A 66,085-nucleotide genomic window follows, 5' to 3' on the forward strand; every position below is an offset into this window, starting at 1 on the left:
ATCAATCCCCAAACCCTAGTTTCTCCATCTATCCATAACTGCTAAACCTTGGTCCTCTCAGTCTCAGCCATGGCCTACCCAAGTACCTACAAACCTCACTGGAACTTCCTCCCTCTTCCACTTCCAGGCCAGCATCTGCGAGAAACCTAAGGACATTTAAAGGAACTTAGAGGGTACGAAATAAAATCTGCTTCTCTTGGTTTTGTTCTTGGTCCAAATAAGAGAGAGGGAGTACTGTGAGGTAGTGTAAAGGCCCCAGGGCCAAGTAACATGGAAGACAAGGTGAACTAACACATTTCAGAGCTAGACGCAAACCATGGCAGACCATAGAAAACACAGCTTCGTCTACAGGGCTGATTTGAGAAAAAAAATTACCCATCCCAACCCTCCTTAAAAGCATGATGTTTGGGCAGGGACGGTTTGGGGCGAGGGGGGGGCAGGGAGAGAAATAAGCACTAAAATAAAAAGAACCGCTCCTGAGACCCTCGGAGAGGCAGGCGTTATTCAAACTCTAGGTGAATTTTCAGATAGCAGAGAGGGGTGAAGCACTGGAGAGCAGTGACTCAGGGATAGTTTGCACAAAGAGGCTGGGAAGGGAAGGAAACAAGCATTTAGTAAACACCTAATATGTGTGAGGCACTGAGCTACCTGCTTTACAAATAGCCCACTCACTGGTCATAACAACCCTGTGGTTAAGTGACTCACCCAGGGTCACACAGCTAGTGTCTGAGGCTGGATTTGAACTTGAGTCTTCCTGAATCCAGTTCCCTCTATCCACTGAGCCATCGAACTGCATGAAAACAGCTAACAAAACTACTGTGCCCATCTCTCTCTCTGTCTGCTCAAACTGAAGAGGCAGACAAAGCACCTTCTGGTAAGAGGGCGTGTCTTTTCAATACACCCTATACCAAGGCCCAAATGAAAACTCCAAAAGGGATGACCTGGCCCCTACAGATTGCATGTAGGTTCCCAAACAGTGACCAGACCAATTCAAACTCCCATAAAGATGTAGCCAAAGCCCTCTGATATATTTTAGACACCCACACAATATGGCAAAATCCACTGTTCCTGAATTTATTCCTTCCCATCCCAGACCTCTCCCTATCTCTCTCTTCACCTCAACCCCCACCCTGGAGACTCTCCAAGGATTTGTCTCTCTGCTCATCACTTACTCTAGGACTCTGATTAGCTCCTAGGGTGACAGACCTTCTATCTGGGCAGTTGGGATCACTTCCAGGGAAGGGTGAGATAATGCTGCTAAGTATTTAGTTTGAAATTTTTTATGGTTTCTTAATGAGAAACAAAAAAGCCTGCCCTTGAGGGGAGCAGAAAATAAATAATCCCAAGCAGTAAGAAAGCCAGCTACCAGATGTGAAGAAACAACCCCCTGGAAGAAAGGTCATATCCTTGCCTTGGCCTGGAGAATCTGAAAGGGGATCAGGCTGAACTACGGAAAAGATGGAAATCTAGGCTATGGTCTGCACTGGACAATAAGTAAAGGGGGTAAGTTAGGCGGGGCAGTGGATAGACTGCCTACCTGAAGTCAGGAGAACTCCTCTTCCTGCTTTCAAATCTGTCCTCATACACTTACTAGCTATGTGAACTTGGGCAAGTCACTTATGATGTTTGTCTCAGTTTCCTCATCTGGAGAAGGCAATGGCAAACCACTCCAGTATCTTTGCCAAGAAAACCCCAGTCAAACTTTGATAGACTTGGCTCTTCTCAGCAATGCAAGGTTCAAAGATAGCTCCAAAAGCCTCATGATGGAAAATGCTGACCACATCCAGAGAAAGGATTACGGAGTCTGAATGCAGATGGAAGCAAACTTTGTGCTCTCTCTCTTTTTGGTTTTGTTTTGTTTCTTCTTTCCCGTGTTTCTTTCCATTGGTTATAATTTTTCTTTACAACATGACTAATGTGAAACTATGTTTAATATGAATGTATATGTAGAGCCTATATTAGATTGCATGTTGTCTTGGGGAGGGGGGAAGGGAAAGAGGGAGAGAAAATTTAAAACTCAAAAGCTTGTGGAACTGAATGTTATAAACTAAAAATAAATAATTTTTTTTAAAAAAGTAAGAAAACCCCAGTCAGACACAACTCAACAACAACAACAAAAAGAATGGAGTGGGATGGGGAACAAGTAGAAATAGATCTAGGGTACCGCCTATGAAAATGAGTCCTCTTCCTACCTGAGGCTGAGGGGAAGTGAGGAGAAAGGGCATAATCTTATCCCACCTCTAATCCCAGGCCTCAATGCCACATGTTCCATCTTCATTAGGCTGTGAATAAGTGAAAGTCAAGATCTTTTGAAACATCTGTATTTTCCGGGAACCCACATACAACCTTGAACAAAATCACCAGCATATCCAGTCCAAAAGATCTCTAAAAAAATTTTAAAAATGCCACCCATGCTGCCACTTCAAAGTCCTTCCACAAGAAAAAGGACCACATCTACTTCATTAGGCATCTACCTCATCCTCCAGCTCCAGCCAGAAATGCCCTTAAACCTACCCCCTAAACAGGGCTAGGTTCTTAAAGATGACTGGAAGACAAGAATGTGTCTAACTTAAATGGAAACAGAGGGCCACCTACTGACTCAGAAAACCACATATTAGCATTATCTATGTTCTATTGTAATCTTTACTTATTTTGTTAAGCATTTCCCAATTATATTTTAATCTGGTCAGACTCACTGAGGCCTCAAGAGGCCAGGGCCACATATTTGATGCCTCTGTCCTACAACATACCTTCATTGTCCTGATGAAAGATGCTCTACCTCCCTCTCTCCTTTTTCAGTGTGGGCCCATCTCCAATAGTTTGGTCCTCCACTGAGATATGTGCACACTGGCCCCTTCAGCCCCTTCAAGGCTTAATTAAGTTATTCCTGATACTCAAGCTGCTCCAGGGCAGCTCCCTTGGAATTTCCTCTGCAGGCTTCTAGTGTGGATGGGCCCAACCTTGCATAAACCTCAAATCCTCTCTTAAGGAACAGGTCAATCAGAGAATGGCAAATCACTTTCCAACAGAATTCACCAGAGTGTTCCTACTGCCTTTGAACTGCAAATCAGTTTTGCAGAAAATGTGATTTTGGTAGAGTGGGAGGCTTGAGACTGGAAATCAGAAGGCCTGGATTTAAATCTTGACTTGAAGACAAATCGCTTCAAAAGATGGAGGTGGAATTATTACTCCAATTGCTTACTACCTATGCGACCTTGGTAAAGTCATTTAATCTCTCAATTTCCTCCTCTGCAAAATGAGTGGGTTGGACTAGATGACCTCTAAATAAATTCTCTTCCAGCCTGAAATCGCTGTGCCTCAGTTTCCTCATCTATGAAATGAGAGGGTGGAGACAGGACTTCTGAAAATGAAGCCAACTCTAAAAATCTCATGAACCTGCAAAGAAGGGGGTGAATTGGATCTTTTCTAAGCTCTTGGCCAGTTCCAAAGCAGATGACCCTGTGACTTGCATGCAACCTTCCAGAAAGCTATCAACCGTGTAAAATGAGGCAGGCCATGGGTACTTCTCCTTTCACTGCTCTTCTCTGCTGAACTATTGCCAGAAAAAAATAGTGCCCAAGCACAGGGCTGGCAGAGCAGGAGGCCAAACCCCAGCTGTGATGCGCCTTCAACCTACTTATCCAAACATTGTACTAGCACCATATTTACATAACCTGCCCAGTCATCCTATAGAGGCCAAAGGGAAGCAGGTTGAGACTCAATATGGGAGGGCAGCAGGTAGAACAAAGGGTGCTTTTTGTAGTGGCCATGTTATCAAGAAATCACTTCAGAGACATATTTATACAGAGGAAATTCCACTCCCACCCTCCAAAAAAACCAAAAAAACACCAACAACCCTGAATGTTCTTCCTCCTAAGTACGAAGCCTGTTTTAGCATAACAGTGGGTGGTCAACAGTCAGATCTTCAGGGTCATGGATTCCCATCTGAATCACTTTCCTTCCTGGGGGCCAGAGTGTCTTTCTGCAAAACCCAGGAAACTACAGCCACCCCTCACCGCAGCGAAGACTGTCAGTGGCAGGGGAGCTCCCTGACTGCGATATAAATGATGATTATTGTATTATCAAATAACGCTGCCAAGTCTGGCTGGCTCCCTGCACAAGCAGCGGCAGGAAAGCTGCAAAAATTCAATATTGATAAACTCTATATTGTCTTCTGGAACCATCACTCGGCCTGACAGTGGTTTTCCAAGCCTTCTGCCTTTAGCAGCAGAAGGGGGTGAGATCAGTGACTGATTGGCAGAGGAATAAAGGAATAAGTAGGGGCCTCCAGAAAGTTGCAAAGTGTGTGGCAACCACATCCTCTCCAGCTCCTTCCATTTGGACTACAAGGTCATCACAGACCTTGACAAGCTCTGTCCTCTCTCACATCTTCTCCCTCACCAAGTTAGGCAAGGGAATCTACCTGGAATACCCAGACTCTAAATTTACCCACGAACAGACACTCATGCAAACGTAGCAATAATGGACTGGAGGCAGCCCAATGAAGAAAAGATGGAAAGATCAAGCCCCGTTATGCTAATCATTTAATATTGTTAACTAGGGGACCTCTCAGCCTCAGGACTCTCGTCTGTGAAAGGAGGCTACTAGACCAAAGGCATCAAACATGAAAGCCACAGCACTCACTCACCTATGAGGCTGGAACCAGATTAAAGTGTAATGGGAAACATTTAACAAAACAAAGAAAAATACAACAAACAGATAATGAACATTTTAAAACTAAGTCAATATGACGTCTTCAGGGAGCCTTATGTATACATTAGTGGCCCTCCTTTCTACTTGAATTGGATACCACGGGACTAGATATCTCATTCATAGATAAATAAACAAACAAAAACAAATGAATGAATGAATAAATAAATGTGTGTATGTATATATGTATGTATATACATACGTATAGATACATGTATACAGACAGCGAGAGAGAGAAGTGTGTATACACACATACATGTACATAAAGAGAGATGGCATATAGAGAAAGTGTGTTTGGAGGGGAGTAAAGTTTAGGAAAGCCTGGAAAGGTAGGAAGGGGCTAGACTGTAGAGGGCTTCAGATGGCTAGCAGGAGATATATTTGATCCCAGAGGTGATCAGAAGCCAACGGAGCGTGCTGAGTAGAAGACATGGCACAGTCAGACCTGTGCTTTGGAAGGCTCACTTGGCAGCTGAGTGGAGAAAGGACTGGGATGGGGAGACACTTGAGGTAGGTCAGCTACCCAGAAGTCTATCACAGTAGTCCAGGCAAGTCAAGATGTCAAGATGAGGACCTGAAGTGTCTATCACGGTGGCTGTGTGATTAGAGATAAGGGGACATAAGACATGTGAAAATGTGAAGGGAAAAAGGACATGATTGGACAACAGACTGGATATGAGGGGTGTGAGTGAATGAGGAGGGAAGGATGATACCAAGGTTTTAAGCCTGAGAAATAGGGATGATGGTGGTGCTCTGGACTGGAATAGGGAAGTTGGCAAGGAGGGGGGGGAATTTGGGAGGAAGATAATGAACTCTGTTTGGACATGCTGATTTTGAGGTGCTTATATGACACCCTATTCCAGATTTCCAAAAGTCAGTTGTTAATGTGAAACTGGAAATGAGGAGAAAGATTAAGACAGGCAATGTAGCTCTGAGTGTCGTTTATTTAGAGATGATGACTGAACCCACGAGGGCTGATGAGATCACCCAGAGAGTATAGAGGGAGAAAAGCAAAAGGTAAAGGAGAGCTTTGGGAGACAGCTCTGGTGACCTGGGTGACCTGGAAGAAGATCTAACAAAGAAGGCCAAGAAGAAGTGCCAGGCAGAGAGCAGGAAAAACCAGAAGAGAGCAGTGTCATGAAAATCAAGAGAGAAAAGATTATCCAGCAGCAGAAGGTAGATTATATTTCTTAAACGCTTGCTGCCTGAGGTTACAGACATATACTCATTCACACTGACAGGGGAAACAGCAAAGTTCTGAACTGCAGACTTCTAGCTTGAGCCAAGATTGATCCTGGAATCCTCCAATCAGAACTACACCCAATCAGTCCATTTGGGGTTAAGAGACCATACTCTTGGGCTGCTGACTCATCATCCCCATAACATGACACCCCTGCCTTCAGACAAGTAGGCCACTAATTCACTGGAGGCAGGTGTCTGGGTGAGGCAGGCCCATACAAAACATCCCCAAGGAAGACAATCTCAGTATCTCTGTCTCTCACATCACAGCCTTACCCTCATGCTAGTCAGGAAATCCCAAATGTTCAACTCCCCAAATCACCTGCCGCACCCAAACCCCATTTCCTCTTGTTGTCTTCACAGGGAAAGGATCTTCCCTACATAATCATGCTTTAACTTCTCCTCTCTCTCCCTAATGTATATCAGTGGCCACTGAATTCCTTCGAAGATTTCTCTTCTCCAAAGTAAATGATCGCAGGTCTTTCAAGGCCCATCTTCCTTTCCTTTCATCATTTTCACTGCTCTCCTTTGGACCCCTTTAAATATCTCCCTATTTATAACTCAAAGGGCCGTGCCAGGGCTAGGAGGACAGGGAGACAGAGAAAGAAAAAAAAGAAAAGACTCACTTCTTTTGTTTTCCCATAGGAGAGATGACAAGACGTCTGGGTGAATTGGAGGCCTAGAGCAGCAGAGGAGGTCACTATACAGGAAGTCTGGGGAGTTGGGGGAAGAAGAGTAACTGAAGCAGAGGCATACAGCCTTGACTATCCCAGGACACCGATGAGTGGCTGCCTCTGCCCCAGGGGCCTGCACTGTTAATGGCCTTCATTGCTTTAACTCTATTGCTTGTAATCTTCCTAATAGCCTGCTTTTAGGTTGTAATTAGGCGCTAAGTTTAATCATTTCACTTTGGAAAGTGAGCAGCTAAAAATGTGTATTTCTGTAATGACAGAGAGTGTATCTGAATGTCCGTCTGGACTCTTGGCATAAATCAGTGGAATGGACTGAGTATAAGCTGGTATGGTTCCAAGAACCAAATCAAATGCCAAGTCCTGCTTAGACGGGATGCGGGACTGATACTGTAATCAGTAAAACTATTAAATGGGTCCTGAAAGGAACCAAAGTGCCAATGCTGGTGTTGCCCTCCCCAAACACTACCAGGATAAGCCCTACAGATGGGCAGATTAGGTGGGGGCCGGTGGTAGGACTGAAGTAGGACTGCAAACTTCACTTTGGCCCCTAATCTCTACACAGCTCCAAAGCCTACCCTGGGGCTCAACATTCCCTTCACTGCAATTATCTTCTTGAGTAACTTGGCTACATCTTCAAAGAGTCTATTAAAATATTAGCATCTGAGATGCTATTAACATCTTAGCATCCATCTTCTAGTAGTTCCTACCCAGCAGGTGTGGGGAATAGGATAAGTACATTTTGAAGGGGAAGGGAAAGTGAGAAAGGTCTGGAGCACGGAGTCACAGAGTGAGGACAGAAAAAGCAGAGAAGAGGACCTGAAGACAACCTAAGACTTGACAACTCGACAACGCACAGCTATTACCATACAGCACACACTGCCACGTAGGCTTTGCCCCTAGTTTTCCATTCTGACTTCTCTCCTCTCTCAGTGAGTCTCCTAAAGGGCAGCTGGATTTGACTACTTCAGAACTGGGAAAAGTAGCTGGCCCACACCCCAAGTACGGGCCACAGCAGCCCTGATAACAGAAAAGACCCTGGAATTCTCACTGTGCCAAGCCAACGGCCCACATTGCCACAAGCCGCCTCTTCACAGAATCTAGACTGTGTGGGTGTGGTTGTTTAATGTATAGTTGATATATTGCTTGCCTGTGTGCGTGTGTATAGTATACATATCTATGTATGTGTGTATGTACATATATATATATACATATACACACATACACATAAAATGTTGTTTACATGTACAGTTGATATATTGCTTGCCTGTGTGCGTGTGTATAATATATGTATCTATGTATGTGTGTATATACACACACACACATATATAAAATGTTGTTTACATGTATAGTTGATATTTTAATGCTTGTCTTCTCAAGGGGTGGGGAAGGAGCAGGAAGGAAAGAATTTGGAATTCAAAATGCTTAAAAATGAACATTAATTTTTTTTACATGTAATGGGGAAAATTTAACAAAATAAATACAAATTTTTTAATTTTTAAAGAAATGAAACATGGTAAAAAGTTAAAAAAAAAACTATTGTTTAAATATCATCTAGCTCAATACCACGATGGAACTAAGGGATTTAAGTGAACTTGTGCAGGGTTATGTGGTGAGTTACTTATGGAATCAGGACTGAAACTCACATTTAGGAATTACTCCTATTTCCAGGGTACTTTTAAGGCTTACCAAGTATTCTCCTCACAGACCCGTGACTCAGGTCTAGGTAATGTGAACATCAAGATTAGGAGCTGGGATCAGATGAGTGCAATGACTCACTAAGAATCGTGTAGCTGGCAAGTCCAAGTCTTCACTAACTCCCAGTCCAGAGCTCAGGACACCACATGACACTGCCTCTCTCCATATCCAAATCATAAGTAAAAAGAAAAGAAAAACCTAGTCCATTTCCCTGTCGTGAAGCATAGGACCTAAGGAAAGGAATCAAGTCTTTTTCAGAAAAGTTGATTCCCTCAATCCCATCCTGAGGACATCCACAAGTCACCTATCTCCTGAACCCACCTTGCATACCCCATTCCAGTCTGCCAAAACCAAAGCATTCCCCAGGAATGAGATACTTGGGGATGCTTTCTAACGAAACAGATTGTGATAACTGATTTTTACATAAGTCAGTAAATTACTCATGAATGCCTTAAATCAAAGTAGAGTATAGACCTCCCATTTCAGGACAGCCAGAGGGAGGTAGAAATACAGTTCTTGGGCCACGATCTACTCCTATGAGATCCTAGCAAAACATCTACCTTTGTTCCTGGGTTTGTTCTCTCTTTCCAAGACCCTACTAGGCTCATGAGGCTTATTTCCCTGCCTAAATGTGCCTTCTGGGAAATATGGTAGCTTATTTTATCTGACAAATAGGTTTATGGAAAAGCTAGGTGTAAATCAAAACACATTTTACATATATGTTGAGAGCTTACTATTTGAAATCCTTTAACAAACAATAATCATGCTTTATAATTTCCTTTTTTAAATACATTTTTATTGATGACTCTTGTTTTAAAATCACCTATATTTTCCCCTGTGTACCTCTGTCTCTGCCTCCCCCTTCCGCCCCCTGGCAAGCCAATCCCACAGAACAAAGCTTTATTTTTCAAAGCATTTTCACATCCATAACTTCGTCTGATCTTCATAAAGTCATAAGTGGTAGGCGACCCGAAGCAGACCCAGAAGGGACCCTGGAGATCATCAAACCCCAGCCCCTCATTTTAAAGATGAGAAAACCCAATTGAAGTACACTAACCCCCTCCTAACAGAGAAGTGATGGATGCTGAAGGAGATGTGGATTTTTGGACATGGACAATATGGGGATTGATTTTGAATGTATATTTGTTATAAGCTGTTTTTCTCATATTAATGTGGGTTTGGGGAGAAAGAAGTTGCTAGCAATAATATTGCCTCCCCCCCCCCGCCGCCGCTCCCACCAAAAAAGAAAAAAATCACCGAAGCAATTTAAAGAAAATGCAAAGAAGAGAACAGAAGGAACTTATTCCTTCCTGGACAGCTTAGAAAGTAACAGTGAATTTATTATCAACATTTTAAAAAACTGTATGTTAACAGATCTGTGGATTCATACGCCATCATCTTTTTTTTTCTGTAGTACCGTGTATGACACTGCTTTTTCTAAAAATTTGGTGTTTAAGTACAGAATATTTTTTAAAGAATTTTTTTAAAAAAGTCAAGGAAACTAACACCCAGATGGGTAAGGAAATCACATGGGCATGGAGAGGTCAGACTCAGGGCTCTTTCCAATACTCCTTTGTTGCCTCAGGTAGGATGCCTCTCCATGTGCTGGACGGCAGAATCTGAGATTCAGAGACAATGAGTGACCTGTCCAATGTCATTTAGAAGCAGAATCAGGAGTCCATCCCAAGGCTTCTTTCTATTTCCATTTACACAAGGCTAAAATGGAGGCAATAATACTTGCCCCATCTACTTCACACAGATTATGACAAAAGAGCTTTGTGAATTAGAAAGCATCTATTCATGAACTATTACTTACATGGAGAGTGGATACTACTCCACATGTCATGGTCTCAGGGCACTGGGAAAGCCCTGCTGTCTCCAAACAATTCCCCAGAAACAAATGGGGGTGGGGATTAGATGGAGCAGGTTCTGCAGAAATTCCCCTAGAGTCCAGCTGATTTCTGTGTAGCCCACAGGTGGTTCTAAGTGGGTCAGCTCTAGAACCAATTAGCACCCTTAAAGTAGTTCCATCTGAGTTACAAAGCATTCCCCACTCCCAAAGGGAGACAATAACAACTCATACTTGGGAAACAGCTCACCAAGTGTCTTTCTCACAATTACCCCTATGTGCTAACATTAAGTATTGTGAGCCCTGTTTTATAGATGAAGAGATTGAGGCTCAGAAAGTGACTCAAATATTGGCTAAAACTAAGCCCTAGGTGAGGAATTTGAACTCAGATCTCTTGACTTCAAGTGCATCACTCTATTACTATAGCACACTTTGTGTCTCATGTTCCAAGTAGGTTCCCCACCCCTGGTCCAGTCTCCAGAGAGACCCTGAGCTAGAGATTATCTAACGGTTTCCCCTAGGGCCTATATGCCTTTCAGGTACAGGGCACAGTCTGTCTAGTTCATGTGACATCAGAACACTGGATAGAAGCACTGACCTCAAAGCATTCCCTACCCCCAACCCCACCCATGGGCCATAATGTCCCAAATCCCCAAATTCCGTAAGGGCCTTCAAGAAGAAGGTGCATCTTAATTAGATTAAGGCATCATATTACCCAGAAGAAGTAACCCATTAGCTAGCGTATTAGCCAAAAATATATTTATATTATTCATCAACTGCTTTCCAGCAGGCAGTAAAGACCTGAATGGATAGAACACAGAACAGGTTTGAGTTTTAAAAGGGGTAAGAATTAAGGAAAAATGTACAACGGGTGGCCACACTGAGGGTAGCTCTGGCAAGCAAGGTTCAGTGGCACCAAGCTGAAGGGGCAAGGGCAGGGGCCAGGGAGGAAAGGGTGCTGGTAGGTGTACGAAAGATGATCAGAAGGAAAATGCTGGGCAACTGATTGCCAAAGGAAAACTGCTTCCGTCACAAGGCCCCATCCTAAGTTATTTCCACTATACTACCTCTGCTCCCCTCTCCAAACCCCCATCATATTCCAGGTTTGATTTCCAATCTGGGTTCCTTCCTACCTGGGGCACATCAATTTTTTAAAAATTTTATTTTAGCAATTGGGTTTCAATATAGTTGGTTTCCTTTGGAATCCTGTATTTTATTTCATGGATTTAAAAACATTATTTTGAGAAGGAATCCATAAGCTTCGCCAGACTGCCAAAGGGGTCTACGACATAAAAAATATTAAGAACCCTTCCTCTCCTCACATCCCTTCCCCCCCCTCCAATATTCCCCAAAAGCAAGCCAGTCATTTCTTCCTCTCTGCTGCTGTTGCTGCCTCGGTAGGTAATTGGGCTGGCCAATAGGATATTAGCTCAAATCAGCCTTTCCCATTCAGCAGTTCTAGCCAACCAGATTCTAACTGAGAGGTGGGAGGGAGAGAAAGGAAGGAACAGGACCATGGAAAAGCACAATCTGCTGCTCACGGCCAGCTCTAAAACCCAGAATATCTAACTCCTCAGTTATTGAACACATCAGGTTGTATACTTTTACTATCCTTGATATTTATGGCAAATTTGTCAGCAAGAAAATCCCCCCTCTCCCTCTATCCATATCTGGGGGGCAAATAAAGAGTAATAGTCCCCCAAAGGAGAGTGGAATTAGGGATGGGGGTGAACATTTTTCTTGTGCATATCCTTTGTTTTATTTTTTAATTCTGAGCTATGTTGAATGAAGAGAGACTGCATAGAGCAATGAGGAGGAGGAACTAGAGTCAATACATCTGGGTTCTGGTTCCAGGGTCAACACAACCTCTCTGTGCTTTACTGTTCTCTTCTGAAGAACTGGTGGAGCGGCAAATGATGTAGAGAGAGACTCAAGGGAGAAGGCACAGGCTGGGAATTGCAACTACCAAGAAGCAAATTTGGTTGTGATCCTAGGTCAGCTTCAATGAGGACCACCAAAACACTTTATTATCAACTCGTTTAGAAGTAATAATTACTGAATAACTCTCCACTAAAGATTCACCCAAATGCTCCACCAGGGCATGCAGATGACCCTGGATTCTTGAAGGCTTTACCAACAGAACATAAGCACTGCTCTGCCCCACCCCACACCAACCTTCAAATATGAACTCAGGATGGTCTCCGTGAGGGGACTGGGGAGAAGTGAGTGGGAGTGTGGGGGACGAATATTTATGGGGTGTGTGTGTGTGTGTGTGTGTGTGTGTGTGTGTGTGTGTGTGTGTGTGTGTGTGTGTAGGGGGGGTGTTTCAAGGATTTGCCTACTTAAATCTGAACAGGTTCATCGCTAAATGGCTAGCCACCAGGTAATGAATTTTTTTTGGTTCATATCAACTCATTAAATGATCTACTAAGGTATGGAGGGAATCTGATCTATGCTGGTGCAGACAGCAGCTACACCAGTAAAATTACAGAATCAGAGAATTTTAGGGTAAGAAGGAAGGAACCTCAGGGGCCAAATTTTACCCAAAGGGAATCCCCACTATTACACATCCCACAAGTGGTCATCTGGCCTCTCCTCAAAAACCCCAGTGAAGGGAATCCACAACGCCTGAAGCAGCCTGTTCTTACTGTAACAATTCTAAATTGTTACAGTTTTCTCATTAAATCTAGTCTAAACTTACCTCTTTGCAGTTTCTACCTATTATGCCTGGTTCTGCTCCCTGGGGCCAAACTGAACAAATCTTCCGCATGTCTGCTCTTCAAATTCTTGAATTCGGCTATCATGTTCCCCTTAAATCTTTTCTTCTTCAAGCTAACCATCATATGTGCCTTCAACTTACCCTCATATGACATGGACATAAGGCTCTTTGCCATGATGGTGGCTTAGACACTCTTAAGTTTATCAATGTCCTTCTTAAACTGTGCCATCCAGAACCAAATGCAGACACAAGGATCAATGCTAGCCCTTAAAGCATTAAAATAAATAGATAAGATGAACAAAAAGGCTGCCTTGAATTTCTTAGAATTTTGAACTTGGGAGAGAGATTAAAACTCATCATGTAGTACGACCCCTTCAATGTACAGAGGAAGTGACTTGCCCGAGGTGACTCCATACAGCTAGGACCAAAATACAGCATGGCCATGAATTTTAAGTGTAACTTTGGGCCTGAATGTTCTCAAAGATCACTAAGATCACTTTCCCCTCTAATATTCTATGAATCCACTGCCCAAAATACACAAGGCACCCTTCCCGCGACACACAAAGTAATACAAAAAATAGAAAAGTAATAGCAATAAAATGGTATTGCGGCCACTTCTGAGCTGACAGTATGTGAAAAGCTAGAGTTCAGAGGAAACATGCAAAAGTAAGTCCTATGATGAAAAGATAAAGGAACTGGTATGACCATATTTAGCCTGAAGAAGAAAACGCTGTGGGAGAAATAAATAAGTACCTAAACATGCAGGTGTACCCCACCTGAATAAAAACAAACGACAGGATTCATTATTCATATTATTAAATATTTCATTAGAGGGTTCCTAGTGTACTTAAGGTTTTGTTGTTCCATTTGCATTTGAGCATCATTAATTACATCACAGAGGCTAGGATACAGGGAAACTTGAGGCTTAAATGTGAGAAGAGTGATTAGAAATAAAAATGAAGCAATCCATATTCTAACGTAAGTCTGATGCCCAGAGTCATTAAGCGATCTGTTCTGAGGTTACACACTGTTAATGGCAGAACTGAGGCTTCTGATTCCAAGTGCTATAGTTTTTATATACTCCAGGGGAGTTGGTGAAATCTACTCCAGGTATTTTTCAGAGATGGATAGTTCTGTCATCCACAACTGTCTGGGCTACAGTTCTAGCTGGGGGTGGGGGCAACAAAGAAGTTCTGATTCTCCTGAATCTCCTCCTGACTTTTCTATTTCTGTCTATGCCACCAGCATTTTCTTAGTCATCAAGATTCTCAAGTTTAAATCGTCATCTTCAACTCCTTTCCCTCTTCATGCCCCCAATGTAATCAGTAGCCAAATCAAAAAAGTCTCTGGAGAACCTCATTAACTCTTGCCTAAGTTATTATCACAGCCCCTAAATGATCTCTCCACTTCCACAGTCTTTCCTCCCATCAAATCCATCCAGCTCACCCCTGCCAGGGAAATCTTCCAAAAGCACATCCCTGATCACATCATTCAATCACCTCAAAACCTTTAATGGTAGATACCCCATTGCTTGGAGGACCAATTCCAAATTCTTAAGAAATGAAGGGCATCCAAAGCCCTCCCTTGGACCCATGCACCACTTTTGTCTATGCCTCTCTTTTATTTCTCTCCCCTACTAGATTATCAACTGCTTGAAATGATCGTTCATCTTTGAAAACCCCAAGATAGTTAGCCAAGTGCCTTATACATACTACAGGCTCAATAGGTTTTGCTGAGTTGAATTGCCTACCCAGGCTTAAGATTTCTTGGTAGGATACAGAAAGCCCTGGGTATGCCACAATGTCCTAGGTTTCTTTCCTTTGCTAATTTGTTACTATGAGGATGGATGGCTTGAATTATGTGTTAAGGTCTATTTATATAGGTATGTATATATTTATGCACATTCACAAGGATTGTCACTAAAAAGCAATTTTTTAGCAAAAATACCAACACTACGGAAAACCTCCAGAGTTTTCCAAATGCTCCCATTCCCAAACAACATCATTAATTTGAACCCTAGAACACCACAAAGACTCCTCAATGAAATCCACGGTAATTAATGACCTTTCTAAATATTAAAAAAAGAAAAACAAAGTGGATGAAAAAGGACATATTGCCCAGACTATGACATGCAGTTATACAAGCAGTCCATTAAAACATATTTTGGGTAAGTACTGCATATGGACAATGAGCTGGGCCCACATACAAGCAGAATGATATTTATCTGGATAGCATTTGAGGAATTATGCAATGCTTTCAATGATCCTAAATTGTTTGCTGTTCCAAAAGACCAACTTTTTAATACTGGCATTCTCCTAGTCATGCTGTAAGGCAGAAAATCATGGAACACTATAATCTTAAAAGAATAAAAATTAAAAATCACTCAACGGACAATGGAAAGATACATGGTAAAGCTAAGTAGACCCCAAGAGGTTATCTATGACTTCTGAAAAAGGAATGGTGTAAAAGACATTGAATATATAGATGTAGATTATGTAGCTATAGAAACATATATGTGTATATGTGTGTATATATGTATGTCTGCACACACACGCACACACACGCGCGCGCACACACACACACACACACACACATATAAAAGGCATAAAAGTTTAAATAGTACCCGCTATGTGCCAGGCACCGTGCTAAGCGCTTTACAAATATTATCTCATTTATCCTCACAACAATCCTTGGAGATAGGTGCTATTATTATCCCCATTTTGCAGTTAAAGAAACTGAGGCAAAGACAGGATAAAGTGACTTGCCCAAAACCACATGGCTAGCAAGTATCTGAGGCCATATTTGAATTCATGTCTTCCTTAGTCCAGGCCCCGTACTCTATCCACTGCACATACATACACATACATATTATTCTGAAAGACGAGAAAAGGAAACAGGGTCAGTCATAAAGCAAGATTAAGGAGGGACAAGAAATGGATGATAATATATGCCAAAAATCCTCTATCCCAACCAGGGTGGGGTGTAATGCAATGAACTCTAGAGCTACAGTTGGAGAGTTATGGTCCAAGTCCCACAACTTCCACTTCCTGCCTATGGACTTTAGGCAAATTCCACCTCTCTAGTTTTCAGTTCCTTTTACTTATAAAATGAAGGTGTTAGTTGGATGACCTCTGAGCTTCCTTGCAGCTCTATACCTATAAGCTTATGAACAGCTTGACTGGTAATTAGGAGATATTAAAAGAACAAGAAGCAGGCATTTAGAAGACTCTTCCCATGGAGGATTTGGGGAAAGACAAAGATAAGAGTCCTATAAGATGAAAAAGTATGGAGAGGCTGTAATCTATATTGGTAGGGAGGACCCATCATATTCACATTGGTGAAGCCATAGTCTCACCAGAACTTACAGAGGAAGATTATGTCTGCATTTTTCTTTAAAGTAGCTACCTTGGGAAGCTAGACATTTATATCTTTGTTGACTGGCATTCCAAAGGTTCTGCGACTGTTCAAAACACTCTTGGCCCTCCTCTTCTAACACTGTCTTCAGTGTGAGTTTATAAGCCACAGAAGAAACCGAGTCTCATAAGCAAACTTGTTTTTAAAAAATGAAACCCAGGATTAGCCATGCTGATCTCCTACCTTATTCACTAGATTTGGCTCCAAAAGACTTTCGCTTATTTCCAAAAATGAAATCCACTATCAAAGGATGAAAATTTGCCTTCAGAGCCAGCAAATTCTTTTAAATTGTAGTTATAAATCAGTCACACTATAACCACATCTTGTAAATACGAATGTTTATGTATAAATACATATGCATTCACATATGAATATGTGTATGCAGTTTATATAGCAATTCATACTTTTATTTCAAGGCACCACACTAGGCTGTGTTAGAGCAGAGGTGTCAAACTCGTGGCTGGAAAAACTCTTAAGCCTTCCCAAGCCAGATTAAAATGTAATTGGGAAACGTTTAACAAAACAAATAAAAATACAATACAACAGAGATAATGTCAATTTGTGGTTTTCTAAGTCAATACACAGCCCACATGGATCCCTTTCTATGAGTCTGACACCACTGATGCAGAGGTTACAGAAAAGTATTTTTTCCATCAGGAATATGCAATTTAGCTGAGGAAGATAAAATATAAACACATGAAAAGAAAATACAAAGCAATGTTTGTATATGCCAAATGTATACTACAGACAATAAGGATTATCAGTATTTAGACAATATGAAGGCATGTACATATATGCACCTGTGTCTATATTACAGCTCACAAGTTCCCAAACTTATTTGGCCTACCACTCCCTTTTCAAAATATAAAAATTACTCAGAGCCCCTCTGGAAATCTATTTTGTTTAACCCTTTAATGTATTTTTTAAATTGCGTCATTTCAAAAAATATATATTTTTTAAAAATGACACATCTTAAATTGAATAATTTGTGGGGTTTTTTTCCTGCATTGAAATTTTGATGATGCAATATTATATTCTATAACCATATAGTATTGTATTGTAAACAAGTCATTACATGCACATATTCCTGATAATGCATGCTAGACTTCCTGACAATGTGCAATACACTGGCCTGGCAACACTTGCTTGTTAAGACCTGATGGTGGACTTGACCATTGGTCGGTTATAACTTGTATTTTGAAAATAATGTAATCATTACAACTTTAACTCTGTTACACAACAGATGAAACATATACACTTGTTCAAATTTTCTTATCTTTTCTTCTTTCCTTATGCTTCCACCAGCCCCTTATTTTTATTCAATATGCCCCAATCCCACCTGAGGCTACTATCGCCAACCCCTCCCCCATCACTCCAGCAACTCCCCCCCAGGGGAGGTATCGCCCACTTTGGGAACTTCTGTAGATGATGTGCAAAGGGGCACTGAATATTTGCTGAATGAGTATATAAAGTGAATAGGTGATAGGGTTGAAGATAATAGGAATAGTTATCTTTGTGGCTAGAAGAAACGGGAAGGTGGATCCTTGATGCATCTCACACCTGAAAAGGTTTGGAGAACACTGAACTAAGAGGACCTTGCCACTCTGCTGTTCCCCTGCCTACCTGAAGGTGAGGGTCAACCTGCAACTCATGAAATAAGGAGGCCTTCCTTCTGGACTTCTGAGAGAGAGGTGTAGTTTCATGAGTTTAAAAACACGCTTCTTTCCTTTCTGTTTCTCTAAGTAAGTGTGATCTAACCTTTTTTAGAGTATAATAGTAAGACACATCAATGATTCTTCATTAAAGTGTTCTGATATATACATCTGAACCACATGCCCAACTTACGGGGACTCTTATCTGTCTTTCCCCAAATCCTCCATGGAAGAGTCTTCTAAATGCCTTCCTCTCGTTCTTTTAACATCTCACAGGTAACAATTGATTGTTCATAAGCTGATAGGTTTAGAGCTGCAAGGAAGCTCAGAGGTTATTCATCTAACACCTTCAATTTGTACATAAAAGGAACTGAAGGCCAGAGAAGTGGGATTCACCCAAAGTCCATAGGCAGTAAGTGGAAGCCTGGGACCGGACCATAACTCTCCAACTGTAGATCGAGAGTTCATTCCATTATATCACAACCTGGTTAGGGTGAAAGATTTTTGGAATATATTTTGTGAATGAGTTTATCTAAGAGCCTTCCTATCTCCTCCGTGTATCCCCTCAGACTCCAAAATTAAAAGAAAATTTGCCAAGGGTAGTAAAGGAATTCAGGATGTCAGGACCCAACACAGATATCTTGCTGATGCCCTAACTAGGTTAACTGATTTGAAAAGAAATCAGAGTAAAGAGAAAATCAGTCCCTAGGAGGCTCTGAGCACTGGGCTTAAGTCTGAAGACAAATAATGTGACCCCAGGGAACAATCCCGCAATTTGAAAATCGAATTTATCCCATCCTGGATTTTCCAAATTCTACAGGACTCAGCACATAATTCAGAGGTTAAGTTTTTCAATCTAGAGGTACCCTCTAGATCAGGGGTGTCAAACTCAAAACAGAAATGGCAGCCTAATCCATCCACAAGGATCTCTACAGGTCACATATTGACTTACTTTTAAAATGCTGTATGTATATTTTATTTTTATTTATTTGGTTAAATATTTCCCAATTATACTTTAATCTGGTTCCAGATGGCCTAAAGAGTACTATGGGCTATATATTTGATCCCCCACTCTAGATTCAAGAGTCCTCAAGATTTGAATCTATCCCCCTCCTTCAGCCAAATTTCTTCTAATTTATTGAGACAGACAGACTTCTATCTCTAGGCAAGCGCCATTGGTATTCCATTACAGTTATCCCTTAACCTTTGATAAGAAAGTCCATCCCTAAAAAAAAAAAAAAACACCTAACTTTTCTCTGCTATACTTTAGGGTTCATTTCTTCAGTGGAAATATAAGACAACTAAAATGCATTTGCTGTATCGTAAGCTTTAGCAGCTTGGAAATAGTTCAGTGCTCAGCTTTCCCAATAATTCTGGTGCCTATATTGTTTCCTTATTAGATTTACCTTCCATGTTTGCCTCTATTTATATACACACATAAGTCCATACGTACATAGGTGCACACACACAGAGAACTTAAACGCAATCTGTTTTGTCTCTCATTTTCTCCTCCTGCCCCCTCTCTTCCTCCCACTTGTTTCTTTCCCCATCACCCTCATCTCCCTATCCAACCTTCCGCCTTTCTTACCTCCCTGCTCCCTCTGGACAGCAGCCTTGCTTTACTATCCCCATTTTTCTGACCTAGCAGCCTGCCCTATAGGAATGTTAATTAGCACATGGGATTTAATTAATTCAGTAGCTAATTAATGATGGGAGAAGAAAATCATGAGAGAAGGGAGGAAAGGAGCCTGGCTTCCGCACAGAAGGCACTGCAGATGGTTCTGGGTTGGCTGGCACCATGCCACCACTCTCTGGCTCCCCCTCCACCCCAGCATGCAAGGCAAAAGGGGGTGGGGCGGGAATGAGGGGCACGGGCTGGCAGAACCGCCAGACAGGCTCATTCAGTCTTGCCACCGCTTTGTGCTGGGAAAAGACAAACAGAGGGAGAAAAGGAACGAGAGAAAGACAGACAGACGAGACCCATATATTTAACTGAAAGAGCGAAGGATGAAGGCAGCTGATTGGAAGGATACCCACCTCCCCCACTCAGGAAGAAGGCAAGGTCGGACCCTGTCCAAACCCAAAGGAATCTAGCAGCGTGGGTTCCCCAGCTCCTTAGGATCACTAAGGAAGAGAGGGGGAAGATATGGCCACCCACCCTTTGGGCAGCCAGGTATCCTGACTCAGGGACTCTCTATGTTGCTATCTCTATTTCTACCATGCCATTCCTTGGCTATGAGAGGTTGACAGCTTTTTTGAGATGAAAGACAAGGGTCCAAACAAGAAAAACGATTAAGGATGGTGAGTGGATGAGGAAAAGGGAAAGGGAAAAAAAAGGCATAATGGTGACAAAAACGGAGAGGTGAGTGAAGGACAAGTGGAGGGGGTAGAAATAGGAAGTAGGGAGAGAGGTAGAAAGGGAGGGGGATGGGCCAAAGAACTGTTTGTTGGACACCATGACAGAATGTCCTAGGCAAAGGATAGCATATCTTCCTCAACCCCCAGGCTAGACAGAGAGAAGGCAAGAGCATCAAAGTCGGTGAAGCAAGAACATCAAAAGTTCTTCAGAAGGTCAATGGGGAAGGGAAGGAAAGGGGAATAAGCATTTATGTAGCAATTACTATGTGCCTGGCACCGTGCTAAGTGCTTTACACATATGATCTCATTTGATCAGTGAAGGCTGGATTATCACTAGGTGCACAGAGGGATCCAGCCCTTCAGAGACCCTGGCCCAAACTACTCAACATCTCACCCAGACTGGGGATTTACGGAAGGCGAAGGAGAAGCCACCCAACAACCTGAAAAAGAAGCGGCGATTCCATGAGGCTGCAGCAGAACCCAAGTCCAGGAGCTACATCAGGGGGATGGGTGAGGAATGCCACAGATTCCTAGCAGAGCAAGTCCCCAACTGGTCCTCTGGGGCAGGAGTAAATGGGAGAAAGGAGGATCTGAGGAGAAGGAACCCCAGCACAGTACTGGTTGTGGGACTGGTACCAGTGGGGCAAAGGCTAGACATTTCAGTAAATCTTGGGTAGGACAGTACAAGGAAGTTTGTGCCCTGGGAGGAAGGGAGAAACCCCAGCCATCAGAGAGGTAGAGTTCACAGAACAGGAAAGAAAAGGAGGTAGGGCAGTGGTGCAGGGGCTTGAAGAGAGCAAGAAACAGGTGCAGTTTGCCTGGATCAGTTGACAGAAAGCCAGCAAAGGTGGTGGCAAAGGTTTATTGTAGCTGATTAAGATTTCCTAACTGGGAATTCTGTTTTGTCTTTACACTATTTGGGGTTCCGGGGGGGGGAGATAAGGCCAGGAAACTCAAGGGCCTGTTATTGCCCATTATCCATAGTCCACCTAATGGCCCAGATGTAAGATAGGAAGATGGAGTGTCTTAAGGCAGTGGTTCTGAGAGAATGGTCTGCAAAACCCAGGAGGGTCCTCCCAAGTAGTCTGTAGGGGGATCCAAAAAGCAAGTCACACTGAAACATGTGGATGTGTTTCTGAATGGCATTTTCCATGGTGAATTTGACTTATATTATTGTCAAATATAGCCAAAATAATGGTTGTTTATTCAAGGGGTCTCAGAAATTTGGGGACTCAGTGATACTCAAATGGAAGGAGGCACTACCACACAGGGCCAGAAAAAGTTTGCTGTTTTGAGCTAAAAGTAAGTTTTGAAAAAAGTTTTGAGCTAAGAGAAAATGAAACTGCCTTTCTGTGTATTTTAGAGCCTTCCGGGCTCCTCAGTTCTATCCCACTCAAGTTCATACTATCCCCCTGGGTAAGGGGCAGACTATTCTCCCTAAGGAAGAGAGAGGGGAAGGCACTTGCTTCAAGTCACCCAGTTGGTCAGTAGCATAGCCAAAAACTGAATCTGAAACAGGAAATAGAAGACAGGTGTTTTCAGAGTTTCCTACCTCCAGAACACTATGACCCACAGAGAAGAAACATGAGGAAAAAGCATCAGTGGTATAGCCTAACATAGACCCCCCTCAACGTGTCAGTTATTGCATAGAACCAAAAGGGAATACTGGCCCCACTCCTATGGGTGCAGGAACCCCAGTACTATTTAAATTAGGTCTCCCAGGTGCTAACATCTTGAGCAAGCCAAGCAAATGTGCCAACACAAAAACTATCTTTTCAAGACTCTCTTTCCTTTAGCAAATAATGTTCCTATTTCACCCCCAGATTCCCTGATAGCTTGTCCAATAGCAGAGTGACCAAGGTAAGTGGGTCACAAATAAGATGCTTGTAATGTATGCATGTAAAGTACTTTGCTGAAAGCAACAACTGACAGTTCACTTGTATTATCACTGAACAGACCTCAGGGTTAAGCAGACCCAAGGTTCCTAGTGATAGCACCAAAACTGACTGACTTGTGCAAACCTGGGATAAATCACTTCACCCAGTGAGAAAGAGGGCTCAGTTTTCCCAGCTGAAAAATGGGGGGTGGGAGGGTGGTGGGGGGAGCTGTGATTCATGATACTTAACCTGAGAATCAATGAGACAATTTGGCTCAAATACCTTATGTTCCTATGGAAGAAAGGTTAGTCATAAGAACTCTGTGTATTTTTCTTAACTCTGCAAGCCACTGGAGCAGAGAACCTTCACAGAGATCACTCCATGATGCATCTCTGATGTGATATTAGGTCCCAGGATCACAGAACAGATGTCTCCTTAGGACTCACGGGCATAAACAGAACAAGACAGGGAAACAGAAAGACTGTAGGACCGTCATCACTGCTGTGGAGAACATACAGTAGGAAGATGAGAGATGCAGAGCAAACAAAGTGCTTCTCCCATGGGCATCCCATGAATTTAGCCAGAATACCAGAGCAGCTGGTCCTATTTCTACATTGGGATCCAGCCAACCTGGCTCTGGTGGATGAGTCTGAGTCTACTTAATCACTCTCCAGGCCCAGAACTGGCCTCAGGCCACGAGCAGAAACTATACTGCTGAAGAGGAAGGCAGAAGAACATGACACACGATCAAGACTGGATTCTTCAGCTTTGTGTTGAGAAAGCTCCCTTCCCCAAACATGCAGTAAGGGGCACAAGCCCTGCTGTGCTGAATAATTCCCAGGGGGTACTAGAGGTAAGAGTTGGAACTGTTGGCAAAGGAATTTATGAGGATTTACTGAATTGGGAAAATCTGCCATTTTAGAAATTGGACAACTTTATAATCAACATTTGAATAGGTTAGCTTAAGTGTCTGGGGCACTGAAAACAAGATGTGATATCTAGGTATAGGAAAAAAAAACAAATGATGGAGCAAGGTGGAACATAAAAAACAGAAATTTGTAGGTCTGGAGTTATCATTGAGAGGGGTTTTAGAACAAAAAGGATGTATAGCCAGGAGTCCAATGGTGGCCCAAAGTGGGTAGTGATTTGACAGGATGAAAAGGCAAGATGGCTCAGTGAGTTAAAGGGAAAGGAAGAGGCTAGGGACCAGGCTAAGGCAGAGGGCTAAGGCTCTGGGCTGTAGCCAGGAAGCTGCCACAATCAAAATAGGCAGATAAGGTGCCCATAGTGAAGGTACAACAGCTGCCCCAGCTGGTATTCACCGAGAACTCAAAAGAGTGATGACTGGAGCTTCCCCAGAGGAACCATAGATCACATTTCAGAGCATGGCCTTCCTCCTCCCACCCCCCAAATCACTTTTCCATCTCCATTATTCCCCCTCCATCCCTCATCATAGGCCCATCACTCTCCTGCCCTACCCCTCAGCTTTGACCCTTCAGCTCCCCCATCTTGTTTGTATTCTCTAAACCACTAGGTTTCATACTCCTTCAGTCCCCTTTGGCCAGGAAATTCATTTGTGAAATGGGAATGGGGGGGGTTGTTGAGATGGGGGGAGAAAAGGAGAAGGAAAAGCATCTCAATTCTAGGGGAGGGGAGTGAGATGGAGGGTTAGGAAAAGAGAACAAGCAAGCTAGCAGGAGCAGGGGGGAGGGGAGGGAGATGGCACTGCGGAAAAAGAGCGCCACAAAATTAATTTGAGGAAGGGAACAGTCAGGGAGACGTTAGTAGAATAACAATCAGGCAATGGAGGGCTGGGGAAAGGGGTGGGGAGGAAGGGAGGGTGATGTAGGGGGAAAAAAATGGTACTGGGGGGATGAGGGGGAGTGGAGTCTAGAGCAACAGCAGCACCATCTAGGGGTGTGGCCAAGGTTCACAGACAGCAACAAAAGAGCCCAGGCAGCCTGCAAGCTCTAGCCCTGGCATGAGAACCTGAGGGGCAAGGGGGTGGGGTGGGGACTAAGAAGCCAAGGCACCTATCTTCCCAACCTCCAAGTAATGCCCCTCTCAGGCTGCAAGAATGGATTCTGAATGGTCCTTCCTGGGAAAAGTGGGCTTTAGGAGGTGAGGGAGGGAGGGCAGGAGAACTGGCTATTTCCATTCCATCAAAGGGAATAACTATACTGTCCCCAGAATTCACACAGGAGAATAAAGAAAGGATGGATATTTCCTCCCACCTGGAGAAGTAATTTTGCTGCCTTTATTTTCAAGTGATTTTTCCCTCCCTACTGAGTGGTGGAACATTACAAAAGCTTCCTGAGCCCTAAGCCCCCCTCACTCATCTGCTTACTCCTAGCATCGCCTCAAAACTCTCAACCATCATTAAAAACCCCAGGGGAGCCACCATGCTCAGAGAAAGAGGGGAGCATACCCAGCTCTCCCACCCCTCCCCCTTAGTAAGACAGAGCAAAGGTGGGGGGGGGGGTGAAGAAAAGAAGGTCACAAGAGAGAAAGCAGAAGCCTCATGGAAGGAGAAATGTGATCCGTGGTATTTGTTGTGCTTCTAGGGAGGAAAAATCTGTCACATTTTTAATAATAATAAATACATGAAGACAGATTTGCCAGGGCTGCTCTGGCTCTTTGGGAAGCATGGGGGAGGGGAGCTAATGCAGCTGCAGCACACATCAGCAGCCCCCTCCCAGTTAGACAGGCACAGGATTGCGGCAGCCCCTCTAGACCAACCTGCTATACTCTCCATCAAAGGAACCCAACCATGGGTTCTGCCTGCATTCAACTCCCTTCCTCCAATCTGTCCTACCCTCTTCTGATTCCCCCACCCCAACCTACCAAGGCAACTCTCCTGTTAGCCCTGCTCTTTTACCTCTCAGTGCCCCAAATGCCCATACCACACTCATCTGCTTTACTCATGAGTTCTCTCCTAGTGCCCTATACCAGCTGACCTGTGGTCAAATCAACAAGTCAATGAGCATTTGTTATGTGCCAGGTACAGTGCTAAGTGCTAAGTGATAATACAAAGAAAGTCCTCCCCTACGGAAAGACTTCTATGCAGGATTCAACATATCACCAATTCTCAATTCCACTAAAAGGGCTTTTCCTCCTCTCCATTTTGATTTCAATGTGACCTGCTCCTCACAACCTAAAATATACAGGCCATGGGGTAGACACACAATAAAATACACTGGGGGGGAGGGGGTGTCAGGAATTCTAGACCAAGTGGATACTGCCACCTATTGACCCAAAGCAGTGAAAGACAGACCCTTAATATACTCTTTCCAATTTGGTGCCCTTATTATTGATAGTTTAAACATGCAAAAGCACGGCTCTAGGGGCTTCTCTGAGGACCCCCCCCCCCCAACAATGAGATCAAGGAGATACAATAGCAAGACTGGGCAGAAAGCCAGAGTAATGGTGCCCTTATCCAAGTAGAGTCAAAGGAATAGACTAAATTCAAGTAATACAATGATAACCCAACTATTTTCAAGGCCCTACTGGTAAAGAGCAAGGGAAAAGAAATAGGTTTTCCTGAATCAATCAGGAGACTTAGTAAAAGCCCCCAAACCTAGGACCGATGGAGTAGAGTAGCACACAGGTCTATTGTTTCAGCCATCTGCACCCCTAAGGCTGGTCTAAATCCCTCCAAGGCCTTACATGGTTACAGGGTTCCTGTACCTTACTGAATAGAAATGCAATCTACAAAGTGTATAGGGTAGGAGTCCTTCAAGGCTGCCACAATGCCTACCTAGCACAAGACTTGTACTAATCCAAACCAAAGACGTTTAAGCAGAACTGAAGTGGCTTCAGTAATATAACCAGTCAAAATTACTCAATTCCTTGCTTTAGGCTGGTTTTGGCATGGTCATCTGAATCCTTCCCTTACAAGGATATGAACTCTCCATGGTGCTGAATATCTAAACACCCCAGCCCACCTCCCAAGTCACACTCACCACATAAAAGGGAAGGGGTTTGGTTTTATTTTTTCCATCTAAGAATCCATGGAGAATATGTGGCCTCTTGAGAAATCTGAGGTCACAGCAGAATCACAAAATTTAAGAGCTAGAAGGGACCTTCGAGATGATCAAATCTAACCCTCTTATCTTACAGATGAAAACACTGAAACAAAGAAGTAAGCTGAAAAACATCATATGGCTAGTTAACGGCAGAGCCCAGATGGATTGGAATCAAGGTCTCACCTCCCATTCCAGTGTTTTTCCATTATAACACAAGCCAGGTACTCATGGATTCTAACAACCTACTATCAGTTCCCTTAAATCAGTCCATGGTCAATGAAAACTGAGTCACTTAGGAAATGTTTTCAGTTTCCATTTGGGGACTCTAAGTCTGAATGTTCAAAGCACTAGAGCTACTAATAAATACAGGGGATAAAAAAATAAAAAACATCGGAACAATACCTATTAAAGAACCTTGGTATTCCATTTCCTCTATTCCATCTATTTAACCAGGGGTGGGGAACCTGCAGCCTTGAGGTCATACATGGCCTTCTAGGTCCTTGGGTACAGCCTTTTGACTGGGTCCAAGTTTTATATAACAAATCCTTTCATTAAGGGATTTGTCCTTTGAAGTTTGGATTCAAAGGGCTGCACTTGAGGACCTAGAGAGCCACATGTGGCCTTGAGGGTGCAGGTTCCCCATCCCTGTACTAGGCAATCCTTTCTCAAAGGTTGAAAATTATATTTTCACTACTCAACTTTTATGCTTGAAACCCGTCCCCGAATACTACCAAACTATGCTGACACATAGTTACCCAGAGAGCCCAACAAACATAAGGAGTAGGAATCACTATATTCTAGAATTGAAAGATACATCAGATCAACTATTGTGGTTATAGTTGAAAGGATTAGCCATCTCCTTGCAGACAAGGATGCTAATCAGAAAAGTAGATGTGAGACCAAAAAATGGGAAGATTATTAGCTGTGTAAAAACATTAGAAAAAGAACAGAAATATGTAAGAACATGAATTCCCTTACCTTGGCAATTTTCTGAACATTATAACCATAATTACTAACAGAGTTGAACTATGAGTTCACTTTTGGTTGCAACCTGCGGTTTAGAGTGATCCATGCTATGGGCCTAGAAGACCAAATCAGGTCCAGCGTCTCCTAAATGACTCATATATTTCATTACAAGCCCTAGGTAGGATTAAATTCAACATGATCTCCAACTCTACTTCAAGATATGCCACTCCTAAAGCTATGGGGGTAATAGAGAACCCCTAGATATGATCCCATCTCTAGGACATCCACAGGATCAGGTGTGGTACAGGACCAATTTGTCGCTCATCCCACTACTCCACCTTTAACCTAGATTGGATACAATAAGCAAGGACTCCCCCAGCCTCTCCTGGCCAGGAAAATCAAGATCCAAATTCACAGGTTTCAGAGTCATAATGGCTTCAGTTAAAGGGCGAAGAGATGCAACCGTCAACTCACTACATTTACATCTGTATCATTGCTTAATAATTCTAAACTCCAAAAGAGGAAAGCAATGGGAAGATCCCAGCTTCTCCTCGATTTGGCTCTTGTTAAGAATCATAAGGTTCAACAAATCTTAGAGCTATAGGCTTCGTAACAATTCCACCATGCCCTATTCCCAACAAGAGAAAAGTGATCTGAAAACAAATTGGTCAATATCCACGCAGATGTGGACATCTCAAAGACTCATGCCCTAAGCAGGAATGTTGGCTTCTTGTTCTGAGATATACGTAGCTTTCAACCTTAATAGCTAGGTTTGGCTGCTCTGGCTGTGGGGATGGATCATTATCTAGTCTGTTTAAACCTACCTATTAATTAGTATTTTCTCAAAAGTTTCCCATTAAAAAACCACTCCTGGTTCTTTCAGACTATGGTCAACTGAGGCTAAGGAACCAAATCATTGGTTATAACCAACAGAGGTATGGAAATTTGTAAAGCACAGAGCTATCTCAGTTTTCAACATACCACTTGAAAATCAGTCTCTACACCATCATTATAGCCAGAAAATCTTTCCAGGACCACTGACCAAAGAATATCAGTCCCCTCTGATCACACCAAGATAGAAAGAAATGAAAGAAATCCAGAGTGTGAAAAAACGGGAAAATTCCCACTGCTAAGGCAGAAAGGTTCATGTCTAGTTTGATGAGGTAATTTCATTAGTCTCTAGTGCCACCTGGTGGTATATAGGACACATCACGCAGGATTTCCCCAGTTCAGGCCTCTCAGGTAGTATCTATATTACTGCAAACATAACAAAATAAGCCAAAACAGAGCTAAAGGAATCTCCTGAAGCAATGAATACTCAAGATGACTCAGAAGAGCCAATTGTTGTCTTCTGCCCTTTTCTCACTTCTCTAACAAAAATGAACTATTTTTCTTGAAAATTCTCCCTTTTCTCCTTCTTTTACCTTCAAACGCCCAATCTCCCCACCTCCACACACACACCTGATCAAAAAGAGGGGCCCCAATTTCAATCACAAAGTCTACCCACACAATTCAGGTCAGATTTGAAATTTGAAAAATTAATTTAATTTTATTAATAAGGATGGTTCTACAAATGTATCTGAAGCAAACAACCGCTGAATATAAACAGCAGAACCCTGTGGAGCGTAAGAGTCCCAGGGTGACATACGTATACATAAACATACAGAGAAAATCACCGCCGCCTCCGAAAACCTAAAAGGAATGGAAACCAATAGTGAGGCAAAAGACAGGGGAAAGCTAAAGAGACAAGAGTAAATAAAGCTTAGATAGAAGGGATCAAAATAGGAAAAGACAATTGGGCAGGAAGTGCTGTTTATGTTCTCTAGAACACAAGACTGGTAGAAGGGGACCAAGGTGAAGCGAGATAAAGGCTGCCCAATGGAACACAGAATTGACAGAGCAGCTGTGGGACCCCAGAGATAGTGACCATCAGCAGGAATGACCAACCCCTCCCAAAGGAGATTATTGTCCAGGAAGGGATAATTCAGAGATCAATGGGAACCAGGACAATAAATCCTCAAAACTCTAGCAACCTCTGGCCACAGTTCCCACCCACACCTACCACAGATATAATCACACACTTACCTTTTTTCTTCCTACCCTTCTTAGGAACCTTCCTTCGCCTCTTAATGGGATTCTGGTCCTGAAGATAGATTTTATGGGGGAGAAAGGGATCATGAGCTCCTTCAGCTGAGAAAAAGTCTATTCCTACTTTACTTTATAGAGTCATGCAACAATACCAAAGAATGTTCCCCACCCACTACTCTCCAACCCTCACCTCATCAAGATGGGGGGTTCCTCCTGTCAAGGCACTGATGTCACCGAAGTGTGTGAGGGAATGAAGCTGGGAACTCATAGCATTTGCTCGTTTACGCCGTCCTTTTTCTCTCTTGCTCACACTCAAACGCACCATCATGCTTTCCTCATAATTGATCCTGCCGGAGGAACACATCATAAACTGAATACAATGTATTGAGCAGGCTCTATGGGGTCCTCAATTACAAAATTGAGGGTCACAGTTTCTTGATATCTCTTGACTAAATATTTCCTGAGAATTCTCATAGTAAGTGAGCCAACAAACACTTGTGATAAGTACCAAATCTTTGAATCTCCCTAGAAATAAACCCACAGCCTACTATAATGCCTTTTAGAAGATTCTGCTGGGCATCTTTTCTTTTCTTTTTTATAATCACGGAAATTTACTATGCCCTCATTGTATTTATCCTTACTAAGAACCAAAGCTTATTTCTCACAGGCTCCAAGTTGCCACCTAAGCAATGTTAGTCCAGTAACATTTATTAGGCACTTTAAATGTGCCAGGTCATGAGGCAGATGAGTCCACCTGTATCCAAGGCTCACCCAATTAGATCCATTTCTGTTCCCTAAATTTAACAAGCATTCTCTTAATAAGAACTGCTTCTGCTCTTTGCCATTAACACAGAAAGCTAAAGTAGTGAGTAAATCAGAGACCAACATAAAGAGATTCTCCCTTCCCCCCCCCCCCCCCGGCCCCTGTGCCCCCATCAAAGCCCACAATTTACTCCAGTCTGTTGCTGTTAAATCCCCACCAGTTCCCTCATTGTTGTGCTGAACTCTCATATCCCTCACTCTATGAAGCTGTTTCAGGTTTTTCTCCTGCTCTCTGCAGCAGATGTTGTCTTTCCTATTAACAGTCTTCATCCAATATCCTGATGCAGCCCTACACAGAGCAAACAGATTTCTCCAGTGACATGACGCAGACCTGTGCTGATCCTCCTGGCTCTGGCGAGTGGCATGGGGGTGCCGGGAATCACGGATCTCTTCAGGGGCATCCGAGTACTGCTCCTTGAGCTCACGGATGACAGAGCTACTCAAGGCCCTCTTCCTGGCTCGTTCCAGAAGTTTCTTTTCACGCTCAGCTTCCGTTTCATCTATGGAGCAAAACAAGTAAGCATTACCAAAGAACGGAGAAAAGGGAAGATAAAACCACAAGTCAAATGGAAAAGGAAATAGTAAAGTATACCATAATGCACTGGAACTAAGCGAGGTGGGATGTATTTCTTGGGTGCTCCTTTTGTGGCCTTCTTTCCTGAAGCTCCAGACTGTCCTTCCTCAGTTTCATCATCGTCGTCCTCAGAACTCAACTACACAAGGAACATTCAGTGTTCTAAACCCAAGGTGTTAAACACGGGCCCTGCGCTGTTTCCCAACACCCTCTAGGGTAGCCTGAATCAGGCTAAAATGTGATTAGGTAATATTTAACAAAGTAAATAAAAACACAATGGAACACAGACAATATTATGTGGCTTTCTAAATCAATACGTGTTTCTATTTGAGTATTACACCACTGTCCTAAACCAATTTAGGGACAACACTGAGAGAATAGATTAGAAAGGTTACCCCAAAATAGCACATCACAGACTATGAATAAGGGCTCCTTAAGGAAGAGCAGATAAAAACATAGGAAGTAAATGGAGCCTGAGAATTCCATAATCTGAAGTCACAGGTAAGGGGAGAATAATAACAAGCAGCTTCCAAAAGATGAAGAAAGTCCTGGGGATGGCAGTTTACAGTCCCTTTACCTTGCTTATCATATTGCTGGGATGAGGCTTAAATCGAAGTGGGTCATTTTCACCTGAAATGAGAAACCCCAACAAGGAAATGTTAGTTCCCAGGTAAATTACTGATGAAGGGACAATAAGCCTTACCTTGTCCCTCACTTACTGAGGCTGCCTGTCACTGCTGTTTTCACCAATTTGTCTATTTGATACTTGAGTTTTTGATCCAAAGGACGAAGCTTTTCCAAAACCTACAAAAGATCACAGGATCATAGATTTGGAGCTGAAAGGACCTCAGAGTCAGTTTAATCCAATCCCCTCATTTAAGTCACAGGCTTAAGGTCATACAAGTGGTGACAGAGGAAAGATCCACATTCAGTTCTTGGGATTAGAGATCCAAGGTTCTTTCTACCATACCATGTTGAGACCAGATTAAGCATCAAAAAGGAAGTGGAACAGGTGAACCGAACTCTGCTCTTCTTCCTTAAGCTCCCTTTCCTGGGCACTGTTAGCAGGCATAGTATGGCTGGATGGCAGGGCCTGCTGCCACGCACCACCTCAGGGTCCCGTACCGTTCGAATCTCCACCAGTCTCAGGACTGCAGGATGTTCCTGAAGTGAACTTCCAGAAGCCTTGTCCAAGATGAGGTAGCTCAGGTCCATGAGGTACATGAGTAATAACTGGTCTTTCACCTCCAATAAGCTGAGGCCCTGAGGTGGGAAGAATTAGCAAAGGAAACATACCCCGTTATAGCTTCTGAAGGAGAAAAGAGGGCAGACTCATTCCAAACTGAGGTTTCCCCCTACCACCCTGGCCAACGGTGACATATAAAGTATACTTATCAGCCCCATGGCTAAAAGATATAGATATACACATATATCTAATACAATGCTGGGGATGCATGAGAAAATCTACCACAGAGAGCCAAGATGGTGTAAGAGAAGCAAAGCAAAGGGGGAAATAAATGTAAACTTCAAAAATGTTGTAGGAAATAAAGGGAGAAAAAAATAAGAAAGGATTAAGGTAAGGTGAATTAGGAAGTATTAGTAATAAAAGGAGTAAGGTAAGTAAAACCACTAACTGGAGTCAGTCATCAACCAAAAAAGGTGAAGGAAAAAACAAAACACACCAGTTGCTGGCAAGACAACTCTGACTCCCATAACCCACTAGGGCTATAATCTACTGACCTCAACAAGTCCTACCGCAGTCAGAAGTATTCTCATTCTCCCTTTAATTACTGAGTTACTTATTGTCCATCGTACTAATGCAATACTTTTCATATGCTGCCTTGTAGTATAGCCATTAATGTACGACCTAAGTCTCCAACTAAATAAACACTGGGAGCCTGGGACAGTAGTTTATACTACTGTGTACTCCAACCCCTCATAGCCCTGAGCACAGTGTTTTGCATATATTAGGCATAAAATAAATATTTGCAAATAAGTAATAGAGACAGCTAAGATTTATGCCAGTAACTCAGTTTAAGAAATGTAACAAAAGAAACCAAGTCAAGGCAGCATGGTCTTAAGGGCTGAAGTAGGTATCTTGCCGCCTGCGGAGGTGGCACCGTGCTAAAAGATCCGGAGAGAGTGAAATGAAAACACGGGCCAGGCAGGAGAGTATAGGACAACTCCATTTATTGAGCAGAAGCAGTCAGTTTATATACTCTATGAAATCAGGTAAGTGGACCAAGCATTTCACTGCTTTGTTACTTTACTGGAACATCCTGCCAGATACCCTATGCTAACTATTTTGAAACATAACTGTTCTTTCCCATGCGGATAACAGCTTATCTATGTACAGTCCTGCCTAGCGGAGAGACCTTGCCTCAGATGGCCTTGCCTTGCAGAGGCTTAATCAAGATATAGCTGGAACTCCACATGCTGTCCGGTACTTTCCCCAAGGGAAGTTAGAAGGGAGCTGGCAAGCCCACATTCCTGAGTACTCAGCCTAGAGAAGAACAAGCTCAGGCTTAAAGGAAAACCTGGCATGTGCCCTTCTCACTCCGGACTATCTCAGAGCCGGCCCTCTACGGTATCCTAAGTAAAAATTCAATGAGCAACTGGCCAGGAACTTGAGAAAAGCCATGCTCAAATGAGGTTACAAACAGAGAGAAAAGTGGCAAAGGAAAAGTCAGAAAAACAACTTTTAAAAAATGAGAAAAAACAGGAAATGAAAAGAGCAAATTAAATGAAGAGAAGTCAGACCACTTCCCAATAGCACAGCAAGCAGCAAACACAACATGGGGTTCCCGTTCCACAGAAGCTCTTACTTTGTCTGTGGGGTAGGCTCCGGCCCGAACTTTCTTTGTCAGAGCTTGAACTTGTGACGTTACAGCCACCACCTGCGGAAAGACCAAATAAAACAGGGAATAACATCAACATGTAGTTTCGGGGTTGACTAACAGGAGCTAAAAAGTACTTCTTGAAGCGATATATGCTTCCTGACCCCACCCCCCCAACATCCCAGGAGAGGCACAATCTCAGAGGGGTATTAATGGGTAGAGAAGATTTTTGGTTTTGTAAGAAAAATCTTATCCTTAAGGGACAGAAACCTTACCAAAGTCTTACCCCCCCCAAAAAAAAAACTGTGGCAAAAATTAGACCACAGATGCCATGATAATAGTTCACATTCACACAGTACTTTTCAATCCACAAGGTACTGTTCCACACTTAGCGCAGTGCCTAGAACATGGTGGGTACAGTTTACTAATTTGCATTTCTCACAGCTCACCCATGAGGTAGGTAAAATAAGAATTATAATTTCTATCTCACAGTTAAGGAAACAGACTCTAAGAGATTAAATGACTAGCAAATACTGGGACCTGAACCCAGGTTTTCGGAATATAAATTAAGTGCTACTAGCGTGGAAAAGAAGGTAGGAATGTTCAGTTTGACAACAAATACAATAAAAGAACGCTGGACTGGGATTAGGAAAAGAGATTGTAATACAGTTCTGTTTGACTTTTGTAATACAGTAATATGACCATGTGTAATATAGTAATATGATTATTGTAACATATTATAATATAGTTCTAATATAATAGTTCAATATAAGTTCTTGACTAAGTGATTAAACCAGAGTCTCAGTTCCTGATATATAAAATGAAGGAATCAGACTAAGGTTCCTTTCAGTTCTAAAATTCCGTTTCCAAGGCACACAAGTCAAATCTAAATTAGTAACATACTCATCAAACCACTCAGTTTCTTAAATGCATATCTAACCACATGATACCCTATTCAATCAACTCTAGCGGCTTCCTTATTGTCTCTAAGACAAAAATATAAACCCCACTGGGTAATTTTTGAAGATCTATAAAAACCCAGCCTGACTTATCTTTCAAACCTCACTGGTTATTTCCCCTCCCACACTCTGCAGTCCAAACAAACCATCTTCCCACTGTTCCTCAAAGGGACTCTCCATCTCCCATCACCATGCACTCCTTTCTTAGCTCTAACTCAAAGCTCCTCTCTCACTTTAAAATGCAGCTCCAGCACCTTCTTCTGCATGAAGCATCTCCTAATCTTACCAATTGTTAGAGTCCTCTCTGCCAGACTACTTTATATTTAACTACTTTGCCTATATTCACATTTATTAACATTGTATTTATGTTGCACATATTTTTATATATACTTGTGATCTCACCCCAATTAAACTGTAAGCTCAGAGCAAGCCGACTGCCTCAATCTTTGTACTTGTAAGATGTGATTTATCGCCCTCACATGTGGCTTTCAGGCAGAGAAGGAAGACAGCCATTCATTACAGATAACACCGAACAATCAAATAGGGGACAGGGGGACAAGGCTACACGTTGAAATTAGAAATAATTCTTGTTACAAATTTGCCACTAGGTTGTCATATTGCTCACCTGCTCCTGGAGATTGTTCAAAAGAGACAGTGCAAGTGGCAGGTCTGACTCCAGCACCTCCTATAAAGGGGAGGTGAGAAAAAGAAAAAAAAATAGCAAACCACCTCTCCTCCCTCAACTAAAAACAAAACCATCCCATCAATTTCACCTGTGAGCTGTGCCTGCACAGTCTCGGCCTCTAAGGCAGACCGATGGACACGGTGCTTTATCCCCAAACTCCAGATCCCCTGTGACCCGAATACTATAAGGGCTGGGAGTGTCACCACAACTGGGAAGACCCCCTGCTCCTTTCTTCTGACCAGGATGTACTCCAAAGCTGGGGAGCTAACAAAGGTGCCCTGCAGGATGGCTAAGAGCCCCAAGTTTTAAAGGAGCTATCTTCCTCCATGTCCTCCCCTCCCCATTCACCCCCTTACCAGGTGATTATGGCTAGATGTACAGGTGTCTCCCCTTCACCCCAAAACTCAAAGAACTAGCTAAGAAAACCCCTACTGCTGGCTAAACACATAACCCTAGATCAGGCGGGGTAGGGGGTCCGGCACTTTGGACTGAGAGGAGTCTTCGGGCAAGAATCAGTTGGGGGCAGTGGGGCACTTGGACCAGGATGGGGGGCGGGGGGCGCTCTGAAGAGGGGATAATCGGCAGAAGGAGCAGAGGGGCGCTTAGACCAGGAAGGGGAAGGGAAGAACCCTTGAACTACGCTCCTACCCCCTACTCGCCCCTCAGTCCCAGGCCCATTCCCAGCCGGACGCGGGGTTCGATCCTCCCTCGGTTTCCCGGGGCATCATTGCTTCAAGACCGCCACTCCCAGCCCTTCCTTCTGCACAAAGCCCCACTCCCCGACGCCCTCTCGTACTCCCGAGAGGAAGAGACGGAATTCCTGGAAGACGCCCCTGCCCCGGGGCCCCCTCTATCCCAGAGTCCCGGCCAGCCTGGGCCGCGACGGCTTCCTAGGGCTGCAGCGCGCCCACTTCCGCCGCGAGGGTCCGCTCCTCACGGATGTCATGCCGGTCCACAGTCCGGTGTCAGAAAAAAGGCTCGCGCCCCTGCGGCTGGACAAGACAGAAAAACCCACGCGACACTCACCGACGCCGCCATCTTGAGAGCGTCGCTTCCCCTACTCCCCTTACCACAGCCCAATGAGACCCACACGGTCGCACAGCTGATTTCCGCCCGGAGTAGACGGAGAGGCTCCAGAACCAATCAACAGCGGACTTAGCTGAACATAAACCAATAAGAATACTAAATGATGTCACGCCCCAAAGTAGAGGGATGGAACCAGCCAATGGAATGGAGAGATGGATGACGCACGCAGAGAGTCAGGAGGCGGAGATATGATCCGGGCGAAGAAGAGAGAGACTAATTGAGCAACCAATAAATAGCGAAGAGAAGGAGGGGCATGAAATCCATAACAACCAATGCAAATCGCAGAAATAAGTGATTGACGGACTAGTAAACCGTCTGGGAAATGGAGGAGCCCAATGAGAAAGGAGGAAGCTCTATACAGCTCCGGGACCCAGAATGCTTTTCACTGCCTTCCAGTTTGCATCTTGAGCGTGTTTCTCTCGCCATTGAGTGTCGCTGTAGTGTCCTGGGCTGTGCGCGCAAACCTGGGCTTTTGGCCTCACATCCTCCCAGAGAACGCTGCCGACCGCCAGGCAGTTAGGGCTTTGTTTCTCGGATCGCTACCCGAGCGGGGGACGACCGAAGGGCAGCCCGCGTGCCCCGCTGAGGACCTCGCGATGTCAAAAGAAAGCGGGGTCCCGAGGCGAGTCTTGTCCTAGGTAGGGACTGAGGATGCAAAGACAAAGATGAAACAGCTGCCCCTCCCCACCATGAGCTTATATTCCACTGGGCCGCTAGGGGGCACAGGCTTTGACTTGGAGTCAGCAAGTTTCAAGTTCAAAGCCAGCCTCAGATGATTACGTGTTACCTAAGGCGAGCCACGGTTTCCTCCATCTGCAAAACCTGAAGAATACTATCACCTGCCCCATCTGGAGAATAATATCACCTGCCCCACAGGGTTGTGATGAGGATTAAGCGAGATCGTATTTCTGAAGCACTTTAGTGCCTGGCACATAGCGGGCCCTTAATAAATGCTTGTTTCCTTCCTTCAGTTAAGTAGGGGAAAATCCACGATTCCTCATCAAATGGAAAAGGAAGTTGAAATGCAGAGACAGCAGTGATTTGGGTGGAGCTGCAGAATCGCAGGGGAGAGGTTACCAGCTCCACCTTGTCTGCATTCCCCATGCTCCTGTCCTGCTAAGTAAAGCGCCCGGTGATCTGCATGGCTTTAGTGCTAGCTGCTACGGGCAGGAGAGAAATCGAATTTACACACCCCCACCCATATATGTGAGGTGGGTTGGAGGAATTGCGGCTGAGAGGGAAGCAAAAGTAGGCAAAAGACAAATCTGACTTGAAAGGATCCTGGTGTGCTGTTTTCTCCGATATGTCGCCATCAGCTATTTCTCTGATGAACAATGCATTTCAACAAGTGCAGTACCTACTCTGAGCTAACCACTGGCAATTACTGCCATCTGCTGTTTCTCTGCTCAATAGCAGCTGTTAGGCAGCCACTTCCCCCCAAGAGTAGTAAATGGGGAAATTTTGATTGCTGTGGATAAGTTCACTTACCTGGGCTGTCCACATAGACGATGAGGTTGATGCACTTAATTGCCAGAACATTTGGAAGGCTCCAAAAGAAGGTGTGGGAGAGGAGAGGTATCAGCTGCATGCCAAACAGAAGGTCTAGTAGTGCTGACTACTCTGTCCTATGCCTATGAAACCTGGACGGTTTATCAGCACTGGTCCAGAAAACTGAACCACTTCCACTTGAATTCTCCCAGGATGATCCTGAAGATTACCTGGAGGGCTAAGGTACCAGAGCTGAACTACCAAACATTCAAACTCTATTGCAGAAAGACCGACTCCAATGCGCTGGCCATGTAGTTTAAATGCCAAACACACATTACCCAAAAGACTATTTTACAAAGAACTCACATGGTAAGAGCTCACATGGTGGTCAGAAGAAGCAGTATGAAGACACTCTCAAAGTATCTCTGAAGAACTTTAGTAAGATGTGAGACATACTGGCTTGGGACTGTCCAACATGGCATGCCCACATCAAAGAAGGCTCTGTATTCCATGAGCAAAGCAGAATTGTGGAACTATGAAGGAAACATGAACTCTGCAAATCTAGAGCCATTTCTGCTCTAAATGTTCTAATGGACCACTTGTGCCCCATCTGTGGTAGTGACTTCCAAACTCATATTGGTCAGATCAGCCACAGCCAAAAACGTGGTACCCTGACCCCAACATTGTGGTGTCATTTGTCTTCTTCAGAAAACGAGGATGAACAATAACTTTAGGGGATTAACACTCTTCAGTTACTCATCCACAGCCACTCCTCATATGTATAGTTGGCATTTCTCATTTCAAATCTGTTTTTGGCCACTTTGTTTCTTCCATAGTATCTGCTCTAGGACCATCTGATATTTGAGATGGTGGTGAGAAAATTCATTTCAACTACCTTCATGGAGTTTATATCACTGCATGACCCCTTAAGTTCCATTTAACGAAACTGGAGGGATGAGATAGATCTGGCAACCTTTGACTTACATGCTTGCACCTTCACAGAACTTGGTGCTTTCCCTGCATAAATATTATATTACTCTACCTAAAGCATCTGGTTATATTACTCAAAAACTTTGCTATTACCCAGAGAAGGGCAGCAGAACTGAGAAGCACTAACGCTAATACTAATACTGAGAAGCACTCCAAACCTTGAACTCCCCTCCACATTCCCATTGTACTGTCACACACTACTGTACCATCAACTTTTTAAAAAATGTTTTCTTTAAGCTCTTTTTTATGTTACTGTCACTTTCTAATGACTCTCCACCCCCATAGAACCTTTGCTTGTAACAAAAAAGCACAGTCAAGCAAAACAAACGAACACAGGTCTGAAAAAAAATATATATATTTTATTCTTCACCTTTTAAAAGAGAAATGGGAATCTAGACTGGGTCTTTCGATTCCAAGTTCAATGTTGTCCCTCTGTCCCTCCCTCCCTTTCTCCTCATCCCCGCTTTCTCTCCCTCTCCCTTTTCCCTCCTTTCCTATCCTCTCTCTTGAGCTTCACCATCAGGTCCTCCAAAGTCGTGATTGGTACTGAATCGATGAGTTACAAAGTCTTTTATTATTGATTTCTTTTACATTGTTGGGCTAATCATGACCACATGATTGTTCTCATAGTTCTGCTTATTTAACTCTGTATCAGTTCATACATATCTTCTTGAGTTTCTCTGAAATCTCTATGTTAATAATTTCTCAAAACAATTACAATCCAATATATTTGAATAACCCAATTTGTCCAGCTATTCTTTAATCAATGAGCACCCATTTTCCTTCTACTTCTTTATTAAGACAAAAAGTGCACTATAAATATTTGTATGTAAATGGGCTCATTCTCTCTGTCTTTTACCTTCTTGGGTTATATGCCTAATATTGGTACTTCTAGATAAAAATTATGGACTATTTGATAACTTTTATGTACTACTTTATGTAATTATGCTATGCACTATCTGATAAGTTTTTTGTTTAAAAACTGTTTTCCAGAATCATTGGGACCAATTCATAGCTCCACCACTACTGCGTTAGTGTGCCTGTCTTCCCATATCCTCTCCACCATGTGCCACTTTTGCTTTTTTTCCACCTTTCCCAATTTGATAGGTAAGAAGCAAAATCTTAGAGTTCTTTTAACTTGCATTTCTTTTATTATTGCTAATTTGGAACTTTCATACAATTGTAAATAGCATGCATTTCCTCTTCTGAAAACTGTATCTTTAACAACTTATCCATAGGAGAATGGCTCTAATTCTTACATATTTGGATATATTTCCTATAAACCTTGGATATTAGATCTTTTTAATGATATTTGCTACAAAGATTTTCCCCAAATGACTGCTTCTCTTCTAATTTTAGCTGCTTCAATTTTTTGTGCGGTTGAAATTGTCCGTTTAATCTTCTACAACCAATTCTTATTTACCCCTTATTTTGTAAATAATTATTTCCCTATCCATAGTTGTTCAAGGTGTCTCTATTTTCCTCTTAATTTTTTTTTAGTGATACCACCTTTTATATATTCAGTCCTTTTGAAGCTCATTATCATAACATATGATACCAGGTGTTGGTCTCTCACCACCAAATTCACTCATTTAGTCTCTTTGCCTTCTGTATAAACCCTGTCTTCTCTGCCTCTGAGCCTTGAGTTGCCAGGTATCTCACATATAATAGCCAGTTCAAATTTGTCTACCATATTCCACTGTCCAGGTCTATCAAGATATGTAATTGTCTCCTATTATTCATTCTTTATTCCCATTTTACCCAGATTCTTGTTCTCCTCCACTTTTAACTACCCTTGATTCCATCCACACTATTAATCTAGGATAAACAATTTGTTTCTGTAAAGTCACAGAGACTGAATCCCAGGCTAGCACAGTCTAGGGCTAAGGGAAGCCAGTGAGGTACAGGAATAGAGAGCAGGATGAGAGCAGAAGCAGATCGGTAGAACTGAAATGTAGAGAAAAGCTCTGGTGTGCAATGAGACCTCAGGGCAGTGGTGTCAAACTCAGAAATGATGCCTGCAGACCACTGATTGACTTAGAAAACCATACACTAACATTATCTTTGTTGTATTGCATTTTTATTTATTTTTGTTAAACCTTTCTCAATTACATTTTAATCTAGTTCTGCTACACCTGGAAGTTTTACTTGCTCCCCTACTCCCTACCCCTAGCCCTCTCCAGCTTAAGCAGGCTCTTAAGCACACACCTCTGCCTAGGGCACTGAATTTAGAAGGCAATGACAGTACTTAACAGCAGAATAGAAACAATTGAGCTTAGCACCTTGTTAGCAAGAGTAATTAGTTAAATAGGAAGCTATCAGATAGCTTGTTTCCTCACTCTCCCAGTCCCTGACCCCACCCACCTTGCTCTTCCTACTGCTAGTGTGGCCTTCTTAGCAGTGATTTAAAGTGTCATCTGTTCTCCTTCCAAAAGAAGCACACTGCCCTGGGAAGAAGAAAACACAAGGAGTTAGAACTGCAAGGTAATGCTGGTCCTCATTCTCATTGTTAAACTTTCCCTGTCCCCATCTCTGACTTCTGAGCATTATGTATTTATTCATCCTATTGGAGTCAAGCACAATGGTCAAAATGTTATCTGACCAGGGTTTCCCAAAGAGGTATTCTGAAGCCCTCCTTGGCTTATTTAGGAATTATCCAAAAGTCCATGGTAATATGGTCTGCAGGAAATAATATGTAGTGTGTGTGTGTGTGTGTGTGTGTGTGTGTATGTACTGAAAATAAGAAGGAACATGGTACAGGGCATGTGGGATCTAAACTCAGGGGAGACCTATGTTCGAACCCCACTACTGACATTTCATAGTTGTATGGCCATGAGCAAGCTTGAGCCTTCCTGAGTGTTGGTTTCCTTATCTATAAAATAATGATTAAAAATATCACCACAATCAGAAGATTGTTGTGAGGCTCCAAGAAAATAGCGGGTGTAAAGTGATATACATACACACACATAAGATATCATTAATTGACCCTACTTCTTCTGTTATGGAAAAATAACAGCAACTGCTCACCCTCTTCAGTACATTATTTGATACTGATTTATTTTATTGGATTTGTCAGTCTAAAGAGATCAAGATACTATGCACTGAACTTTAAGACTGCATTAATGACGTTTAGCCAGTCAGTCAACAAGCATTTATTAAGCACCTAATGTGGGCCAGACATTGTTTTAAATGATGGGGATACAAAGAAAGGCAAAAAAACTGGTCCCTGCTCTCAAGAATCTCACAGGCTATTGGGAGAGCAACATACAAACAATTAGGTCCAAACAAGATATATAGACAGGATAAATCTCAGAGGGAAGGTACTAAGATAAGGAGGATTGAGAAAGATGGAGAAGCTGGGATTTTATCTAAGATTTGAAGGAAACCAGGGAAGAAAGGAGATAGGAATGAGGAGGGAGAGAGTTTCAGTCATGGAGTACAACTAGTGAAGATTACTGAAGTCAGGAAATGAAGTGTTTTATTAAAGAAACAGCAAGGACGCCAGTGTCATTGGATCACAGTGTGGGAGTGAGCAAGGTATAAGAAGACTGGAAAGGCAGAAGAGAGCCAGGTTGTGAAGGGCTTTGAATGCCAAACAGAGGGTTTTATATTTGATCTTGAAGGTGTTAAGGAACCACTAGTTTAGGAAGATTCATTTGACAGATAAGTGGAGGATGGTCTGGAATGGAGGAGAATCAGGAAGACCAACCAACAGGCTATTTCAATAGTCTAGGCCTGAGATGATGAAGGTCTGCACCAGGATAATAGTAATGTCAAAGAAAAGAAGGGAGTATATATAAGAGATATTACAAAGGGAAAACTGCCGAAATCTGGCAACGGATTGGATATGGAGGATGAGAGAGAATGAGAAGTCAAGGATGATGTCAAGGTTGTGAGCCTGGGTGACTGGGAGTGTGGTGTTGCCCTCAGCATTAAAAATTGTATTTTATCAAAACCGCTTAATACTGGCTAAAAAACAGAAAACAACAGACGAGGTAAACAGGACTAGAATCAAACAAATAGCGTAGGGTTTGAGGTACCCAAAGACATCAACTACTCAGGTAAGGACTCTATGCAAAAAAAAAAAAAAGACTTCAGGGAAAACTGAAAAGTAGTCTGGCAGAAATTAGGTTTAGACCAACATCCTATACTATATGTCATAATAAACTCCAACTAGGCACATGGCCCAAATATTTTTTAAGGAAGAATGCTTAAAGGTGATGATAGAAGACAAAGTATACCATTTCAGTTGTATAAAATTGGAAAGTTGTACATGAATAAAATCAATGGAGGAAGAATTAGAAGAGAAGGGGTTAGGACACATTTTTGTAACAAACATACACACACACACATATTCAATAGCAAATAGTTCAGTCATTTCAGTCGTGTCTGACTCTTCATGATCCCATTTGGGGTTTTCTTGACAAAGATACTGGAGTGGTTTGCCATTTCCTTCTCCAGCTCATTTTACAGATGAGAAAACTAAGGCAAGCAGAGTTAAGTGGCTTGCCCAGGGTCACACAGCTAATAAGTGGCTGGGGACAGATTGAAACTCAGGAAGAGGAATCCTTCTAACTTCGGGGCCCCACACTCTATCCACTGCACCCCTGACAATTGTTATGAGTCATTCACTAATAGATAATTAGTCAAGAGAGTTGAACAGATAATAAGGAATTACTATTAGCCCTATGAAAGATTGTTCCAAATCACCAATAATAATATAAAGGCAAATCAAAACAACCAAAGTTCTATATTACACCCAGCAAATTTTCAAGTTGGCAAAAGAAGGAAATAGCCAGTGGGAAACAGGAACGTTAACAAATTGTCGGCAAGTGCCTTGAACTGGTCCAACAATTCTGGAAAGCAATTTGGAACCAGAGATGTCACTTCTAAGCATATACCTCATCGCTTGGGGGTTGACTAAGCAAATTTTGGTACATGGATATAATAGAACATTGCCCCATCATAAGTGTATTCATAACAAAGAATGTGAAGAATTCAGAGCATGGGAAGACTTGTATGTAAGAACCAGGGAAACTATATACACAATGACTGAAAGAAGGAAAATGGAATAATCAACAATGAAAAAAAAAACCTCAAAATCAAATACTTTGTAATTATAATGACCAAGTTTGTTCCCAAAGAAGAAATGAGAATAGACAATTTTCAAAAGAAGTCAAGCCTCATGGAAGAATGCTTGTATTGGTAATTAAGGTGGGACTTTTTTTTTTTACTGTTTTAGAATGCTAAATTAATTAAGTGTCTTTGATTGAGCCTTACTAGGTGCAAAGCCTCAGGCCCACACCCTTTTGCTAACTAGGCACTAAACCCCAGGCCCAAACCCTTTTGCTGATTAGGTGTGAATCCTTTGGGCCCTGAACAAAGTGTAAAAATTCGAAGGTTAACATTTTGTCTGGGGCTCCCACTCATGGAGGAGTATTGATATGGAGACTCTGGGTAGCCATTGTTAAGAGCCCTCAGCTTGTAAACCCCGATGTTGATGCTTTCCTGGTAACTATGAATTGTGATTTGGTCTGTTTATATTGTGTATGTTTGTAATTTGTTTGTATTTGCTCTGAAGTTCAAGTTGTTGGCTTTTCCTCCTGAACTAAGTGAATGATATTTGTGTGTTGGATTAAAGTAAGATTGTTAACCCCTTAATGTTACTTTCCTTAGTAAAGCAGATCAAAAGAACCTGTGCTGGCAGCTCTAGTTGCTAGTTTTGTCGGGTCTTACACCTCAACAGCAGCTGCTAGCCAAATTGTTGCTACAATGCTCCAAATAAGTAATAAGATAAACGTAAATTAGAATAGCTCTGCAGTTTCACCACACACCCATCAGATTGGCAAAAATAATAAAAGGTAGCAGCAAATGTTGAAAGGGATGTAGGAAGGCATATATGCTAATGTTCTGTTGTGATGCTATGGATTGATCAAACCAGTCTGGAAAACAATTTGGAATTATATCCCAAAAGGCACTAAGCTGTTTGCACCCTTTGACATAGCCATACTACTACAAGGAACATACATCAAAGAGATCAAAAACCAAGGGAAAGAATAGATTCACTTTTTGTGGTAACAAACAACTGGTAGATGTCCATCAATTGGAGGAATCATTAAATAAAGTATGGTTTATGAATGTAATATAAAATTATTGTGATATGAGAAATGACTAATGTAAAGAATTCAGAGAAACTTGGAAGACATGTATGAATAGATACAGGAAAAAAATAAACAGAGCCAGAACAGATTACATGATGGCCACCATAAAAGCGACAGCTAGGTGGCACAGTGGACAGAGCACTGAACCTGAAATCAGGAAAACCTGAGTTCGTATCTGGCCTAAGAAATTTACTATTTGTGTGGTTCCGGGCAAGTTCTGGGCAAGTCACTTATCTTCTCTGTGACCCAGTTTCCTCTTCTGTAAAACAGTTAAGAACACTGCCTACTTCTCAAGGTTGCTATAAGAATCAAATGAGATAATATTGTAAAGCATGCTGCAAACCCCAAGCATTATACTGTTGTTGTTAAAGAAAAAATCTTTGAAAGACTTCAGCTCTCTGATCAATGCATACCCTATCATGACTTCAGAAGACTGAAGATGAAACTTATCTCCCACCTGTTTGCAAAGGGGCGATGCAAAAGAGGTTTGGAATGAGATTTATACTTTTAGACATAGTGGGTTAATTTGGTTCGCTTGACTATACTTATTTATTACAAAGGACAAATATATCAAAGGCAGAGAGGAGTTGGTGGGAAGTGAAAGATACGAAAAAAGACAAGAACATCAGTAACATTAAATTTCATAAGAAAAAAACCAAGTTTGGGGGGAAACAAATAAACTAAACAATTTTGTTACTAACTGATTAAATTTAACATACCCTTTTTAAAGCAAACAGAATTTCACACTTATATCCCATCTTCTTTCTTGTCCTTTTCTGTATGTTTAAATGTTGGTGATTTTTGATGATTATTCAGTTTATAGTAATCAAAATTTTCAAGTAAGACAGTACCTCAATTAAAAATACATCTGGAAGCAATGAAGAAAAAGAGGTTGTTTTTTAGTATATATCAAGGAGGAGAACTCTTAGCTTTATTGGACTTTCCAAAAATTTTGACGGGAAAAGAACTTGCCCACTGTATTTCAGGAGATGATGTAAAAAAAATTCCAAATATATTAAAAAAGTGGGCTAGCACGTAAATAGATTTAATTCATAGGAAGCCAACCATGAAAACCTCCAAATTCAACTCACCAGATACATTATCAACGAGCTGCAAGACTACAGTGACAAGGAGATAAATTCAACAAGGAATCAATAAAAAATGTATATTAAAAACATCAATTTGGATTTCACAATTTTTTCTCTTAAAAATGAGAAATGACAGAAAAGGCTAGAATATGACTTATAGAAAGCTGAGGAATATTGTGTTTTATCCCCAAGTCAGTTTCTTAGAAAACCTAAACATAATTTTAAAAAGACAGTAATTTAAAAATCAAGAAGGCTTTGAAAATTCGTATAGAAAAGGCCCAATCTCAGAAAAGATTTAGATTAGGAAAACAATAGGAGTAATAAAGGTATTTAAATGATTTATAGACTGGAGAGAATAAAAGAAAGAGCCTCTGCAATATAGCTGGGTCACTAGGCTAAAATCAGGATTGTAATCTCTATGTGTAAAGGTAAAGATAGGAAAGGAGATTAGAAAGTATGCCCTGATTTTCAAGTACTTAGGTATCCTCTACAGGTAAAGAACTGATAATATGGCTGAAGACAGGTTATAAACTTATCTTGAATTCTGTAAGTACCTACCTTCTATCTTGGAAATTTCCTCTGGGCTTAATCTGGGGTTTTAAATGTAAGAGAATCATATGCATATAATATTTCCTAAATTCATTACATTTGGTTCCATAAATTTGTTTTCACCTGGAATTTACTCCAGGAAAATCTTAAAAAAGAAAACATACCCAAAACCTTACATATAATTAGTGCCTTATTTCCTGTTATGTTTCTTGACTCAATAAATGAATATAGGAAATGAAGAGGAGAGGAAGAAACTGAATAGCAAAATAAATCATTGAAAAGGATATTACACAAAAAAATAGGAGGAGAATAGGGAAAGGTGGTAGGAGAGAGAGTGTAATCCCAGAACAAAATTTCTGTCTTAAATGAATGGGAGATGTATGTCAAATTTTCAGAAAATTTAAGCACTAGCAGTATAAATTGTAGAACCTTTGTTGCTAGATTTAGAGAAAGATTTGTACTGGTTAAGTAAGGAAGATTGTATTTGCTTTTGACAAAGCAAATACTTTTTAAAAGAATGGTAGAGATTAAGTCAAATGTAATAATTGTAACTTTGAGTATAAATGGATTTGCTTTCCCTATAAAAAGAAATTAAAGGATCCTACATTTCTCTCTTCTTGAGCTCCTTACTTCCTCTTGGAAGTCTAGATCATATTGATTGTGATTAAGTATAGTTTCCAAAAAGTCAGCTTTTTCAAGACTCTATTAAAAACTCTGCTCCTATAGAAAGCATTGCTGGATTAACATTATTCCTTTCTGATCCCTCTTTTAATGTGCAAACCTTCTTGATGAAAGGAGATAAAAATGAGCTCCTAGATATCATTGAGGCTTAATGGGATTGCTCTCATGACATGAGTATGGCGATGTAAAGGAATAATTTATTGAAAAAGAGTGACAAAGTAGAATTGTACAGGTGTACCTCTCATAAAGTTGCCTAGCCAAAATAGTTTTGCAACAATATAAGTAACATATTATAATCAAACCTTGTTTTAAAGTTGTTAAATATGACTATAGCATCATTCAGCCTATGGTCCATTTATGGCATACATAGCACTATTTCCACAGTACTAAGTGCTGCTTTTCATGTCATTTTCTCCAAAATTGTGTTTTTGTAGAACCAATGAACAACATTAAATGTAACTGTATGCCAGGATAATATATTTATGCAGGCACAGAAGATAGAGCACTGGGTCTGGAGTCAGGAAGACTCTAATTTAAACCTTGCTTCACACTCTCTGTCTGGTCCTTGGCAAGTCACTCAACCTCTGTTTGTATTTATTTCCTTAATTGTGAAATGGGAATAATAATAGCACGTACCTTGCAAGGTTGTTGTGAATATCATACAAGGAAAAGCACTTAGCACAGTGCCTGGCATGCAGAAGGAGCTACATAAGTGTTTATTCCCTTTTTTTCCCTAGAAATCCAGAAACCTGAGGCAAGGGGGAGAGTGGAGGAAGAAAGAAGAAAGAAACAAATGATATCATGAATATCATAATAGAAGTATACTGCAAACGGCCTATCCAGATGGTGGAAATTAAAGATAATTCCTGACATAGATTACAAAACTCGAATTTAAAAAAAAACAGAAAACAGAATTAATGTCTTATAACTGATACTTAAAAACCTTAGCAAAGCAGGGGAATGGAAGAAACTAAACTGGAAAAAAATATGATATAGCAAGAAAGACTAAAGCAAACTCAAAAATCTACTAAATAACTGACCTAGAGAATAGAGCACAGGGGTATAATTTGAAAAATCGTTAGCCCCCCAGAAAAACGTGATGGAAAAAAACCCTGAGGGAATCAGGAAATAATTTTTAATTACCTACAAATGTTGGAATCAGAAGACAAAATACAATTTGATAGATTCCATAAGTCACTACCAGAAAGGAATTCCATGTTTAACTTATTCAGAAATATAATTGTCAAGCTCCAGAGCTCCCAGATCAAAGAAAAACTATTGAAAGTGGCCAGAAAGAGATGCATCACATATAAAGAAACCAGTTAGAATCATGAAAGACTCTGGATCAGCAACAAAAAAAGAAATATTGGAATATTGGAAATATAATAATATTGGAATAATGATATACCAAAAAACAATAGAAAATGAACTTGAAAAATTAAGCAAAATCCTAGGAAAGGAATGGACTTTTCATAGAATTGAAGTCTTCCAAGCATTTATGCTAGAAAAAAAATCTAGCTGGCAGAATCTTTGTCATTGAAACAAAACAGATAAAAGAAACTTAAATTTGAACAGTTCAAAAAGGCTATGACAATGCAATATGAATATTCTGAAAGGAAGAGATAAGATTGTTGTCATTTCAGAGTCCTCCTCTCTCTAAGAGTTAATGAGGAACATTGAGAGAGAGAAACTTCTGGAAAGTGGGATGACATAGGTGAGTGTGGAACTTTATAAACATCGCTATATCTAGCCTGAGCAAGAGAATGTTAAAAATAAATAAATATAGTAGAAATATAATAAAGGTGGAAATATAAAAAGCAAGGATTCTTAACCAGAAATTGATAGTGGGGAAGTAATCAGTATATCAATGATATTGAAGAGATATCGATTGGTACTAGGTGATTGATATGGGGGGTGGGGAAGAGGGCATACCAGAATGGGGGCTCAAACCCATAGTATTAGAGAAAACTAATTGGCAGCTAGGTGGTGTAATGGATCCCTGGAGTCAGGAAGACCTGAATTCAAATTCAGCCTCAGACACTTACTAGCTGTGTGACCCTGGGTGAGTCACATAACTGGTTTATCTCATTTTCTCATCTGTAAGATGGGGATAATAATAGTACCTACCTCCCAGGGTTGTTGTAGGGATCAAATGAGATAATAATTATAAAGCACTTAGTGTAATGCCTGGCACAAAGTAAGTGCCATGTAACGGCTAGCTATCATAATCATCATCATTATTATTATCAAAAACTTCAAAAACCCCTTGAGGTTTCTTTTAGAACAGGGGTGGGGAACCTGTGACCTTGAGGCTGCATGTGACCTTCTAGGTCCTTGGGTGTGGCCTTTTGACTGACTCCAAGCTTTACAGAACAAATCCTTTTATTAAGGAGATTTGTTCTGTGTAGTTTGGATTCAAAGGGCCACACTTGAGGACCTAGAGGGCCACATGTGGCCTTGAGGCTGAAGGTTCCCCACCGCTGCTCCAGAACATTGAGAGGGAAATGCAGCCACTCTCTGGGGACCCACCTTGCCAGTTCAAGTGTCAACTATAATAAAAACCCATAGAGTTTGTGTAGGCTGCAGCCAAAAAAGAAATTAGATCAGTATCTTAAACCTGATACCACAATAACATCTGAATGGATAAATGATCAAAATATTAAAAAGCCACACCATAGAAATTAGAGAACAGTAAACTAGCTCTTTCATAATTATGGACAGAGGGAGAATTTGTAGCTGAATGAGAGATAGAAGAGATGATAAAAAACAGAAGACAACTTGATTACACACAATTTAAAAGCTTTGTACAAATAAAATCAATGCAACTAGAATCACAGGGAAAATTATAGATTAATGGAACTACTTGTATCAAATCTATCTGCTTATGATATCCAAAATCTATGGGAAATTGACACCAATATACAAGATTAAGAACCATTTACCAACAGACGAGTAGTGAAAAGACACGATGGCATGGTAGATAAAGAGCTGGGTTTAGCAATTGGGTGACCTGAGTTCGAATCCTTCCTTGGACAGGATATACCTTCTGACTGGTTGTATCACCTTTGGCAAGACACTTAACCTTTCTGTGAATTGGTTTTCTCATCTGTGAAAATGAGGGAGTTGGATTCAACGGTCTCTAAGGACACTTCCAGCTCTAAATCTATGCTCTTGTGAGCAATATTCAAAAGAAGAAATATAAAATATTAATAACTATCTGAAAATGTTTTTAGATGAATATCAGAAAATGTAAATTAAAGCAGCCCATTAGAGCATACCAAACAATCTCATACCCATAAAAGTAGCAAAGATTCTTAAAGATGGGAAAAACTCAGTTTTGGAGGAGCTTTGAGTAGACAGGCATGCTAATCCATGGTTGGTGGAGTAGTCAATTGATTCAACTGTTCTGGAAAACAATTTGGAATCATGCAAGAAAAGTTACCAAATTCTTCATACTCTTTGACCCAGAAGATATCACTTCTGGGTTATTGATAGTAAGTTGCTGGGTTTTTTTTAAAAAGACAGGTACAAAAAGGCTTGTAGCAGTATCTTCATAATAATTAAAAGTGAAAAAATATATTTCTAATGATTGGGGAACTGAACACAATTACAGTATATGTGTATATATATTGGAATTGAATATTATGCCATAAGGAACAATAAATATGATAACTTCAGAGAAACATGGGAAGACCCATATGAAGTAATACAGAAGGAAGAAAGCAGAGTCAAAAGAAAGAAATACATAATGATTACAACAGGGTAAATAAAGTCAATATGGAGAGGCAACAAAACTCTGGTCAGTGTTAGTACCATAATGCCAAAGCTAAAGGATTCAGTATAGCACCATACTGCCAAGGTAAAGGACTCCACCTTTCTTTTTCTTAATAACCAATAGTTTAACTGTTTGGATGAGGAATGTACTTTCCAAAGGGGTTTGTTTGGGGTATTTGATGAGAACTGTCTGTTGTGACAAAGAAAAATGTATCAATAAAATTTAAAAGAAAAGAAAAGCCATAGAATTTGATGAAGGTTCTGATAGTGTCCTTGTGGATGAGATGATGTGATGTAGGCTGGATCATCGTACAATTACTTGATTTCAGAACTGGTTTAATGACCAACCCCAAAGAGTATTGGTTTGATAAATGCAATTCAATTCAAGACCATTACTAAGCTATGGTTATGTGTAGACATAATATAGTGAATTAAGGTCAACCTGGAGTGATATCTCCACTGGAGTGTCCCAGGGCTCTCTATCTACTTAGTCCTGTTCTATATAGCACTTTTACTAATGTCCAGGATAAAAATATAAATAGCATACTTATTAATTTTGCAAATGACACAAAGTTGAGAGCGATAGCTGATCTAATTGGATGATAGAATCAGTAGGTATACTTTTGTACAAATAAAATCATGGCAGCTTGGAATGATGGACCAAATCTATTAAGATTATCTTTTGTAAGGCCAAAGGTAAAATATCATACTTATGTTAAAAAGAAATCAACCACTCGAGCATAGACTGGGAAAAATGTCAAAAGAAAGCAGTTCAGGCCATTGTTTTTGTCACCATACTAATTAACTTCGTTGTCTACTAGACCGCATAATAACAGTGTCATTTGGTAAACCAAACAATTTTTTATGTTCAACTATCAATGGAAATACAGAATCCAGAATGAAGGAAGTAATAGTCCCAGTGGTTCTCCTCTGACCTTTATGATCACTACTTTTTGGTTTCCTTCTTTGGCGTTTTATTCTTCTTTCACTTCTATATGTGATATACATCTTTTGTCCTTCTGCCTTATCTCTAAACACTCTCTCACTTGACAACATTATTAGTTGTCACCTCTATGCATATTACTCCCAAATCTATGACTCCAGCCCAAAACTCTTCCCTGAGTTTTGGTCCCTTGTGTCCAATTATGTGCTTAACATCTCCACTCAATATCCTGTAGTCATCTCAAGTTCAATATGTCTAAAACTGTGTTTAACTTCTTTTTACCAAAACCTGCTCCTTCTTATAGCCTCCTTTCTCCCCCTCTGTTGATGGTGCTACCACTCATAGTCTAATTCAAAACAACAACATCATCTTTGACTTTTCCTTCTCCCCCCAACTCCATGCAGTCAGTTGTTAAGTCTTGTCTATTCTTGCTCCTCATTATCTTTTACATGCATTCCCTCCTTTTTACTCACGCTGCTACTACTCTGGTTCAAAACCTTGCAGCCTCTTGCCAAAACAATTATAATAGTCTCCTAACTGGTGCCAGCCCCTTCATTCTCCAAACTATTGTTTTATATTGCCATCAGAGTAATTTTCCTAAGGCAGAGTTCTGATCAGATCATTCCCCTGCTTCAGGGGCCCCTCATTGCTGACTGAATACAATACAAGCTCCTTAGCTTGGCTAAGCTCTGGCTCCAACCTGTATCGTATAATATTTAATACTCTTTTATATATGTTTTATGTCCCAGCCCAAATGGAATAATTTGACTACAATATAATAACAAGTTCCCTGATCTTGTCTTGCCTTTATGCCTTTTTCTATGCCATGCATAGAATGCCCTCCTATCATATCCACCTGTTAAAACTTTCCTTTTCCTTCAGAATCTAGCTTGGGTATTATCTGTTCCATGAAATCTCCTCAGTTATATCCATTAATAATTATTTCCTACTTTTTCAAATCTCACACACCATTTGGACCTCTCTACGTACTTATACTACACTTGTGTAGTGAAGGGGAAGTTCTTCAGGATTGTTGTTCAGTCATGCCCAACTCTTTGTGACCCTATGGACCATAGCACTGTCCATGGGGTTTTCTTGACAAAGATACTGGAATGGTGCACCATTTCCTTCTCCAACAGATTAAGGCAAACAGAGGTTAAGGGACTTGCCCAGACTCACACAGCTGTTAAGTATCTGTGGCCAGATTTGAACTTCCTGACTCCAGGCCCAGTGCTCTATCCACCAACCATCTAGCTGCCTCTAGCATAGAAGGTAAGAGGCAAGTAACAGAGACAATGATGTGTTAAAGTCTTAAACAAAGTACAAAGACACATTCACACTTTGTTACTCATTCCTAAGATATGAATAAGTCCTGACAAGTCAAATAATGGAATTAGGTGGATGCTAAGTACTAGCTGGCTAAGAACTCTGCCAGTATTTTAAAAAGCAAGACACACACTCTCTGAGATGTGTAAGCTATGGCAGTCAAGAATAAGGGTAGCTATGGAAGAACACAGATCTTGAAAGGGAATTGCCCCTTTCCTCTGGAGAGAGGGAGGGAAAAGATTTCTCTCTCCTCTCCATCCACCATTAATTACCCAGGGGGTCCCATGGCAGTGCTACTTACCTAGTAGGAGCTACCATAGTTAGCAAATGGAAGGCCCGGAACATCCAACTGCACTCATAGGACCACAGATTGGGAATTGTAGAAGTCCTCTCAGTCCAGTTCTCTCCTTTTGTATATAAGGGAATTGAGATACAGAGCTGTTTAGCCCAGGGAGGTTAAGCTACTGCTAATAAGTATCTGAGGTGAAGTTTGAATCCAGGTGTTCCTGGCTCTAAGTCCTGCATTCAATTCATTGTCATACTGCTTCTCACGACATAGTTAACCCTGACAGTTAAGAATTGAGCTGCAGAGAAGAGTAGGCCCAAAGAGCCAAGCTGAGTGACCCTCCCACCAGGAGTGGGAGCAACATGAGGACCCCAGGAAAAGGAAAACGAACTCAGCGTCATGCTGTGCCAAAAGTGTGGTTGTCTAGGCAACATGTGTTCCATATGTATAGACCTCTCTACTAGTGTAGTATATACATGTGCCCATAATGCCCACTCAATGATGCTTGTGCATTTGTAAAAGAGTTATTGGGGGTATCATTTTATAGCTACCATGTTAACCTTTGCTTTGAGTGGGTCCACACCTATATTGTAAACACCCACCAGTATGTTTAACTTTATTCATCAACTGCATGACATAGCATATCATGAAAAGGGAATAGTCAACCCTACCCCCTACCCTCCCTACACCCCACCCACCCACGTTCCAAACTGCAAGTACAAGTGAGATTCCCAGAGGGGATCCTGCACTTGTATCATAATTATTTGTATATCCCCTCCCCCCATTACCAAATTCCTTAAGAGCCAGGAAACTGTTGTTTCATTTTTGTTCCAGCACCTAGGACAGTGCCTTGCATACAGTGGGCACTTGATAAAAGTTTGTTGGATTGAATCGTGCTTGATTAGTAAAAGTATAATGTCCACAATGAGTGAGAACACCATACTCTGTCCTGATGAAACCACATCTGAAGAACCAGGTCTAGTTTAGGGTGCTCTGCTATTTTAGAAAAGGACATTTAACCCACATACCCAGAAGTTGGCTGTCAGAATGGGAGCTGACAACTCCTACCTTAGGAAATCTAGCTGAAGTAAGAAGGGCTATTTAGCACAGAAAAAGAGAAAACTTAGGGAGATACTGTCATTGTCTTCCAAAACTTGAGAGGTTGTCGTGGAAAAGAGGGATTAAAACTATTCTGTACTCAAGGGGAGAACTATGTAGAATGGGGTAGAGGCTATAGGGAGGCAGATTTTGGCTTAATAGAAAGAAGCCTTGCTAATTAGTTGAGCTATCCAAAAGGAGAATGGCCTGCCCTTAGTAGGTAGTAAGTTTGCCATCAATAAAGGTAACCAAGTAGAAATTGTACAGGGTATCCCCAAAGCTACCAAAGCTTAAAACTACACTAAGACTTTTGGGACACCCTATATATGGCCATGTGCCAGAAATGAGAGGACGCAGGTTTTAGAGATGGGCAGGCTGAAGTGGATTACTTCTGAGGTCCCTACCCCCACCCCAAGAGTCTGTGATTTCAGTTTCTAACAGATAGTTTTTTTTATTCTTGACACAATTTTATATATGTATGCATATATATATATGTGTGTGTGTGTGTGTGCATTCATAATTGTTTTCATGTCACTTTTTGTGTGCTTTATCTCCTAGACTATAAATTCTTCAACTTCATTCTTTTGCAACTTCCACAAAGCCCTTAGTGATCAATACTATTCTTCCAACGCAGCAGGCTGGCAATAAGCCCTTATAAATTAATCACCTAATTCCCTCTTCTGGTTTCTGAAGGCCCATCTCCTCCCTGCTGTTCCCCAGGGGCAGGAGCCCAGACACCAAAGGGGCCAGAGCTATGATTATACAGCTATAGCTGCCCCATTCTGGCCAAGGGCATAGAGGTTAAGAGGAGAGCCTGGGGACCTGTGGCCTCCACTCTGACAGGACACAGGGCTATTAATAGGAGGAGGGAGATTAGGGAGAGATTTGGACTGCATTGTTATCTCAAAGGAATGGAGCTTGAGAGCCTTTCTCTTAGCTTTTCCACGAACTCCACTACTCCCCCTTCTATCCCTCTCCACTTATCCACCCTCATTAACCCTTTCTCCTCTCCTCTCTTATTTTATTCCCTTCTTTTGACGTTAACCCCTATATTTGTCCCCTGGCCCTTTTTCTTTCCCCTCCCGTTTCCCCTCTATTCTTATTCCAGTCTATGGTTTTGATTCTTTGCCTTTCTGTCCTTTATATCACTTTATCTGCTTTCTCTGCTCCTTTCCCTCCCACCTGCTTTCTTTCACCACTCTTCCACCTCATTTTCTCAGTTATCCTTCCTTTTTATTTCTAACCTCTCTTTGCCCTCTATTCAGTCTTTTTTTCTATTTGATCCCACTCTCCAGAAGAATTTTGCCTTGAGCTTCCAGATCTCAAGTTTTAACATGTATCCTTTATCCTCCTCCTATATTTTCTAACCATTTTCATCTGTCTCCCAATATCTCTTTAATTATCCCCATTGACAAACTTAGTTCCCCCACCCATCTTCTCCTCGAATTTCCCCAATCCAGAGCTTATGCTACAGGCAAGCAATGGTTACAAGAGTGGGGGCTAGCAAGAGGCCCCTGCTCCTGCTGACGATTAGGCATCATCACTTCTGGAAACCAGACACAGGACACCTCTAGAAACAAGACACAAAACACGCTTGCAATAAAAGACACCTCCCCCAGCTCAGCCACAGCTATTCTTAGGAGCACATAACCACAAAAGGGCCTCAGTGTGGCTCTCACCACCCCCACGGAGCCGTCCTTGGCAGCCTAGGTTATAATCTCAGGGGCAGAGAGGCCAGGGGGGCTGGGCCGGACAACACGTGCCCCTTCCCCTGCCTGCTGAGGGCCATAAGACTCTGCCCTTGGGTCTGACTGGACAAGGTCACTAACCTCACATATACCATTCTACTTCATAGCTACCATTTTCCTGCCATCCCTGGCCTTTCCAATCTGCCCCTTAACCTTCACTTCCCCCAAAGAACCTTTGCTCTTCCAATCCCATCGGATCCCCTGCCATTCTCCCTTTCTTTCTCCGTTTGGTTTCTAGTCTCACCATTGTCTCTGCCTCCTACTGAAGTCCCCCTAGGTGCTCAGCTAGCTTTCCCTCCCAACCAACTACTTCCTATTTCCATCCCTTTCCTTGTACTCAGAACTTCTCTCTAGCAATTTTTATCCAGTGAATTCAAAGCACAAAGATATAGGGTGGCTTTCTAAGAGTAGAAGCTGTTTTTCCCACTTGAAGTTTCTCAGCAAGCACTGGCAAAAACCCCAAATCCATCTGAGCATGAGATTCCACTGGCTGGCTGATGATACTTAGTTTCCCAACCTTCTCTGCTTCATATCTGACCTTCATGGGCCTAAAAGCCAGGGAAAATATTATCACACTTTCTCTTCCCCTAATCCTCCTTTGTAAGACCTGAATCTTTCACTAGGGTTTCCAAAATTTTGTTGAAATAGAATGGAGGCACAAATGTAACAAAATGCTTTTGCGTTTTAATAGATTTGTGATGTCATCAGTGAGGGCGCTCCCTCCACTGAGGAACATTACAGCCCTCCCAATCCTTTTCAGCAGGTGCAGTGTTTGTCCATATTTTCTTATAAACCTCCATGATTAAAATAAAAATACAGTGCTAAAAATACATGTCCATACTCAGCACCGGAAAAACTGCAATGTTACCAAAGACCAGGAAAATCAGACCAGGAGCCAGTATTTTGCTGGTCCCTTGGCGCACTGCCATGTGGTTTCCTCTGAAAGGTTAGGAAGTTTTCTGGGTGCCAGGCCACACGGTGGAGGCAGCAAGAGAGAATTGATAAACTATGACTTACAGATTGAGAATGCTGCCTTTCTGGGTAATAAACAAAGGGAATAAGAAAGTAGAAGAGACTGAATCATGTGGGGGGCCGCTCAGGTTTCCAGACCACTAGGCTCCCTCCCAGTTCTCCAGGCCTACCTCAGCTCTCTTAGACAGACTGACCAAGTTGACATTGTACCCTGGAGTTTAGGGAGTGGAGCTCTGCCCAGGCCTAGACAGTTAAGAGACTAAGCGATGGGAGCCATTGTTTGAAACAACTTTTCTGTAACTTCCCCAATGTGCACATCTGGAAGCCAAAATTGAGAAGGGAACAGCTGGATTAATGATTGTGAGACAGGGTAGGGTAACACAAAGAGACTCAACAGACTTGGAATCAGGAGACCTAGATTCTAGCCCTGGCTCCAACATTTGCTATTCTTTCAACAAGTCTTTGAGTTAGGTAATAGATGAATCATCTCATTGTGTCAATAAGAAAACAGAGACTCAGAGACTTGCTCAGTCACATGACCAGTGAATAATAGAGTCTAGATTCAACACCATCCCTCTGACTCCAAATCCTGTATTTTTTCCCCACGATACCATACTAATTTCCCCTCATCACATCAGGATGATGGCACTCATCTGCTCAAGTATCTATACAGGGTGCCCCCAAAATATTAATGCTGTTGAAAACCACACTAATTGTGATAAGCTGCACTGTACAGGGTGTTCCTAAAGTCTGGACACATAGGCAAAAATGCATATTTTCAAGAAATGAAATGAATGAAATTTTCAACAACATTTTATTTAATTGAATATTAATAAATAACATCTTCAATATGATTCCCATCATTTGTGATGCAAAGGTTGAAGCTCTTGGCAAGATTCACGTGAACCCGATGCAGTAACTCCACATTTCCTATGTGTCCAGACTCGAGGAACACCCTGTATAATCTCCTTATCACAATCTGAACCCTTGAACATGGAATACAAAGCCCTCCACATTCTGATCTCCCCTCCATCCAACTTTATAGGATCATGGAATTTAGCAGGACTTGATTTGAACCTAGGTCCTCCATCCAGGGCTCTTTCTGCATACCGCTGCACTGCCCCTCTGTACGCCAAGCTCACTTCAGCTTTCATGTCTTTGCTCATGCTAAAGTTTCCACCACCTGGAATTCCTCTTCTCTCCAGTCTACTGCTTATCTTAATCCTATCCATCCCTTCAAGGATCGGCTTAAGCCCTACCTCCTCCATGAAACTTCCCCTGAGTCCTCCAGCTTGCAGCATCTCTCCTTTCCCTGAATTCTTCTATCCTTTAGCACTAGGATCTCACTGTGACTTAGTCTGCTCCAGACTGCAAATCCACATCTTTCTACCATACTCCCCTAACTTCTCTCATCACATCATCATGGTAGAGTGGATAGAGTGTTAGACTTGGAGTCAGGAAGACCAGGGTTCGAATCTCCACCTCTGAAACCAGTTATGTGACCATGAGTAAATCACTTAACCTCTCTGACCCTCAGTTTCCTTATCTGTAAAACAGGGATGATGATACCTGGCATATATAATTTTACAAAGTCACTGTGAAGCTCGAATGAGGTAATGCATACAAAGTGCATTTTAAAGTGTTGTGTAAATGTCAGGTATTATTGTTGCTGATACTCTCTGTTCTATGCAACTTAGATTTGTCTCCCCAAGTAGAGTGGAAATTTAAGCACAAGGACTATGTCTTGCACATATTTGTATGCCCTGTAGTAATAGGTATGTAGTAAGGGATCAGGAACATGCTTTTAGATTCACCAGTTGGTGGGTACGCTGTTAAAGGGCAGGGAATGGAGGGCATGGGTGCCCATCGAGACCTGGAATAGGAGCTCAGAGAAAGTACCTACTCTAGACAGATTCTTCTAGCTCCATTGTTGACCCTAGTGCTTTCCTTCTGGACAGTGACTGAGACATATATCTTAGGCTCTACTTAATGGTAAGGAGTGAAGACTGGGTAGTGAGTGTAGGGTCGAGGAAGGATATCCCAGGGAGTTCTGCTTAGGGAAGGGGGGGTGCCTCTGGGTGAGGAGAGTGGGTCAGTGGGGCAGACAGGGAATCCCTTCTCCCCCAGGAAGGGGTACACAGCCAACAGCTAGCTCCCCAGTCTCTTGGCCCCCTCATCAAGCACATTCCCCTCAGGTCCCAATAAATCCCATGGTCTCTGCATGATCCCCATGCCCAGGGTTGTTCCAGGCTTGGCAACCCTAAGGGAAGTGCCCATCGGCACCACCCCAAGAACAGTCTCAGTCAGAGAAAAGTAAGAGGACGGTGCAAGGCTCCTGAAATGACAACACAGGCAAGTAGAGTTGGATCCTGACTGGATCCAGATTTGGACAAGGAGACAACATCTCTCAAGGATGAATATGTATAGATAGCAACACTTCAGACCTTTGAACAAAAGTTCCCGCAGTGTTGATTCTAACAGATTATATTTATGTGTAGTTGTTATAACTGCTTCATGCCAGAATACCTACCTCTTTCCAATTTTCTTCCAGAGCCTTCTAGACACTACTGCATCAAACAGAGATCATCACATGATCCAATAGGCCCTATGTGCCAGGACATCCCAAACCAATCTGGATCCATCACACACACACACACACACACTCACAAACACACATACACAACCTTCATCTGACCCTTCTACCCAGGGAGATCTCTTCAGGCAGCAGATGAGCTGGTCCTAGTCTTCTCTTGAGGGTTCAAGCCCTTGTTAGTCAGCCATTGGGATTTATTCTGGTCTTCCTTATGCTCCTAGGACCATCTAGTCTTCCCATTCAGCAATTCAAACCCCACAGAGAAGCTCCAAGCTAAGTAAAGCTCCCTGAGCTTTTCAAGCCAAAGATTTCAGCAGGAACAGGAATATCCTTGAACTTGGTGAACCAAGCAGCTCCCTACCAGTCACCATGGAGTAAATTAGGGACTGATCTAGCCTATGAAAATGATAATGCCAAAGCGTCCTCACCTTTTGACCCAGCTCCACCACTACTGGGTCTATACGATAAAGCAGTCAAATAAAGAAGAAAGGATCTATCTGTACAAAAAATATTTATAGCAGCTTTCTTCCTAGTAGTCACTTGGAAATTCATGGGGCATCCTACTGAGGAATGGTTAAACAAATTGTGGCATGGGAATGGAATGCCTTAAGAAATGACGAAAGGGACAATTTCAGAGGAAAGTGAGAAGATTTTTATGAACATGCGGAGCAAAATGAGCAGAGCTAGGAGGACAATCACCACGATGAAAATTATAAAGAAAAACAACTTTGAAAGACTTTAGGACTCTGATTAAGGCAATCCAAGTATGGTGGTAAGTGACAGTGGCTGGAGAGGGGACAAGCGGAGGTAGTCAAGGCCAGGCCAGATGCACCAGTGCTCCTCCAGACCAAATCCAGGCCACACCCCAACTCTTTTGAGTGAAGAAGCAAGGGACAGCCACCTTTGGGTACTGGATCTGAAGCATTACTTCAATATCAACTAATGAGCTGTATGTCCAAAGGTCCAACCCAAAAGAATGAAGATGAATCGCATGATAGAGAGGCAATGAACTTAAAATGTAGAAAGAGATAAATATTTGTAGACATGCCTGACATGAGAATTTGTTTTGTTGGACTCTGCGGTTATAGACTGAGGATTTTTTCTTTTCTTTTTTTAAAAATGTGCTCAATGCAGAACTAGGAGAACGTTGTACACAGTAATAGTCACATTGTACGATGATCGACTTTGATAGACTTAGCTCTTCTCAGCAATGCAAGGACCTAAGACAACTCCACAAGACTCATGATGGAAAGTGCCATCCACATCCAGAGGAAGAACTTTCTAGTCTGAGTGTGGATGGAAGCGTACTATTTGCTTTTTTTTGTTTTGTTTTGTTTCGGTTTTTTCTTTCCCATGGTTCCTCCCATTTGTTCTAGTTCTCCTATACAACATGACTAATGGGGGTAAGAATGTACCTGTAGAGCCTATATCAGATTGCACACCATCTGGGGAGGGGGGAGAAGAGGGAGGCAGAGAAAATTTAAAATTTATGAAAGTGAACGTTGAAAACTAAAAATTGATTAATTAGCTAAAATAAGAATAAAGGGATCATAAAAAAAATTGCTCAATGGAAGAGTGTAAAGGGAGGGACAGATTAATCTAAAATGCTTACTAATTAAAAAAAAATGATGGTGCCTCAGCATACCCTTCCCATTAGCTGATAGGGAAGAAATGCTTAAGATCAAGCAATCAGAGAGACTGTGCCTTGCTTCTCCACCCAGAAGAGTTGGGGTGTGGCCTGGATTTGGTCTGGAGGAGCGGGGGTGGCCTGGCCCAGGGCCCAGTTTGACATCTCCGTGGCAATAACTTTCCTGTGACTACCTCTACTTGTCTCCTCTCCCAATGTGGAGCGGGACATCTCTACCACCATCACTAACCAAGGAAAGTCCCAGAGCCGTTCTCCTTGTCCCCAGAACAACTCTGCTAGCCACAAACCCTGCCCTCCCCCTAGTCTCCAGCTGCTAGCTGTCTATCTGAAGGCAGAGAATGGGGGTGGGGGAGCAAGCAGAAAATACAAAAGAGTTGGGCGCAGGCTAGAAGACAAAGAGGGAGAGGGAAGAGCAGCTGTTTGGAAAAGGAAACCTGAGATAGCCTCTGAGCTCAGCCTTCTAATCCCTGGCTCGTGTGGAACCCTGAAGGGGGTGGGGTTGGCCCTCTATCACCAAAGACTCTACAGGGTTCACTGGACCCCAAATTACCCATTGTCCCAAGGCTGGAAGGCTCAAGTTTCCTTTCTTCTCTGCCTTCAGAGCTCTTTCTCTCTGTCTGCCTCTGTCTCTCTGTCTCTATCTGTCTCTCTATCTTTCTGTCTGTCTGTGTCTCTGACTGTCTGTCTCTGTCTCTGTCTGTCTGTGTCTTTCTCTGTCTCTGTGTCTCTCTGTCTGTCTCTGTCTCTCTGTCTCTGTTTCTGTTTGTCCGTCTCTCTGTCTCTGTCTGTCTCTGTCTCTTTGTCTTTCTGTCTGTCTCTGTCTCTCTGTCTCTTTCTCTGTCTATCTCTCTGTCTCTTTCTCTGTCTCTGTTTCTATCATTGTCTCTCTCTGCCTTTTTGTCTCTCTGTCTCTCTCTCTCTGTCTCTGTCTGTCTATCTCTCTGCCTGTCTCTCTCTGTCTCTCTCTCTCTTTCTCTATTTCTCTCTTAGGATTCTATATATCTCTCCCCTTGTGGTACCTATCCCTTCTCTCACTTCCCTTTGGCTCTCTGCTCCCTTTCCCCCTTGTACTCCTTTCCCAACTCCTCTAATTGCCCTATCTCCCTCTTCTACCTTAGGGATAATTTTAGCTGCTTTCCCCACAACTCCAGCAAACGATCCCTGTTTGGGGCCTGACATTTGATCTCTGGGGTGGTGACACAGAGCCCAGACAAAGCAACTCGGGGAGGAGGGGAGAGGATGCCCAGATTCACCTTCCTTCCACTCCAAGCCTTATTTGGCTTTCCTCAGTTGGGTGACTCTCCCTCCTGCTCCTCTTTATTTATAGCCATTTGCATCCATATTCTCTCTTTTGTTCTCATCCATGACTTTTCCCCTTCCTCCCACCCCAGGCAATGCCCCCTTTCTCTTTTCCCCATATCTTCAAGTCTATTCTTGCTTGGAAAATGGTTCCTAAACACCCTGGGATGGCTTGTAGCCAGTAACTCTAGGTTTATCCCCAGAGCTTAGTTTCTCCAAAAGATTTGTAAAATTGTTCAGCCTGGACAGCTGCCGAAAAAAGGGAAGATTTCCCTGACAAGCAGGGGTGTGAGACATCAGAGCAGGTGTGCGAGGGGTCTTGTGGGGGTCTTTAAGGACAGCAGAGACTTCCAGCTGTCTTGGATAGCGTAGGTGAAATCTAGATTAGACGACTCCTAGAAAGTGCCTGCTATGCCCAGTATGATTAGTCCCCAGGGCACGCGGGCAAAAATGAGAAGCTCTTCTCTTTTCTCACCTACCCCAGCAAGCTAGTAGCTCCAAAATGAATAGTTAAAACTACAAATCTAGGCTGAGAAAATAAAGCTTGATGGACCTCTGTTGAATAAACTGTAGAAAGGTAAGGTCTCAATCCTACCCCCAAGGAGAAAGCGATGCCCGTAGTTAGGACATTGGCTTTAAAATGAACATGGTATCACCTGAGCATCATCTCTTAGACATCTCAGTGACCTGTACCTCAGGCTAGGAGATCACCTGTATCTAGAGGCTGAAAGGGACAGAAGGAAAACTGTGCATTCAGTGCTGCCTTTGGGATCCCTGGGCATCTTCTCTAGTGTATTTGACCTTTCTGCAAACAGTCTTTACAGGGCCCAATTCAGGACCACTGGAGTCTTCCCAGGTGTATGCCCGCAGGCTGGATACCAGAGCCAACCAGAGTCACCCAACAATCCTGTGAAGCTGATAGTGCAAGTGCCATGATTTCCATTTTATGGAATGATGGAAGATATGAGAAAACTGAATGCTGCCTTTTCTCTAGACTAGTCCTCTCTGATGTTCAAAGGGATAGTGAGTTACTCAGATGACTTAATCCACACCCGATGGAAAGATGTGGTCAGGGAAGGGGGCTTTCAGATTAGCCCATCTGAAATATCAGACCATAGACAGTGAGCTGGAAGGGACCTCAGAGCTCCCCTCGACACAGTCACCCTTGCCTTTACAATCCCAACTCTATGAAGGATCGTGACATAGAACCATGGAGTCATGAGGCCATGGAGTCCAAGCCAATTCATTCATTTTGCAGATGATGAAACTAAAGCTCAAGGAGATTGTCATTTGCCCAAGATCATACAGCTAGTTAACCACACATTCAAGACTACAACTAAAATGTTAAGTTTCTGCCCGACTCTGACTGCCTTCCCAACCCTCCTCCACAAACACAAACTAGCTGCTTTCTTTTGAAGGGAGGAGCATTGGTCTCTTTGCATCATCCAACATTCTTTTCTGCCTAAGCGGTATTCTTGTTAAAGAGTGGGGGTGGTGGGGGGCAGCTAGGTGGAGCAGTGAGTAGAGCGCTGGCCCTGGAGTCAGGGGAACCCGAGTTCAAATCCAGCCTCAGACACTTGACACACTTACTAGCTATGTGACCTTAAGCAAGTCACTTAACCCCAATTGCCCTGCCTTCCCCCCCACAAAAAAAATTAAGAGTGGGATGGGCCACAGTAGCTTTGATGATGAGATCTGCTAAAACTTCTTGGATAACAAAAGGAGAAACTGAGATTTGGAAAGGTTAATTGTAGTGGGAAGAGGTATCCAGACTAGGAGCCCAGAAACCTGGATTCTAGTCCCATTTCCACCACTAATGAGCTCAGGTATAAACTTCACTGAATCATTTACCCTTCCTGGACCTTGGTTTTCTCATCTGTAAAATGGAGATAACACTACCTACATAGGTCTTGTGGCTTGATGTGGATAAAGCATCTTGTGAACCATAAAAGGACTATGTAAATGTCGGCTAGCCAAAGTCCCTTACAGCTCTAAAATTCTACAAGCCTCTCTAAACTAACTAAAAAGTTTAAAGAAGCGGGGAGGAAACAGTTCCCATCTCTATATTTCCAATGTAACTTCACACCTCCTTCTAGATGTCGCCTTCTAGGTCCTTTTGCTATGCCACCTCTTTCCTCTCCTTTCCTCCCTCCATCCTCCTCTGCCCCTGCCCCAACTCCTTGATCATTTAAATTTCTAAATTTTTTTTTTTACACTTTCACTTCCCACTATCTGTAAAACACACATAGTAGGCACTTAGTAAATGCTCGTTCCCTTCCCCTTCTCTTTCCCAGCAGAATTCTCCCTGCTAACAAAAAAGTGTAGTTAAACAAAGCAAATCTACGTGCTGGCTGTGTCTGGCAATCTGTACCTCATTCTGCGCCTCTGGCCCCACCACTGTCAGGTGGTTGGAAGCATAATTCACACTCTAGAGTTAGGACTAGTCACTGCATTCAAATTTCTTGCATCTTCTTCCCCCCCCCCATTTATTTCATCTAATTTTTAAAATGTGAACTTATAAATTAACAAAAAGAAACATATCAAATACAAAAGGGCAAGAAAAATGATTGCATAAAAAACTGATTTCTTTTGATGCTGTTTCTTTCTACATTGCGGTCACCACATAAATTCTTCTCCAGTTCTGCATTTTTCACTCTCTCGGTCAGTTCGTATAAGTCTTCCCAAATTTCCTCTGAATTCTTCACTTTCTTTGTTTTTTTCTGTATAAAAAACAAAAACAGAAAAACCCGTGGGGCAGCAAGGTTGGCACAGCGGATAGAGAGCCATGCCTGAGGTCAGGAACACCTGAGTTCAAATCCAGCCTCAGACACTAACAGACTGTGTGATCCTGGACAAGTCATTTCACTTCTGCATGCCTCAGTTTCTTCAACCATAAAAGGGGGATAATAATAGCATGTACCTCACAGGATGGTCATGAGGGTCCAGTGAGATGATATTTGAGAAGCAGTTAGCACAGTACTTGGCACTTAGTAGGTGCCTGATTTTCTTCTCATTTCTTTCCATGCTCATTTACTGCTCCCCAGATTCACATGAGATGATGTGTATTTAAACTAGTAAATACTATATAAATGCTTGTTCCTCTTTTCTTTATTGTATAATAATATTCTATTACATCCATATCCCACAATTTGTTCAGCTATTCCCCAACCAACAGGCCCCTACTTTGCTTCCAA

At 42.1% G+C, this 66,085-nt stretch overlaps 1 protein-coding gene across 2 annotated transcripts; it reads right to left on the minus strand.

The window, feature by feature from the left end:
* Positions 1-28,718: 28,718 nt before the first annotated feature.
* On the minus strand, positions 28,719-36,260 carry NGDN (neuroguidin). Of its 2 annotated transcripts, none has more exons than XM_036769542.1 (11): positions 36,188-36,260; positions 35,102-35,161; positions 33,506-33,577; positions 31,806-31,943; positions 31,400-31,484; positions 31,258-31,310; positions 30,699-30,819; positions 30,438-30,606; positions 29,475-29,631; positions 29,282-29,339; positions 28,719-28,888 (listed from the first exon to the last, which is right to left on the minus strand). In XM_036769542.1, the coding sequence occupies exons 1-11, from the start codon at positions 36,197-36,199 to the stop codon at positions 28,869-28,871; spliced, it is 945 nt and encodes a 314-aa protein (XP_036625437.1). In that variant the 5' UTR covers positions 36,200-36,260; the 3' UTR covers positions 28,719-28,868. The 2 variants fall into 2 exon arrangements, with proteins under 2 accessions (XP_036625437.1, XP_036625438.1); XM_036769543.1 differs by having other exon boundaries at positions 36,099-36,194.
* Between the last annotated feature and the right edge of the window lie 29,825 nt (positions 36,261-66,085).

Source organism: Trichosurus vulpecula, chromosome 8 (genome assembly GCF_011100635.1).
Source record: "Trichosurus vulpecula isolate mTriVul1 chromosome 8, mTriVul1.pri, whole genome shotgun sequence".
NCBI lineage: Eukaryota > Metazoa > Chordata > Mammalia > Diprotodontia > Phalangeridae > Trichosurus > Trichosurus vulpecula.

Bases quoted from the DNA above. Each gene is read 5' to 3' on its own strand.
- NGDN (XM_036769542.1), bottom strand. The intron at 30,820-31,257 runs GTAAAGGGACTG...TTCCTTGTGTAG, and splicing joins CCAGCAATATGATAAGCAAG to TTGAGTTCTGAGGACGACGA. The intron at 28,889-29,281 runs GTAAGTGTGTGA...CATTCCTTTTAG, and splicing joins GAAGGGTAGGAAGAAAAAAG to GTTTTCGGAGGCGGCGGTGA.